We start from the raw sequence: 57,189 nt of genomic DNA, 5'->3' as shown, positions 1-57,189 counted from the left end.
ATGTGTTTTTTTCATCAAAAATAAAAATAAAAATATTTACTTAACGGTAAATGTAAAACATGTATTAAATATTAACATAAAATTTAATAATCTTGATCAATTAACAACATAATATAAGCTATTTATAATTATTATATAATTATAAAGCTATTAAAAACTCGTTGAGAAGCAGTATTCATGTGTGAGTGTTTGTTTATAAACAATCATCTTACGAAACGTTTTACTAAAAGAGATAATTTTGATTTGAAGTGGTAGTTATTTGTGAGAGAAATACAGTGAATTATTTATATTAGCTCCTGTAAAGTGTATAATAGATTTATAATAAAGTATATCCAATTTAAAAACTAACCGTATCATTTTGCCGATCTAACCTAATTACGAGGTAAATTTATTAAATAAATGTAGTTACTGTAGCTCTATGCATTTTTAATTTTAAACAATACTTCATGAGGGTTCAATTATGATCCACCTTTAAAAATAAAGTAAGATAAAAGGTTTTAAGAAGTAAAACATGATTTCGTCATAAACTGTAGATATTTATTTTTCGATTATTTTTGGCTTAGGCGTATATGAGAGAATAGATAAGAAGATAGAGAAGAGAATAGAGAAGATAGAGATAAATTGTTTAGTGTTAATACAAACATATCAACAACTAGCTGGCCTCAGGCCGGGTTAATAAACGCCATTTAAATCCAGCTTGTTGGTGGAATTTTGTAAAATCTGTTCTTACCTGATGTCTGCTCGGTGAAAGGAATAATAGTATCGAATTTTAAGTCTCTAAGCATCATGAAACTAGAGATATTGTGATGAGTCAGTGCATATGTTGAAATTTGAATATATATCAAACTATTAGGGGAACTGGAAAGTAATGTCGCTTTCTCAAGTTAAATTCACACAACTACATTTTTAACAAGTTTTTATATCTGATCAACAATATATTCACCTTTGTTATCAACAGCCTTTTGCCATCTAGTATGTAAATGTTCAATGCTGGAGTGGTAAAAAATCAATTGGGTTTTCTGTAAAATAAGTCAAAAGAAATGACATTACTTTCCAGTTCCCCTAGTACAATAAAATACTACAATTAATTTCAGATCTACCACTAGAGGGATTTAAAACCAGTATTAAAAAATATTATTGAAATATATTCTATACAAGAATACCATACTGATGTTAATGCATGGAATTAATGTCAGAGCTCACTCGGGAAGCAAATTATTGTTGCACACTCTTTGTAAAACTATTTTTGCGAAGAGCAATTTTTGAGTTTCTCGCTGGCTTTTCTCAGCTGTACTACCTTCCGAGCCAGTGGTAGCTTCCTGTAGGGCCAATAATGCCAAAATTTTATGTTGATTGATGATTCGAAAGTGCTTGTAATAGCCTATATGAATAAATAATAATTTGATTTGATTAGTTTTACTGATCCGTGGTGTTATCCAAAGAGATAGTGGCAGCCAAATTTATTAAATGTAGTTTCAAATTGGCTCTAAAACAGGACCTGAATGTTTGGGTAGACAATATATAAAATTACTGCAATTATAATTTTATATATATACCAACTTGTAACAAGTATTGGTGTTCAACTGTTAATTTTTTTGAGGTGATGAGAAATTAAAAAAAAAATCTTTTAAATAGGCTTTCCTTAAGTATCTAAAAACTAAAATATAAATTCAAGGTATTGATATAACAAAATTCTTATGCAAAATAAGCCCATCACCGCTTGTTTGCAAAAATCAGTTCAAAGCGACCAGACAATATATGCCAGTATCAGAATAATAATTCTATCAAGAAGAATCTCTCAAGAAACTTGATAATTATTCTTTAAATGACAATTTTATAATTTTTAATGTAATAAATTATGTATTTGTGAAATTTAATAACAGGAAAAAGACAGCTATATAGGTATTAGTAAATTTTGGATACAGGATCTTGTCTCGTCTTGCTTCTGCAGGCAGGTTTCCGTAACCAAGGTACCTCGGTGATCAAAGATGGGTAGCCCTATAGAAGTAATATGTGGACAGTAGCCTTGTCTTCTTCCATGCATGACCAGAACACTGCCCGCAACACCTAAAGTAAACATGTGTTTACTCTGTGTTTGGCACTAATCGGTGTAACATAACTCCTGAAGATGCCCCGTGGAGGAGTGAAACACGTGTTGAGTGATTTGACGGTGGCAGTTGTGTAATTCGCATTGTTTGCTGCATGCGCATTTATCAGCGGGCTGGCGGGCGGTGCAGTTTGTTGCACGACTACCACTGCATGTGCGGAAGTGGCTATATATTGGTCCTTTTCTTACTTATTATAAGTAACGCCTGATTCCATTAAATATTTAAAAACATGTGTTTGTTAAAAAGACCATGATCAGTTAAGTTTCCATCAGACACAGCTGGTGTAGTAATAGTCTGATTAGGATATTAGATAGCCGTCAACTACTCACAAATTACTATGTCAGCCAATAGACTCCCAATGCCGTAAGGATCCTCAAAAGATCTCCACAATGACAGGTCTTGCATTGCCCGAATCCAGAGACTTTCTGTGATCTTAACTGTCGTTGGTCCACCTGGTGGGCCTACCAACGACACGTCTTCTGATTTATGGTCACCTCTGGACAACCAACCAATCAGAAAAATAAGGTTGTATCGCAAGGCACTGGAATGTTACTAGTGATGGTTTATAAGTGTATGGGACCAACTGAAACATTAACATATTTATTTGGAGACTGAATCTACAACGAAAGAATGATTTCTAGAAACTGTTAGTGTTTAAGCAAAATGTTTTATGATTGTCACTTTTGTTTAACAATTATTTTACTTACAATAAATAAACTGTGATTACTCTCATTATTTCATATCATGACATTGCTACTGAAATGCATTAAAGTTCACTAATAAGCTATAGATACTTCCGTTTGTAATATTCAGATATGATTTTCTTCCTTTTTCCGATGTCCACTGTAAAGCAAAGTACTTCTCCAAAGATCGCCACTACGACAGGTCTTGCATTGCCCAAATCCAAAGACTACTTGTGACCATGAGTTTATTTTGGGTCAACCGGGAGGTGTTGGAGATGATCTCGTCTGCAGACTAGTGGTCACTATTAAAGAATCTTTCGGTTTCGGGCATACCCCTCTACCTTGCTCTCTTGGTGATTTTGAGCCTTTCACCAATTGCATTACCTGTTTCTACAAAAGCTAGGAGCATTTGTGTTTATATATATATATACCTTTCTCTGTCGCACACGTCTTCCTTCTCTCTTACACAGTAGACTCATGTGATTTGTTGTTTAAATAAAGTCAGTTCCAAGATTCGTTAACGTAATTTAACATATATATATAGGATTTTGGAAAATAAAATTTAGTCTGTTCTGTGCACTCGAATTTTACTTTTAACTCCTAGATGGAACTCCAAGTTTTTTCGCGCCTAAACATCCATTTTTAGTATATAATGAAAGACAGAAATGAATATACTGGATGTGTTTGTTAACAGTATATTTTATTTAATAATTCACTATATAAATTCATGATCAGGCAGTACAGTGATCTTTAGCCTGTAGCGAGGCCAATGTAAATTGACAGGTAGGCTGGGAGGTTGTTGGAGGGCGGAGTCCCCTTCGCAATCCGACTCGGAGTCGCTGTCAGCCAGCCGCGCCAGTGGCGCCACCTGTGATGACATTTCTTTCACCAGTGGTCCCGGAATCAACATCTGTGGAACAAAATTAACATTACATAGCAATAGGGGTAATTTGATTTGCCGTCAATAAATATTTAGTACATATATATAAACAATGGTGTTTTAAATAACATAATAGATTAGTACAAATAAAAGTAATTTTTATTTATTTTTGTTTCAAAACTCAGTTACTTTTTTAAAAAATAAAAGTTATATAGGAACATATATGTCTTATTCAGTTTAACTAGAGTCGTTCTGTGGTCCCTGTGAGTTTGAGCTTGTGCTCCAGTGAGGAGAGATTCCCACGGAGCCTAACCCAGAACTGCAGCGATGACCATCCAATATCACGTTGGAGTTTCTTGGAAGGGACATCGGATGGTTACATCATTTTGCAGGCAGCTTACTTGGTAAGTCTAGGAAATAGGTATAACTTTAATATCTAAAAGATTCTGGCGTTACATTGCGGAAGTCCATCCTAAGTAAGAAAAGGACTAATATATACCTACTTCCACTATATAGTGGTAGTGCATAGCGGAAGTAGCTATATATTAGTCCTTTTCATACTTAGGTATAACTTTTTACCTATTTTACACAATTTTCTCTAATAAGCCACCCGCTATATTTATCACTGTGATCATTTTACACAGGATGATTGTAAATAGGTATAAAAACTTTAAAGCGTTTTGCAGATAAATGAACTATACATTCATTTCTATGAAGATTTTAAATCTATAATCAATACATACAATATTTTGACAGCTATGGAACGGTCTTCAATTTATTCCAGAATTTATATGAGAAAGGAAAAATTTTGTTTTCACTTTTCAATAGTATCTTACAATTTTTTCTGCCTTATTTAACTTTCATTTACTCTGCTGTAAATGTAAAATTAAAAATTACCAATTCTCTTGAGCCATACTTAAGTGTTGCATTCAGTAACACATATTTAATTGTTTTTTTATGTTATATTAATGTTTGCAAGAACTTGCTTTCCGAGTAGAATTATTATACAATTCATATAACAAGTGTTTGTTGCCTATATTAAATGTACAATGTGGGGGTAGTTTGAAAAATGTGCACCTACCTGAAGCCAAGGTCCTCGCTGTGCGTAAGGCCTGGTGAGGCTTGGCAGAGCGGCGGTGACTCCGCCCCCGACGAACGTCACTGCACGGGGACCGCAGCGCCATGTGAAATGTCGTCCGTGAGCCACGCGCCCGCTGTCAAAAATAAATTACCACGAAATTCAAAGCCTGACATTTGGAAGATATCATGCTAGGAGTTTATTTAAGATATCAGATCATGAGAAGATCTTTAAACAAGGTCATCGATGTAACTCGAAGAATTTGTGGCGTGCATATCGCGCGCCACTCAAACACGCGTTGCCTAGCAACGAGCTCTTACCCACGTGACCGTCGATCGCATCGCGGCGGCGGCGGCAATGAAACGGATAGATGACAGATGGCGCCACAGTAGACGCAACAAAAGTTTTCATCGCGCTGTTGAGAGTCTCCGCGCTCATTATAAGTGCTAGCGGAGGTGCGATCAACATTAACAAGAAGCTACAGAAGAACAAGAAGCTACCGAAGGACAAGAAGCTACCGAAGAACGAGAAGCTACCGAAGAACAAGAAGCTACAGAAGAACAAGAAGCTACCGAAGGACAAGAAGCTACCGAAGAACGAGAAGCTACAGAAGAACAAGAAGCTACCGAAGGACAAGAAGCTACCGAAGAACGAGAAGCTACCGAAGAACAAGAAGCTACAGTACTACGTCCACACTCAACTACTACGACAAACTCATAGCCTGAAGTGGAAGTTGATGGGGTTCAAGTCTTGTGCAACTGACGGCTGTAAGAGCTAAATGTTTCTCAAGTGTCGACCACGAACCGGTAGACCTGGAAGGGGTCTAGTCCAGGTTACGGGAAGTTTCAGAAGAGTGGTCCCCTACTAGCCCTTTGGACTGCTTCAAATATCATTGGTCGCCATCTTGATGTATTGTTGTAAGTGTTGCCATATATTTTTTGGAAATACCTACATAATATGATACAAAACCAAGTAATAACTTAAGTTTACTCACTCTATGGCCAGAGGTAAGAGGCTTGCGCCCTCCGCGTTGAGGACCAGGTGCACGCCGTCCAGATACTCCACGCTGTCGTCGCATCGCCACGAGCCCTGGACAAAACTTTCAGAGTAAACTGCAGCTTCCCATACCAATACTCACAAAAAGTTCCTTCGGAATATACATTGCTATATCTAAACATAGTACTTGGCATTTGATTTGGCACGTCGATAATATAATCAGTACAATGAACAAGTTACGGATATAGTCCAGCGGATTGCTAAGTTGAAGAGAATTAGGGCAGAATAGATAGCCGTTGGGGTGTTAAAGTTCCGAAGTGAAGACCAGAAAGCTTAGGTCCAGCACCAACAGGACAGAGAACCTTGTTTAGAACGGAAAACGCTGGCTATGATTGGACATTTATGAAGGTGGCCAATATATAAATATATATATAAGGAAGACAATTTTTTTCCTAGGTTGGTTGTACTCTATTAAATTTGCCAAGCGTCTGTATGTCAAAATTTAAGTAAAAACTCAGCCCAAACTATTCTGAATGGTGTTTTTAAACGGTTTTATTTAGTTCGATCCGTACGGAATTTATTTGGAACAAAATGAGAAATTGAAATTTAAGCACCTTCCCGTTGTCAGATTAATCTGAAATTTGGTACACACATTTAATTTAGATGACAATACAATATAATAAAATCAATAACATTATAAATCTAAGATGGCCGCCGATACAAAATGGCGGATTACATATTTTTCCTTAACCCCCTCAATATGGGTATCAAATGAAAGGGCTACACTAGTAAAACACGATGATTATGTCAAAATTTAAAATTCAAGATGGATGCCGTTCCAATATGGCGGACTAGGTACATATTTTTCCACAACCACCACAATATGGGTATCAAAAACCGTTTGACTTAAAAGTTTTTTAAATGTATTTATGTGTTTCAAAGTCTCTACTCAATGTCATACTGCCGGTTCTTCGCGACTTTTTTTTTGCCAAAAACTCCACTGATATCGTTTCGCAAACACCATATTCACCTGTTTAGTCTCTGTGACTTCTGAGTATTAAACAAACTCAAAAGTCCACTGCTGGGACTCTGTTTGGACATGATTGATGAGATAAAAACCCAACTTCAAGAATATCTTGAAGGCTATACTCGAAAAAAAATTTCGTTTTACCATACGGTGATAACTTTTAAAATAAAATTTATTTGGAAGAATTAATAAGGAACTCACATTTTATTAAACTACCTTACTTTTTGATTATAGTATTATATATACAAAACTAATATAATGCTATAAGTGTCAACATGTAACTGTCTCCCAGTTTAACTACACTATTACATTGTACATATATAATTAACCTGCAGCTGTTATAAATAAAAAATTATAACTAAAAGCCGTCTACAATTCGCTGAAGTTACTAAAATTAAAGACTCCCACTACTAACCACCAAAATTTGGATAATACCTGCATCAACTCTGGCACCTGTGGCAGAGCTCGCTCCATGCTGGACATCTCGAAGCTGTCCGTTGACATGTTATGACCTGGAATCAAATTTTTTTGCTTTTGATGGACTTTCATTGCTGTCCAATTCCTTTCATGGCATCCCACTATCTTAATCCAGAAGTATGGCCTCTTATTGACAATCCAAAGAATTATCCCTTGCACAGGACCTCAGGAGTGTAAGGAGGTGGATAAAGGACCCAATAGTCTCAACTACGCGTCTGAACGTGGTGTCGAACCATCAAGAAAGCTCCACGAGTGTTTCATGAACAAAGCACGTGGGACTGTGGAAGATGGACCAGCTATACTTGGGATCACTCTACGAAGTCAGGTCAGATGATGGAATCCGTAAATAAAGTAGGACAGGTTGGTCGCTGAAGGAGGGGAGGAGATGTGACGACCACGACTGAAAGAAGCTGTGGTAAATACACCAATACCTCACTTTGCGTCGTGGTTGTTCCAAAAAAACACGACGCAAATTGAAACGCCTCAAAGTGAATTAAGATTTTCTATAGCAAACCATGTAAAGATCGAAGATAGGTTCCGGGGGGTAAGAAAATACAACTTTTTAAAAAGAAAATTGAACAAAGTAAACATTTAAAAAACAAAAATAACATAACTCTGCCAATAAATATTCTGGAATAATATATACCTTTTTTGGTAACCAGAAACAACACGTAAAAATTTATATAAATTTATAATTCTCTTTTAAAAAAAGCACAACACACTACGTAATTGAAACTCAACTCTAAAATTAGCAAAACAAAGTGAAAATAAAACTGTATTCAAATTGCGTTGATTTTTAGTTAGAAAGGGAATCCCCGAGTTTTGATGGCATGGCGCAATTAGAAACAAGTGTTGCCATCATTTAGAAAAAAAAAGAAAATTTAAAAAAAAATTAAAGACTCGAACCCAAAAAAAACGCAACCTCGAAAATCTAACGACGCACAGTGAAAATTAGTACTAATTAAGCAGCGACGCAACTTCGAAAAAAATGTAAAACGAAATGACACAAAGCGAGATATTGGTGTACATAAAAATGTTTCATCATATTCTTCTATTACTACCTACTAGATGGCGCTAGCGATTAAACCAAATATACATAGTACTGTTTTAACGACGATTTGTTCTTTTTTAAAACATCTTGTATTCGTGTAATACCTTCTTCAAAAGATATATAATTGTATATCACAAAAATAGTGTTTCTCTTTGAACTTTGAGCAGCCTACCATCGTCTGCCAGCTGAACACTTTCAATTGGACTTATTGAAGACCTATAGAGAACATATGTCCAGCTGTGAACCTCTTACAGCTTAGTCAAGTTTATCACTAAAAAACGATTCTATTATTTACACTAAGTTAGTTATTTTTGACTAAAACAGGACCTTTAATGGTCACATTTAAATAAACAGGGAGGGTACTTCAACTTTTTAAATCTGACACAAAGTCTTACCTTCAGGTGCGCTTCTCTCTCCAGAGCTCATGCAGCTAAGTCCCCGCTGCAAGGTTTCCTTGATCTGCCGTTCCACTGTCGGACTGAGTTCTGATGGTGACGCAGGCGGTTCCTGTGCATCCTGTGCAACATTACCCATGTCTGTATTCATATAACCATCATGTCGTGTTGAGTGTTAGAGAATGCCTGAGTAGTACACATGAGAGTACATTAAATGTTACCATATTAATAGTTTTATGTGTTCCTTCATAGGTGATATGGCTTTAGAAATTTACTATATACAACATTGTAGTAAGGTATGACCAGATTAAATAAAAATAATTAGAAAAGAAAAGTGTTCGTTCATAAGAGGAAACATCTAGTTTAAGATTTAAGCGAACAAAAAAAACTTTAATGTGAAAATGTTTCAATTCAATCTTCTTTAAGGCTACATGTGTGTGCTTAAAATTAACATGGGTCTCTAAATATAAGATTGTGAAAAGTTCAACCCAACTTTTGCCCAATAATGGGGCCCACGCAGGATGGTTTTCATGAGGCATCAAGGCTAATGGAACATGTAGCCTAATACACTCTAAAAGGTTCCCAACTAGAAATTTGTCTGTCCAATATCTTATTCATATACTAAGCGAGGCAAATGCTAGTTGTTATTTTAAGAAGTATTTTTTGTAAACATACGTGTACATTAATGTATATATTTGTATATATGTACACCCTAAATTACCATCTCCTTCATGTCTCTCATCTCCATCCAAAGGTTATCTGGTAAAGATAGCTTCAAGCGATAAGACTGTCTTGCACTCCTATATTACTTGTTACTTTCTTAGTTAATATATATGGTGTACAATAAAATAAAGTTTATTCGTATTTTATACTTTCATATTTTGTGTTATTTTTTGGTTTTATCAACATATATTTACAGGTAAAATAGGTTTAATTCTATCTTCAACACTAAATATATAAAATAAATTATACATACACGTCATGTCGGTGTGGAGTCTTCTATATTAATGTCGATTTTACCGCGTGGCGCCCCTTTTATACGTTCACTAACAACTAGCGCCATCTGTCGACGCTTGTGAAAACTATAAAGTTCCTACATATATATATATAAAGATCAAGTCAGGTTCGCTGTTAGACCAGGGAATGGTACAGGATATATAAGTCACACAGATTTACGATGGAAGGTTTAGGTTCCTTTAGGAACTAGGCCACCTGAACCAACTTTATATCAAACTAGCTGATCCCGCAAACGTTGTTTTGCAAAAAAAATTAAAGTTTTTAATTAACAAATGTAAGATAAGGGTTGATCGTAGAGGGGTGAAAATTTAAGTTTGTATGTATTTTTGTATGCTGTATCATAATAAAATAAAAACCCAAAAAATTGTCTAAAAAAATAAAAATAAAATTTAGGGGTAGACCACCCTTATCACTTAGGGGTATGGAAAATAGATAGTAGCCGATTCTCAGACATACTGAATACGCATGTAAAATTTGGTAAAAATCGGTCAAGCCGTTTCGGAGGAGTTCAAGTTCGAACACCGTGACACGAGAATTTTACATATTAGAAGAAGAAGATTGTTTTCCTCTCGACAAGTGGTAGAGTATACGAATATATCAACTGTATTGTGTTACCGTGACATATGGCAGCCACTTGATCCTGGCAGACACTCCAGCTAAGGGCGCAGGCGCTGAACTGCCACCTCCGTTACTCCGAACTCTCCTCGCAGACGCCCTCCTCCTAGCGCGAGTCACCAGCCACGACCCACCGCAACTGTAGATGATATATCATATCACTACGGGTCCTGGTGTCTCGGGGTAAGTTAGCACAAAGCTGATTTAAATTGATCACCCGTCTCCAATATACAGGATGTCCGGTGACAGATTTATGTTTTAAACATAAATTTGTAGTTTTAAATACTAAATGCATTTAATAATAGAGTAAAAATTTTAATTTCATAATTTGTTAGATATATCTTAAAAATTTCTTCCGTAGAGTTGTAAACACTTCAAAACATAACTTTGTATCATTGTAACTCTGTGTTTGGCACTAATCGGTGTACCATAACTCCTGAAGATGCCCCGTGGAGGGGTGAAACACGTGTTGAGTGTTTTAACGGTGATAGTTGTGTAATTCGCATTGTTTGCCGCATGCGCATTTATCAGGGGGCTGGCGGGCGGTGCACTTTGTTGTACGACTACCACTGCATGTGCGGAAGTGGCTAAATATTGGTCCTTTTCTTACTTAGGATGGACTTCCGCAAGGTAACGCCTGAATCCATTAGATAGCGTTATCTCTATCGCACGAAATACAACAACAGACAGAGATAGTGCTCTACGTGCTTCATTTATTTCGAGGGTAGAAAGAAAAACTACTTACCGAGGGTCTTCGCCTATGAGCTTCAGTACATCAAAACCGGAGCCCCTCTGTGCTGCCTTCAACTCCCTACCCGTGCACCCCACCATCTGGAACCGCATCAAGTTCATACTTCATACATTCCAGTCGATAGATGGTCACGGTAGTTTGTAGGGGAGGAAATAACCAGAAATGGACATAACGTTTAAAATGACGATTTAATTCCTGTCTTTTAGTTTTCATCGATTGGGGGGGGGGGGGGAGCAGCCGCTAGTTTAAAGGTTTTAGATACACCTATCCCCCGATTTACACGGTTTTCCAAAAAAGTTTTTTTTTTGTTTTAATAACCGATTTTATTCCCATCTCTCATAATGTAAATATTTCTGATTCAAACATCGAATCGGCACAAATAACTTCGAGCGGTGAAAGTGAATACGAACCTTCGATTCCGAAAAAAAGAATGAGAGCAATTTCTTTTTTTTTCTTCTGTTTAATGTATTGTAATTAAATTAAAAAAAAAAACAGTTTTTCCGTAATATATTAAATATTTTAACTTGTCAATGCATTTTATTTTTATTTCTGTGTACACTTAAAATTATTGAAAAAAAATCACAACAGTTAAATAGCAAAATCATGAATTTTCTGCGAGTTTTTCGATTAAACGGTTTTGACTTGAAAATTTTTAATTTTCGATTTATACCTTTCTCTCAGGAACGTATCTACCGTGTAAATCGGGGGATAGGTGTACATCAGAACATAAGTCAAAATGAATATAATAATGTATACAAAGTAGAAAGGAATTTGAATAAGAAAAATTGTAACTGCAAAACTGTGGAAATTATGTAGAAGAGAGTGGGGTGATGTATGGAAGAAGAAAATTGAACACAAGAAATGGTTGAAAAAAACATATATAGAAGAAAATATAGTCCCCATCGCTCCCAAGATATGGAATGAACGATTGGTCTACAATAAAATGTTTTGGATTTAAGACCTCAGACTGGCAAGTACAGCATAGAACCTTCTCTCACAAGATGGACAAACAACCTGGTTGATATCTTCGGAAGTTGCTTGATGCTGCCACTTCCAACGTCTCCTATTAGAAGCCTATAGGACTAGCCTATATCCAATGAACATCATATGGCTCAAATGACATTTCACTCTGTGTTTAGCACTAATCGGTGTAACGTGGCTCCTGAGGATGCCCCGTGGAGGGGTGAAACACGCGTTGAGGTTTGACGGTGGCGGTTGTGTGATTCGCATTGTTTGCCGCATACGTATTTATCAGCGGGCTGGCGGGCGGTGCACTTTGTTACACGACTGCCGCTGCATGTGCGGAAGTGGCTAAATATTGGTCCTTTTCTTACTAATGAGTCCAGTCTTCCAGTTTCCTTGACTTTGGGAGGAAGGGGAGGGGAGAGAATTTTCCTCTTTCCTTTTTCTCCTACGCTCTGAGAGATGAAAGAGTTACAGAGGATTACCATTAAAATCAGTTGTTGTTACCAATTAAGATCGCTCAAAGGTTGTCACCCCTTTGCCTGGTGTTTCCCACTGTTGGGATACTATTTTTAACATTCCATCTTAGTATGCTTTGCCTCTTAATTCTATTAAAGTACCTGTATGAACTTGACGCTCCCGTGTGGCGTCTGAATCTGCGGCAACTGAGGATCCTCGGCCACCAGCAGGTGCCGCAGCCGTGACTCCGAGTCCCCGTCGAGTGGCGCGTGCCACGATATGTGGTCGCCAGCGCAGAACTTGTTCCCTAGTGCATTTAGGTTTTATTAATATTGTCAAGTTCCCACAGCTGGGTACTAATATATGTTCCTCTAAGGAAATGAATAGTATTTTTTTTCTCCAAGATTATTGTTGGGGTTCTATCATATAAAAATAAATTTGTATTAAGAATTAACTCCCACCAGTGGGATCCAAAGGGTAACTAACCCCTTTTTAGACTCAATCGTCGCTTATTTAATCAGTATAGATAATAAAACATGTGTCAATGGAGAGATAAGATGAATTAAATAAGAGATAATGCCAGTGAGGGGGGGGGGGGAGTGAAAGAAGGGAGAGGAATGAGAGGGAAAGTGTAAGACTAACCTGTTGTGAAGACATATCTGGCCAGCGCCTGCAGCAGCGCGGCGGGCCATAGTGGTGCAGCGCCGTCCTCGGCCGCCAGCCTGAAGGTCAACTCCAGACCGTAGCCCGACTCCCGTGGCGATCCAGGCACGAGCTCCGGGTGCACCCGCCCGTCGCCGTGGAGATCAGACAACCCAAAGCTGAAAACATTGAACATAATTATGAACTTCCTAATTTTCTCTAAAATTATTCAAATTTAATCTGATTGTATTTATACAAATAAATAAAATCAGGGTGTCTGTTTGTAATATTAAAATAATCGCTTTTTATTACATGCACATGAAAAAACAGTACATATGCCAAAATATTTATTTTTTAATTTCTGTCTGTGTATTACCGAGTTTTACAAGACTTATACTGGCAGGTAGTTGATGTAATAAGGAGTAACATAGTCTATTTTTATTTTAGAAAATTCACCAAAAAAAAAAGCACTTAATAAACTAAAAAAAGAATATTTTTTATATTACACGCGGACAAAGTCGTTGCGGGCATAGCTAGTGTAATATAAAACTCTACAGACATTATAACATATGATACTATATAATGATATGAAGGAACCCAAGTGTCAGGTTGAGCCAGTCTTGCCAGCTGATCTGAGATGGCCACCAGTGACATCAACAAGAGTATTGAAGCATTATCAAATTAATGTCAAATAAGTTAGCTTGTGCCTGTGGAACGAGCAATACTACTACTACTACTAGTACTCCGCTAGCTTAGTGGCCCAAAGTGGGTCTTGGCCTCCGAAGCGAGAGACTTCCACTTTCCTCTATCTTGAGCCATCGTCTGCCATTGGTTGACATTCAACTCGCGCAAGTCTGCCTCAACGCGATCGATCCAGCGATACCTGGGTCTACCCACTGGTCTTCGACCCCTCGGTTTTTCCAGGTACGCTACAAAACAGGAATGAGCAATACTGAATCAGAATTTGTATATATTTATACATATATATGTATATTAATGACAATAATTTCATGTACAATGCTGTACTAATCTGTCTACCCTTAAAGAGTTCAGAATAAAGATCCGATTATATAGTCTGCTTTCGTAGAATATTCTTTTTCCTCAGCCACATTGCACACTGCAGCTCTGATAATCTGGAAAAGCTAATACTTGTCGGCATGGAGGGTAAAAAAGCCAGAGGACAGTCGCCTACTTGGAGTTATTTAATTTCAAAGCATGCAACACCACAATGTATAACATCTTAAAACTTTCACCGAATTTAACAGCCTAAACAAATAATGGTAACAGAAACTGACGTGAGGAAGTGATGGTGAAGAAGATGAAGCAATCACTTAGGAGTATGATTAAATAATTATTTTTGTATATCTAAACTGCAACAGATCTCTATCATTGTACAGTAGACATCTAACAATAGACTTGAATTATTTAAAAACAAATGCCCAATGTAGTAGACATTAAAACTCAAAATATTAATTTGAATAGGCTGTCACAGCCACTTTCGAATCGTCAATCAACATAATATGTTGGCACTGTTGTCCCTGCAGCAATCTGTCGCAGTTCTGCTGCAGCCGGTGAGAAACTCAACAGTTGCTCTTTACAAATATAGTTTTATAAAGAGCGCGCGACAATAATTAGCTTCCTGAATGAGCATCAACATTAAATTCCACCCATTAACATCAGTATAGTATTCTCGGATACAATATATTTTTAATATAGATTTTAAATCAGTCCAGTGGCAGATCTGAAAATGATTGCAGTGTAGTAGACAATATAAATAATTCTATTCTACTATCAAATGTCTACTACAATAGGCGGTATCAAATTGTTCAGTACTTATATATCAAGTTGGTAAATATTTGCTTCTTCTATTCATATTAATGAATGAAATATTGTATTTTAATAATATTACCTTACGTAGTGCCAGTGCGGAGGTATGTGATCATCTGGCTTCCCAGGATTCCAGTACATGCTGATGTAGTCCAAAGGATCTTGGCCTCCTAGCCTGCGCAGAACATACCAAGTATCATTATGAAGGCTTCGCAGGATTTCTATAGTAATATATTAATGACATCCTTGTGAGTGTGTAAATATGACCTATTTATAGAAACAAAGCTGGATGGACTCTTGGGGTCTTTTTGTTTGGCTATACCACATGTTCGACTAGTTTAAGAGACTGCTACGCTATTGTTTAATTAATATCATGCACTGTACCACCTTTCTACAGAACTCGATAGGGCTTGTGTATTGTCAGATGAGAGACCCTTCATTATTATTTATTTTATTCATGGTTTCCGCTATTGGAGGCCTCTCATACCCCTAATTACTTGAGATCAGGGTCTTTGTTTACAAAAAAGTTTTTCAGATTTTTCATCTTTATTCTTATTATATATTCTTCGCTCACTGTCATACTTCTCAATTTCTTTTATTCTCACCTTATTTCCATCACAATATCTTTCATTTTTTCTTGCTTTCATCACCTTCCATCCATCATCTTATTACTCTTAGGTGGCTAGGTACATTTTTTTTATTCTTTATTTTTTTTTTTTATCACAGTTTTCTTTGGGTACCCTTCATTATTACAGCATTAATCTACAATGAAATTCCATCTTACCAATATTTGAGACGTGTTGTAACTTGCAACGGATTTGGTTGATCTGGGTATAACCTCGTATATGCCTCACACAGAGCCTTCAGTCCTGCAGGCACAAGTCTTCCTGCAAGGTAAAGATACCAATTAAAATATCCTGTTTCCAATGTTTACCAATGTGGGCCCATGAATCAAAGAAGGGCAACTTGACGTGAGTTTTACTTTTGATGTAATATTATATGGCAGACAATCCTACTACGTCGGAAAGACCTGTCCGTGGCGGCAACATGCGCGTCCTAGCGCATCAACGATGTGACGTAAGCCAGTGGCCCGAATCCCCGGTCGCTCAGCGGGCGCGTCTCACTCACTCTCAACTCACTGTCTCTCAATGACATCAATGCACAAGCAAGCTCGCCGTAATGAACTCTCGCTCCGACGCTCCTACCTTTGTATAGCCGTTGTGTGAACAATAAATTAGAATTTTCTCAATTGCATCCATTTATTTCATTTCATCACCACAATGACATATGGGTGCATAAGAATTTTAGAAAGGCTAAGGTAGGGCATGGCACATAAAAAATAAAAAAAATACTGAAATGATTTCTATCTAACTGGTGACTAAGTGTGGAATTATGAACCAGATGTTTAAAAATAATAAATATTACTTCTCATTGGAAGACGGACATGGAAATGCTTAACAGGATGTTTTTATTGACAATAAATGACAGCAATTTAGTTCTGTACTACTGTATTAAGGATAAAGTGATCACAAATTAAAACATGTCCAAGTTCATGAGTTAGTTGATGGCTCTTTTCAGATTAGAGCTTAAGAAAATTTCATAGCTTTAAGTCAAAGGATGCTATTAAAGGAGAGTTAAATCTAGTTCTAGTTTTTATTAAACTAGACTCTTGGATTTTGTGCGTGTTTATAAAGCGCCCAAAACTGAGGCTTTCCAGGGAGCCCTTGAGCTTTGCTACCTTAAAATAGGTCCTAATTATAGTAGGCTATAATTATAATAGGCTAAGCGCCCTTCCCCCCCGCACCAGCGAAATGTGCGAATACAATTTGGGCAGCAGGGCAAGTCAGATAATAAAAAACAAACAATCACTGTAAATATCTCTTCATAAAGTGCATGGTCATTCACTTGAGAGATGGAATGTTCATAAAAATATACAAATGGTTTACATATGGTTGGCCTTTATTATTCATGAAAGAACAATTTACAATCTCAGAGCATGAGATTTTCTAAGGGACGTATTCAGTAAAATAGATATACTAGGAGTCACATAAAAAAATATTTTCAAGCTACCTGTGTTTATAATCTTATCTGCAGAATCCATATCTTGAGGAGGAGGTCCAGTCTGATTATTAGACGGAGTCTGCGCAGACGCAACGAACGACAACGCGCTATTTCTAATAACACCAGATGACGGAGCTGCACTGTTAGCACCCGACATTTTAACTAATAAAATTCTACTATAAGTTATACATTAAGTTAAGACATAACAGAATGGTAATTAAAATACACTTTTTTATTTGCGAAGAATGGTACAATACAATAAAAACTTAACGTCACCATCCGTTGTTTCTGTATTCTGTCATTTGTATCAAAAGTAAACGATGTCAGTTTATAGCAGGGCTGCCAATACCTATTCAACTAATTTCCCAAAAATCAAAGTGAAATTCCCAAAAAACAGGGTAAAAAAACCAATTCCCCACAGGAAAAAATCAAGCAGTTTTTCTTTGTTTTTATTAAGGCTATTGCCATACCTTACAATTTAGCATATTTTTAAAAAGCATAAATTTTACAATACCACCGTGTTTTTTAATTGTGTCTCTAGTAATAATTAAAGAAACTATCGTGCCCGTGTGCAGTCTGTTTCCGTTTGCTATTTTAATATTTTTTAACTCACTAAGCTTTCTTTCGACTAGCGAATGGAAGCTCGAGTAAAAACTGGATCGCTATTTTCAAATTTAGAAACAAATCATTACCTCCGGTGTTAAAGGAGAATAATTTTTCCCAGTAGCATTCAACATCATAGTCTACATCAAGCCCGTGCTCAGTCAAATCAAGCATAGCGTGAGCTCGCCATTCATCACCTAATTCTGGGCTGCTACGAATGTTTCCAGTATGGGAAATCGCTGAATTACAGGCGTTAAAGATTCAATAGCAGATAGGACTTCAATAATACTGAATAGGGAGTCTGAAATCGACCTCTTAGCAATGTCCGATGTTAACTCCATTTAAAAGTCTTGACACATTTTATAAAAATTATTGAGAACTGAACGGGGTACATTCTCGCCATCTAATAATTTTACCATGCTTTGTGAAGCTTTAATTTCAATGTAGATGACCTTTAAATCCAGAAAAAAATTGGTATTTCTGAAATAAGCGTTTAAAATATGATTCAAAGATTTAATGTAACTCATTGCCAGGTAGTTTGAAGACAGTGCCTTTAACAGTTTTTTGACTTCTTGCTTTAATCGGTTCAAAAGTAGCGATTCTGCTGAGAAAGCGCTTATTTTTCTAACAAATTTTATTAATTACTTACCTTAGGATCATCAGATTACTTTTTATATCGGCCTTTTAACAACCCTTTATCCATAATTGTACTTAAATGTCGTAAGTACTTTTTACAATATAATACGAAAATTAGTTTCTAAACAAGGTTTTCCCGACGTGGTGGTGCACCTAGTTACAATTCACAAACTAAGGGTATCCTATATTGAAAAAAGTATTGAGTAGCATGCTAATTAGTAAATGACTAACATTTCAATTTTCGTACTAGGTAACAAAAGAACGGCTAAAGAATAATTACCGGTCGTTTTGATATAATATAAGTATAAAATTCCTCTCATTTTCCCCGCATAGTGGCAATCCCCCCATCAATCCCGATCGACTAGCGATTTCGCGGAACTCCCTACACATTGGCATCGCTGGTTTATAGACATATTTATTAAATATCTAATTCAGCATTTTTAGAATTTTATTTTAAAACGATTGTGTATAATTCAAAATAAATTTTTGTAATGTTCAAAATCTATGTGAAGTTCGTGAAAATCCAATTTTACGAATTTTGATATTTACTAAAATGTAAATATTATAATAAAAACTATTTTAAGTACAATAAATCTTAGTTATATTAACCTTATACAAATTTAAAATTTAAAGACATAAATACGTATAAAATCTTTAATATTAGAATTAATTGTAAATTTTATCGCAAATCAATAAAATACGAGTAATATCTAATTCGTGACAAATAAAATATGTATCTTTTAAATTATTTGACATTGACATTGTTATATCTGACTTCTGAACGTACACATCCTTCGCCGGATCATTTATTTCTTATAAATATTATGCACGAAAAAATTTTCTATTTATAAACAAAAAACAAACACATAAATATCGAAGGCGGCGTCCATTAATACCATAAAAGGAGTTATTTGTGTTTAAAGACAATGCGTTATTTTTTTGTTGCGACGATATTCAGCGTTGTGTTCGCTTACGAAAAAGATATGACTTTTACCGTCCCAGCCGGGAACACTGAATGCTTCTACCAAAAAGTATTGCCGAACGAAATAATCGACGTCGAGTATCAGGTAACTCTTTTATTTTGCCGCCAAATCTGACAAAGGTTTTATAAGCAAAGATATTTATTTTATTAAAACGATCTCTTATTGATACCATTGTCGATTAAAACCGGATGACATTAATAAAACTACAAATTGAATAAGCTGTTAAATGCTTTTGAACTAAATGCCTTATCAGTCAGCCTATGCTCGATATTTCTCTTAGAGAACGAAACAAGTATGAGATCTGTAGACCATTGAAACCGGCATAGTCCTGCAAATTTTGAAGTTAAGCAGTAGCAGGCAAGCCACATAGCTTACAAAGTAACGTCTGCTGATGTCTTAAAGTTCTGGAGCGGAGACAATAAACTAGCAAGTATAATATCAGACATCCACCTATAAGGTGATTGAAAGATGTTGGATGCAAGCAACCAGTCTTATTGGAAATCTACAACACAGGCACTTCTTGCCTGAAAGCTAAGTCAATTGACCTGTGAGATGAATCAGCAGAAAGTTCCTTTTTTATCTAATAAATACCTTATTTTGGTTACTCTGTGGATTTTTAACAATAATTATAACTAGTTAACATTGCATACTTTTATCCTTCTCACAGAAAACATCTTAAGTGTCCTAGTAAATTCAGATATTGTCATCATTCAGTCACGAGATATCTTTTGCTAGACATAGGCTTCCCCTGTAGATTTCCAATAGAACTGGTTTGAAGCGGTCTGCATTCAAACTATTCTTATGTCTTTAACAAGTTGTTTGTCCACCATGTGGGCTGACATCTTAAACTATGGTCTAGCTGGTCTTCACTACAGAAACTTAAAGGCGATAGCAGCCATCTCTGAACTCATCACTGATTTTGTGAGTGTGCCGATGAAGCCCTGAGTAAGGGACTATATTTTAATGCCATAGACTTTTGCTTTTAACCGCTGTGGCAATTTAGATGAGATATTTCATATATATATATATATACATATATATATATATATATATATATATATATATATATATATATATATATATCCAAAATGTATATAGCAGGGGTGGCAAAACTGTGGCTCATAAGCTACATGTGGCTCCTTAAACAATTATTTTTGTCTCCTATTGATTTTCGAATTATTTCAATATTTGAATTTATATAACCTATGTCATCAGCTCCTGGGAAAAAGAAACAAATTACTGATGTGAATAATTATTATTAATGTTCCACCATAACATTCGCGAAATCCAAACACTGATTATTAACTAACCGGCATCTTAAGTATTATTAGAAGTGCTGTCATATACATGTGCATTATATCAAACTTCAATGTGCATATTTCGTACTTTTGTCATATAATTTCAGTAAAGATAATTTTTGTAAAAAATATTCATTTGCAAGTTTTAAATGTGTATTCAATTGTGGCTCGAAAAGTATTTCAAATTTCTACAAATGGCCCACACTATCAAAGAGCTTAGCCACCCCTGGTATATATTGAATATCAGTATTATCAGCATAATTGTATAACAAAATAATAATGCCGTAATAGTATTTTAGATAAGAGAGTATTATATTGATAATAAATGGTTTGATTGTAACTTTAATTATATATATTGCCTAAAATTATTTTTAGCTTAGATCATTAGGTCATCTGATGTTTAGACTCTATGGAGGATGTAAAAGAAACCATTACTTTTAAATCTTCGTCGAATACTGGTGGTCCGCCGACAGCAAAAATAATACTCTCGTATATTCGAAAAATATTGTTCTATTTTTAAATTCTATTCCAAAAAAAAACCCAAAAAATTTAATTACCTATACTTCCGGCCCGCCATCAGTTCATGATTTGCCCAAATGGCCCCTAGTCTTAATAAGTCTGTGCAACCATGCTTTTGTCCATAACTTATATACCATAAAATCAGTTTGAATATACTTCTGGTGACTGTCTCTTGGAATTATAAGTAAAACTTAATACATTCCTTGCCATGTGGTGAGTATATGACCCTCACTGTTCTTTCCGTTCAGGCCATTTGCAGTTCTCATTGAAAAACAAAGGATTCCTAAACAAATGAATTGTAGGCTTGAATATAGATAACATCACATATGCACATATGTAATGCATATTCAAATTTATAACTTTTTTCCACTAATTATAGAATTGCAGTATTGAAAAAGTGTAAAGCATATGTTTCAAATTACTTTCTTTAATTTTTAAAGTGTGGGTCGCATATGCCTGATGAGGCATCAAATGGAAAATCTTCTAAAATACATTGGCATGGAATGTGTTAAACATAGAGATTGATCTTTGGTAGTAACAAGTAATGTTTGAAGTTACGCTGCTGGCTGAAGGCTTTAATGCGGAAACGCTGTATTTTTACCAAACCATAAAACTATGTTAGCAGATCCTAGAATTAGCTTTATTTGTAGAACAAATCAGGAGATATGTCATTTGTCAAAGAAGGGACTGCCCTTCTTTGACAAATGACATATCTCCTGATAAGGAGTGTCTTAAACGAGATAAGGAAAAAAAACAAATCTACTTTTAGTCTGAGAAATATTGCAGATATATATTTTTCTGTGTTCCTTATTTCATCTGCGATCAGTCCCAGAACTATAAGCGGATTTGTTGAGTGGTTATAGCCTTGGAAGGGGTCTCCCCGGCGGGAGACACTCCTAGTTCACCATTGAGCATGGAGTCTCTGGATGTCATGGCGTTTAAGACGTTTCTTGTACTGGATGCAAGTCAATTTGGAAGCCAAGTCATTTGGGTGTTTGTCTAGCCGAGGTTTATAATTAGTAGATGACCGCTGGATCTCCTCCTTTACTGCTTTGATCTCCAGAGCTTCGTGAATTTCAGAGTTCATGAGGAACATTGCAGATATGTGTGGACAAAATATTTGCAGGCATTAACAGCTGGCTATAATAACATAAAAACTGGGTTAAAAGTCAGGTGGTAGTATGGGTTACGCTTTACTGCAGCTCATATTGGACTATGGGTTCCCATTAGTACTTTTATAATATCTGGCATTTATTTATTTAAGTGTTTTATATTAGAATATATTGTATACTAGCTAATCTACGTTGTTTTGCAAAAAAAAAATATGTTTTTTTAATTTAAAAAAAAAGTAAGGGTTGATCATAGAGGGGTGAAAATTTAGGGTTGTATGTATTTTTGTATGTTGTATCATAAAAAAGTAAAAACCAAAAATTTCATCAAAAAATTAAAAATTTTTTTTAAGGGTAAACAACCCTTATCACTTAGGGGTATGGAAAATAGATAGTAGCCGATTCTCAGACCTACTGAATACGCATATTAAATTTGGTAAAAATCGGTCAAGCTGTTTCGGAGGAGTATGGTAACTAATATGACATGGAAATTTTATATATTAGATGTAACCTATACATAATTTAGTGAGTTTCAAATAAGAACTTATGTTAACAGATCAATTGATATTAAGATCATATATCATTCTTCTTTTAAACCGAAGGGTTACACTGTGAGAAGCAACGTTTTCTCACAAAGATTTTGACAATGATCGATCCAACGCTGCCTATATTCAATGAGTTACCCCGACATGGACTATGTCAATTCACCTTGTGGAGTGCTTACCCATGACTACCAGTTCTGCTCATATCAATCTCTTAAAATTAACTCTATGTTTGATACTAATTGGTGTAACATAACTCCTGAAGATGCCCCATGGAGGGGTAAAACACGTGTTGAGTAATTTGGTGGTGGCAGTTGTGTGATTCGCATTGTTTGCCGCATACGCATTTATCAGCGGACTGGCGGGCGGTGAACTTTGTTGCACGACTATCACAGCATGTGCGGAAGTGGCTAAATATTGGTCATTTTCTTACTTAGGATGTACTTTCGCAAGGTGACGCCTGATTCCATTAAATATCTTAAAATTAGTATATGAAACGTTGGTTCCTGTTTTTATTTCATTTATTTTTGTCATTTTAATATTCTTCTCTTTTATTATATTTACTTATACCATTTACCTCTATAAATTTGCCTATGCGCTGCACAAACTTTTGACTGGTATAGAAAGACTGATATAAATTCACCATTATACTTTGTATTAACAGTGTTTAAATCAGAGTTCCCCAAACTTTTTTGTGTTGTAGACCCCTTGCCATGTTTTCCGTGTTTGGCAGACCCCCTACTTACCTAATATTGATTTCCTGTAAATTTCTAACTGTAGTGAAGTTTAGTGTTAAAAACTTAAAGAAAATCACATGTTAATTTATACATTTATTAATTGAATTTAAATTAAAACTACTTGAAACAAAATTTTGTACCTGTTATGTAAAATATACGTAACATTAAATAAACGTAAAATAAACTATATATAAAATAACATAGGCAATAAGTCAATATTTTTAGTGAGAAGGATGAACCTGATGCTTTAATAATAAATTATCAACATTTGGCGTCAATTTTGTAAGGGTTAATCTTAAATCTCCTGGGCTAATGATGTCCAGTCTGTGGACCCCCATTTTCATTTCATGGACCCCCAAATTGTTTTTCGCTAACGCAGATCCCTTGCAGGTTATCATAGACCCCTAGGGGTCGATGTAGACCACTTTGGAAATCAATGGTTTAAATAGATGAATTAATTTTACAGGTAATAGATTCAACTCACGGGGAACTGGATATCTCATTCCAGTTGGCAGATCCCGTGGGTAGGATCATTGTAGCTGATTACAAAAAACCGGAGAATGCTCATCGACACACCTCAACCCTGAACGGAGATTATAGGTTCTGCTTTGACAATAGTTTCAGCACTTTCAGTCAGAAAACTGTAAGTGAATGCTCTTTATACTTCTTACTTAGTACAATAAGATGAAATCATTTATTTATTTAATATTCTTTATTGTACACATTAAGATACATTTAATAAGTTTTACAATAATATACAAAAAAGTACAATGGCCGGTCTTATCACACAAGGCGATCTCTTACAGACAACCATAGTATTGAAAAGGTAAAAGTACTAATAATGGGTAGTTTATGTGTACAAAAAATACATATTTACAAACAAACGAACATAAACATACATACATACATATATAACATATATATTTATAGTAAATAAGGTTTAATACATAATATAAATATAATACAATAATAAATAAAAACATCTAACAGACTTTGATCAGTATTGGTTTGATCGCATTTACTGTATAAATTCATGTTATCAACCCCAATAAGTTTACGGTGACTTCAGATTCATAGACCTGATTCATAGTTCAGCTCGTAGACACTCACTGCAAGACATAGGCCTCCCCCAAAGATATCTATGTGGGTATATACCATAATTGCCAGGCTGGTATGTAATCGCAGTGTGGTATTATGTTATGCTAAGAATGCTGCTGCCAACCCACTAGAACAGTTCCCCAAACTTTTTTGGGTCGTAGACCCCTTGTCATGTTTTTCCGTGTTGGGTAGACCCCCTACTTACCTGATATTGATTTCCTGTAAATTTCTAACTATAGTGAAGTTTAGTGTTAAAAACTTAAAGTAAAAACATGTTAATTTATACATTTATTAATTGAATTGAATTTAAAACTACTCAAAATAAAAGTTTGTATCTGTTATGTAAAATATATGTAACAAGCTTTAAGCTTTAATAAGATATTATCAACATTTGGCGAAAATTCAATCTGTTTTGATATTATAAAATAGTATGATGTAAGTAAATAGGTACTATCAATGTATGTGTTGAGATCCACTATTGTGGACCCCCATTTTCATTTTCTGGACCACCAAATTTTTTTTCGCTGACGTAGACCGCTTGCAGGTTGTCATAGACCCCTAGGGGTCGATATAGACCACTTTGGGAATCACTGCTCTAGAAGCTTGTTTGTAAGCCAGAAATCTAACCTACAACCAATATTCGCAAGTCTCAGTCCTCGACCATTGGTCTACCATGTATATAGAAGTACCATCATACCGTCTCTACCTTTATTACTTCTAGATTTTTTGATGTATGAGATTGTATTAGAAATATTTTATCGATATCTGCTGTTATACGTCGTACCAATAAACCACAATGCTGTGAAAATAACTAAACTAACTCATCAAGTAATGTTAATATTCGACAATTGATGTATTTTTGAAAATATTTTTAGTCAGTTGGCCAAAAGCAATGACACCGATCTAACATAAAATAATGTCAATCACGAACAAGTCTTTATGAAGTCATGTAATGATTTGTCAAAGTACTTGTCAACAATATTTACTTGTGCCATAATGACAGTTATGACATGTCACTAGTGTTGTGATATGATGCCAAGGTTTTCGCCATATTTCGAGAATAGAATTTTTTATATAATAAATGTGCTTCTTCAGGTATTCTTCGATCTGATGGTCGAGACGGAAGACTCTTCGGACAAAGACTACGACGACGACAAGGAAATGGAAATGGGTAAGGTGATTTCATATATTCTCTATTTTCACCTTGGACTTCTATTACTATGGTATGTGTCAGATTTCTAGTCATTTAGTCTATCCTGGTATACATGCCGGTCTTTTGGGTTTGAGTAAATACATTGGTCATGCCCATCTTTAGGGATGAGGAATAATAAACAAGAGAACATTTCTATCTCTGAATATATTCGGTGTCCCATAAATCAACGTCAACTCGAAATGTAAAATCCAAAAAATCTTTCATCATTTTAACCATGGGACGTCCACAGCTGGATAGAAACATCTTCCATAGATTTTCAACAAGACCACTTGGAAGAGGCCTGCTTCCAGCGTCTTCCTTAAAAAGTCTTCTGTCCACCATGTTAATGGACATCTTACTTTGAGCTTGACAATCTGTGGCCTCCACTTTAGACCCTTAAGGTCCCTGCTACCATTTGTTCCTCGCCATGTGGCAGAACCACTGCCAACTCAACTTGGACCTCTGGACTATGTCGGTTGCTTTAGTAATAATTTCATAAAAGATAGTTTTATTTTTCTTAAATGACAACTTCCGGAAAGGATTGAGAATGGTGAGGTTGGAACAGCGTTTTGATTATTCAGTCAGGAGCTCAGGCAGTCGTTCGATAGCCATCGATGTGATAAGTTGTCTAGTGGAAACTATGCTAGTTGGCCGATGAGAGTATTAACCCTTAATAGCCTGATTTACGAAAGTGATTTTTTTTTAATATTACTGTGTTCGCTTGAGGGTCGAGATGAGGGGAAAAATAGATTTTTTTTTTTAATTCGTTGGAAATAATATTATACAACAGTAAAATACGTACAGCCAACCTATAAAAAAACTAATAGTAATGTGAACATTCGGTTTAAAAGATTGGTATCAAAATTGAAACTCTAGGCTATTAAGGGTTAAAAGTTAAATAAAGTTATTTACTGTACTGTGAATTGGAGTTTTTCTGTTACTTTTAATTAATTTTTAAAAAATGACATAAGTTTTTTATTATTTGTTGCTATTCATAAAAGTGAATGAATTGTGAGCAGAAAAAATTCTAAATTCAAAATATATATATATAGTATATAAGTTGGTAATATACAGGCACTTTTGAATCGCCAATTAATTTTAACATCATCAAAGGTCTGTCATGTCAGTCTGTGGGTGAGCTATCACCGGGTCGGTGTGCTGAACTATGAAGTATATAAACATAGGCGCCGACTGCAAGGCTTCAATAAAAGATATAGTAATTAAGAAAAGGACTTATATATAGCTACTTCCGCTATGTAGCAGTAGTTGTGCAATGAAGTGCACCGCCCGCCAGCCCCCTGATAAATGCGACGAACAATGCGAAACACAACTACCAACGTTAAATCACTCAACACGTGTTTCACCCCTCCACATGGCATCCCCAGGAGTAATGTTTAGCTTCCTCCTCCCACTAATAAAAAAGGATGTAACATGTCTGCCTGAATCTATAAGATATAGTAATGCCTGGCAGGCGGGTTACCGGTCGCAGTGGTGTTATGTTAAGTAGAGGGCGCTGCTGTTCATCCTTTGAAAACTTATTTGTGAGCAGTGGCAACCCTATATAATTAATTCACATAGTGTGAATTATAATACACCTATCCCCCGATTTACAGGGTAGATACGTTTCTGAGAAAAACGTGTAAATCGAAAATTAAAAATTTCCAAGTCAAAACCGTGTAAATCGAAAAGTTCGCAGAAAATGCATAATTTTGCTATTTAATAGTTGTGATTTTTTTCAATATTTTTAAGTGTACACAGAAATAAAAATAAAATACATTGACAAGTCAAAATATTTAATATATTACAGAAACAGTTTTCTTTTATTTATAAAAATCTAAATTATGTACTCACTTGTAATTAACGAATATGGATAATTAAATCTTTCTGAAACTGTGAAACTTTCACTCAAATACAATTTTCTGTAGATAACACAGTGCGCGTGTGCAGCAAGTCAGCACATAAGCTCGGGATTCCCCGTGAAATGTTTACACAGCACACGTGTTCAATCACTGTAGCATTTAATAGAGTGCGATAAAAACAAAAAAAAAACTTATTTGGAAAACCGTGTAAAAGCGAAAACGTGTAAATCAAGTTCCGTGTAAATCGGGAGATAGGTGTACTGTATCATGGGAATTGAACCCGCTATCTACGGTCACAAGTCTCGGTCCTTACCGATGTGCTATCGTTGTTCTTATTAGATATAGTAATATTAGATGGTATATTAAAAGATATATTAACTATTTAATGTTATTTCTATTTATATTTTACTTTCTACCTTCCTTTTTGTCTATATAACTCAGGGAACGCAGCGGAAACATACATGATGAAGGTCAAGGATATTTCAGAGTCGGTGGCGAAGGTGAAAGACAACGTAGCGGCCGCCCGGAGACTGCAGGAGTTGCTTTCAGCTCACGAAGCGAGGGATAGGAACTTGGCTGAAGATATGTGTTCCAGGTAAGAGTCGAATAGTCTTTGATATTATTTTTGTTCTGTTTTACTTTACAGGCGAAGTATTTGACCTCTGTCTCGCCTGAATATATATATATATATATATACATATACATACGTACATATATATATATATATATATATATATATAGCGAAAAATAGAGCAGGAGCGAAGGAAGCTAACCTGAACAGCCAGTTTATCAGAGAAAGCTGCGGCTAAATCCCCCCCGCGAAGTAATGCCTAGCGGCCATGCCGCGGGGACCAGGGATATCGAAGGGAGAGGATTGTTTTTAGTCGGTATTGATGTCTAGATCGAGTCCGACATACGGGGCACCACCATCAGGCCCTATAATACGTAAACGTATTTTTAAACCTCTTCGGAAAAATATATATATATATATATATTTATATATATATATGTATGTATATATGAATTTTTGTATGTATGTCTTTTATAGAACCGTAAACTATTCGTTTAATCATCTCATAGTATTAAGCAAAGTTGTTATGCATAAGCTCACGAAGGTTTCCAAGTTGTTTTTTTTTAATAAAAAAATGAGTCAAAATGAATTGAATATTCGTGTAGTCTTTCCTTCAAATTTCTTTTAATTGGTAGCGTAGGGTACAGCTGGTATGTATATGTATATTGCTTCTTTATTTGATCAACACAGTAATTAAATATAACAATAGATACATGTATCAGTAACATATATATATATATATAACTATAAAAACTAATAGATGTGGACTTGTACAATTACCAACACTGTGTCGACGAATATAACTTTTTTTTAAATATTTTGTCATACCATCGCTTTTTGACAACTAATTCTCTATATATCTACACCATAAATGTCAATTGACAGTGACATTTAGCGCCATTATGTAGAAATTAAGGAGCGTTCATATTATGCAATTACTTTTGCGCCACCTGTTAGTAAAATTTTAAGTTAATGTATTTAATATATAGTTATAAAGTTTTCTTTTATTCTCAATTTAATAGTAAGTCATCATTGCAAGACATCACCCAAAGATAGGATGTGATCTTACTAACAGGTGACGCAAAAGTAATGCCACAATGTGAACGCTCCTTAATTTCTACAAAATGGCCCCAAATGTCACTCATTTTACCTTATGTCAGTCCACTTGGTGTAAGGCCTACCCATGCCGCGTCTCCTGGCTCGCTGATTAGATTCTCTTGTTCTTCACCAGTAGCCAATTTAGGTCAAGTAGACTTGACTGTTATATCTAGATACACTGACGCCATCTACATTTCAGGGTTATGAAATGGTCTCTGTGGCAGATTGCTGTAATGTTGCTGGTCGGCATCACCCAGGTATGTGTTACACTGTTTCACATCATCAAAATGTAGTGATGATCAATTTTGATATATGGCTTAAGCATTGATAGACTAGTGGTAGAGGAATGAGAATTGCGATCGTAGGTCGCTGGTTCCGGTTCCCGGGATACTTTTATATAATTCATACATTGTGCATTATTTACAAAGGTTTGGGACATTCACAAATCAGTTTTCAGAGGACGAACAGCAGCGACCTCTGCGTAACATAATACCACGCTCCAATCTTCAACCCGTCAGCCATGCGTGTCGATTATGGTATATCTCCTCATATATATCTTTGGAGGATGTATATATCCTGCAGTAGGAGGTTACCTCGCAATATATTTAATAAAGAAATATATTCATACGAATGAAAAATTGATATATTTGTGGCGTGCATATCGCGCGCCACTTAAACACCAAGCTCTTACCCACGTGACCGTCAATCGCATGGCGGCGGCGGCAGTGAAACAGATACATGACAGATGGCGCCACAGTAGACGCAACGAAAATCTGCATCGCGCTGTTGAGAGTCTCCGCGCTCATTATAAGGGCTAGCGGAGGTGCGGTCAACACAGGAAGAAGCAACTGAAGATCAAGAAGCAACCGACGAACAAGAAGCAATCGACAAACAAGATACAACCGAAGACTAAGAAGCTACAGTACTACGACCACTCCTACATATTCAACCAACTAATCAGATGTGAAGGATATAAATTAGTTGAAAAATCTAATCACTTGCACATAGTTCAGAAATCCTTTGGCAGGTCGGTTACAAACTTTAAAACGATGAGAATAAAACAAAAGATGTATAAAGGCGATTATATTGCAAATGGTGATTTCTTTCAAACAAATCAATTGCTGGAATCCTGTGATCCATGATATCAGATGTAGATATAATACGTAATAGTCATGTATTTCGAATGAGTTTATTGATTATGATAATACAATCGAGAGATTGTTTTAGGTGTTATTATCACAATATACTACTAGCGCCATCAACACACTCGTTTTTAGAGAGCGGCCGCCCGCTTCCTAACCGCGAATAGCGTTGGTGAACCGAGGTTGGATCCGGATCCATCCTCGGCTCGCCTGCGGTCCACGCTGCCGCACCAAGCCGCATGCACAACATCAACACTACACAGCTCTACTCGGGTAGAGCGGTTCACTTGCGAACGTCATCGTACAACTGGAACGCGTCTGTCCGGCTTCTGTTTTATTTTCAAGTTCACGGACCCTTCCGCTCCGTGAACTCAGTTTCGATGAAGCTGTAAAAGCCTTCGGGCTAACAGCATCAACTTCAACCGAAACCCAGCTTCTTCATGTACTTATATATACTCTATAGCATGGCAAGATTAAAACAATAGGCGACTAATTACTAGTTTATTTATTAAAAAGCCTTTTAAAAACAAAATGAATATTCGCCATGTTGACATCTGTCATAATTGAGCGTCTAAAAATTACAAAAAGGGCCAAGCGGAAGCTATAAAAGCCTTCGGGGAAACAGCACCTTCATAAACAAAAAATAAGTAAATAACTAACGCCATCTACTATTGTTGTCCGTGGTAAAGATGTTGCTATATATAAATATTAAAAACTATGTATTTTGTTATTTGTTCGTCGTGTTCGTGTATTTGTTACGTTTAGAAGTTTATATAGACTGGGATTGGGATTCCATGTCCATCTGTGAACAACCCACAGCTGAATTGATGATTTTTCATTTCAGGTTTTTTTCGTCAAAAGTCTGTTTCAAGATCCCAGCAGTAGAATGAGGAAATATGTCCCCAACTTCCTATCTCAATGATACCAAAAATTAAATCGTCAAGTTTAGTTACACCTATTTTTAATTACCCTGTCAATACCTCTTAAATCTGTCAATGAAAATGATATTTTAATAGCTTATATTCGAACACAATATATTTTAATATTACTAAAAATCGAGAGAATTAAATCGAATTTTTCAATTTTAAATCGATATAAGATCGATTAAATATATTTTATCTGTAATTCGATTCGTTTATTTCTTTCGAATCTAAGCTATATGAAATATGAATTGTAAACAATGCCTTTTTATTGTAGGTACTATATCAGTGATTTGAATATGTTGGTAGATTTATTAAAAATTATGTCAAACGTAGATGATAACGTGGATATGCCTGGATATGTAAAGGTAATATATAAATGACGGCAGCTGACTGTTTAAATGGATAAGAAAGGTCATCAGACAAGTCTTACTATGAATCTGTTTTCAAGTTTTATTCACCCCTATTCAAACAATATGGATTTAACTTTTAATTTTACTACTTTATATATGTATAAATATATATGTATGTGTGTATATATATTTATATATATATATATATATATATGTCATTTTCCACTTAACAAGCCAGATGTGTGTCAAATTTCATCTCCTATAATGTCCCTTACTGCGGACCTCATTGAAAAACTTAGTCACTCAATGAACCATGGACCTGGCTGTGCTTGGGATTTTGACAGATCAGGAATGAAGAGATCCACAGAGGAATGAAATAAACTTAAGAATTGGTAATTTGAAGTGGAAAAGGAGAAGCCAGGTTGCTTGGCTTTCACGATTCAGCAATGGAAAAAACCGACTGGGAAGCACAGTGTGAGACTTCCATCCAGGGACAAAATGGACAGATGACTTTCTTACGGTTGTGGAAAGACTGAATCCAGGCTACAACCAACCATTACTTTTAAAAATCAATGGCAGAGGCTTTTATTCAAGAATGGACATTCTACGGCTATTACATTGTCTTTTTTATTGGCATAATTTTCTCAGATATTATTTACAAGTAAAAAGTAATCCTTCATACTGTAATAGGATTTTTTTATTTAATAAATTTATTTCTTCATGATTCTGTACATTAGAAAATAGTTTATTGTAAATCATACAAAGTCGCTTTCAATACAAGGTATATCTACATTATGATTTCGAGGTGTAAATACTAAAAATCGTTCTGAATATTTGAATCACTGAATATGTTATAAAAAGATGTCCACTGATTTTTTTATTACGATTCTTGTGTTTTTATATTTTGCGTTAATTTAGAATGTGAATTTAGCATTTACAGTAATCCACCAAAGTTAGTTTTACTTCCCGCCTTTTTGTGCCGCCATTTTTGCTGTTACGTCAAAACATATGTTGAAATAAAATGGCGCATATATGTTAACTCTTAATTAAAAAGTGAAAAAAGTACCTATAACATAATTAACTATTTAATATTTAATTAACTATCATTGAACAAAAATTAGCATTGAAAAAATTAAGCCTGATATAAAATATGTGCCATTTTATTTTTATCACATTAAATATGTAATAACTTATTTATCTGTCCACTTTTGATCGTTAAACGAAGTACTATGTAAATCATATCGCAAAAAAATAGATTTTTTTCTTAAAATCGTGCAGTGAAATTTTTTTGAAAAAAAAAGTTTTTTGAAATTTTGTTAAATTAAAACATACTGAAAGGTCACAAATAATCTTTATTACGCACAGATAATGTAAATTGACAAAACGAGCAATAAATATTTGTAATTGTAAATATAATACTAGTCACAAATGGATTTTTATTAAATATAACCAGCAATAAACAGCGTGCAGCAAAGACAGCGTCTGGGGCCTTACGGTTCTGGAATGGAGTCTTTGGACCAGCAAGCCCAGCGTTGGACATCCAAACACATAGTGGACAGTCAACGTTTCTGCCTGACCTGGATGCAAGTCGCTTCCCACTTGTGCTATAGGAAATCTGTGAGCATATGTTCAGCTGTGGGCGTCCTATGGCTAAAAAGATGATGATGATACTTCAATTAAATATGTATTTAGTTTTGGTGTTATCATTTTACACCTCATTTGATTCCAATAATTGTGAATTTAACAAAAAAAAATACATGCTGTACTTTGAACTTTATACAATAAAAGCTGTTTATTCGTGGGGTATATGTTCCATAAATATGCCGCAAGTACAGACACCGTGAAAACAGAATGGTTATTTACACGAGATTATAGGGGATACGTTCCGAGGTGACTAAATAAAAAAAAATAATATAATTGAAGTTTTTGAACATTTGATTAATCTTAAGGCTCAAACCCGTGTTTTGAAGAATTTCGTAATAGTCTCTTCCTTGGTGATTTTTAAAAGCTCTTTTAATTTAGACTAACACAGCTTAAACATAAGACTTCGTTCCATTGACAAAAGCTCCTTTGCCATTCTTATACCCTCACTGAGATTTTTCAACATGAATGTCACGTTTCCAGAGCTTTTTAAGCCTTTTTACCATAGAACGGTATAGCGATATTTTAAAATATACTTTATTCTTTGAATTATGAAGTTGATTTCACCCCTTCTTATATCAAAGTCCTCGGCAAAATAATTTTACAATATACTTTAGGCAAAGTGGTCATAAGATCTTTATTACTTTTTTATTAGTCCAATTGACAGCAATTTTAATGAATATTGGGTTGGATATCTATTACAATCCTTTTATAATTATGTATGTACTTATTAGATCCGCGAATAAAGAAATGTTTAACTGCGAAAATAGAAATTGGGCCGAATTTTTTTAATCCGCAAATAGTGAAAACGCAAATGAACAGGTTTATCAAACTTTAATTTTTTAAGAAAGCTCCGAAAAGCCCAAAACAGTTATTTGATAAAAATACAAGCAACTACGAAAGGGCCATGATTTAATGGCCATATTTCTTTCACATTTCATTAGGACTGTCGAAACCGCAAGCAACTAAATATGCAAAAGTTGGTATATTTAAAAGAATGGTATCATTTATTCACCAAAAGAAGTTTTTACATTCCTCACTGCTTAAAATCTGTAATTTAAACAAGTATAACTCAGATGGCAGAAGTCTCTGTATGCAAACCGTAGAAAAAAAGAAGCAGCTGTCAATGTCAATATATTTGTTTTTGTTTATATCGCGGTTGCTTATGTTGAAAATGATGAATAAATACGTTATTATTATTGAATAATAACATAAATCGTATCATTTTTGTAGACATTTTCACGTCTATATAAATATGCTAGCGATTTTACTGTTAAATCGCATGAATGCTCGACGGCGGGCGGCTGCCCGGATCCGGAGGCCCGAGAAAGAGTCGGAAGGTTCTCTCTGCAGGACGTGCTTGAGCACGGAGCAGTTGATGCCGATTTTTGGTAGCAAAGACACTGAGGAGAAGCGGTCATCGGAGTTGCGACTTGTAACGGGTTTAGAGGTAATTTATTAATACACGTCTTTTAAACACATCTATGTTAAGTAAGAAAAGGACCAATATTTAGTCACTTCCGTACATGCAGTTGTAGTCGTGCAACAAAGTGCACTGCCCGCCAGCCCGCTGATAAATGCGTATACGGCAAACAATGCGAATCAAGCGCATGCCACCGCCAAATCACTCAACACTATTTCTACCCTCCACGGAGCATCTTCGGGAGTTATGTAGTGCCAAACACAGAGTGTATATATTACATAGTCACATCTAAATGGCAGGAGAGAGTTATAAAGGTCATGCGATTTTCCTGACTACATCAGCTGCCAATGCTTAATGGCATAAAAGTAGAAGTTTGGTGATTAAGGTCTGGTTTTTAGAATCACGATCGTACCTTCGTAATATTGGTTTTTATTATTACGATCGTAATTAATTTAATTTTCTTTGTGCAGTTTAATTTTTTCATGCTGTAAAGTCCTAATAATGAGAGTGACTTGTCTTGTCTCAACAGGCTTGTTTTTAATAAGCAAAATTGTGTAATTTTGCATTGGGTATGACTTTAGTTTGACTAATTAAGCTTTTCGATAAATTATTGCTATCTCAACGTGTAGGTTGCCACCTCTGTTCACTAGAGTAGTATATAAGCAGATCTGTGTGGCCAAAATGGAAACCATCCTTTAGATACTGGTGTACAAGCTAAGGATGGCAATATGGAGAAGAGATGGGGAAGTTGTTGACAACCATACTTTTTACATGGTTAGAAACCATACTTATAAAACTTGAAATGGTTGAACCAAAGTTTTTTTTTTAATAATGATTGGTTGACTTTAATTTAATTTTAAATGGTTTACAAATTAAGTTAGGCTTAAAGAAACTTAATAAACACTATCATGCAAAAACGTGAGCAAAAAGAAATATAAAAAATTATGATGTATAAACAAATGTATGGATGCTAATGTCTGCCACTAATATATATGTTAAAAAAAGTATGTAAGTACAAGTTATCTCTTCCAGGCATACCCTGCACTGCAGGACTGTATGTAAAACCCAAAGTAAACAGATTTCTGTTAGGAAGATCATAACCAGTTTAAATTCCTCAACAAATGACAGGGGACTTTATTCCTCAATAGTTATTTAACTAGGAAACTGTTTGCTATCCATTGTTTCTACATATAGTACACTTAACTGTATTAACTTATTGCCTAAGAACAAAAGTAATGTGTTCATTACTTCTGTTTTGGAGTTAAGACCATGGGGCACAGCAAAGTAAAGGTCATGGTATCCAGAAGTAAGACTGGATTCTGGCTCCTTCCTACGAGTCCTATTGGCAACTATGTTCTAATGTTTCGCAGACCATTTTTTTGTAAGATGTATTTAAAAATTTTTAAAACACTTTTTTGAATATTTCCAGATAAAATCAAACGATGGTTTGTCACAGAAAATTTGCAAAGCTTGCATTGATGTCATGCAGGCCGCCCTGCTGTTCAGGAAGACAAGTAAAAAAGCGGAGAAAACACTTCTCAGTATCTCATGCGGTATTAAAGTAAAGAAGAAGTACTTGAAGAAGAATGTAAAAAAGAATTCCAGGCTAGAAATAGAGACGGAGGTGGCGAATGATTACTCATATGATTATTTGGACAATGATTTCCCTGCAGACGATGTTTCCGATACACTGAAAATTAAGCCAAGAGATATTGTGAAGACGAGGAAATATAAACAGGTGAGTTTAGACAATTCATACTTACCTGGTAAAGATTGGAAGGTGCAAAGTCTAGACTGTGGTGGATGAAATAACATCTTCAAACCAAAATTTTAATTTTGAGCAGCTAAATATATGTGTAGTGTGTTATCATGATGAAAGAACTTAATCTTATCATTTGCTGGCAGTAGAGATCCCGTTCTATGGTTCGGCCTGATGAATTTTTTTCTTTACTTAACCTTAATTAACTTTATTTATTTACATATATATAGTAGAACACAACATTACATTATAAAATTGAAGTTACACTTATAATAATGTAACTGTGCCAATGTGAGTACTGTTGTTCCTCACACAAGGCTGGTACGCTGGGATGATAAAAGCTCACAATAAAGGTTTTCCAATCTCACCAAATACACTGTATCACCTTATCGCAGGGGGTTTTGCTGGAGCCTGTGAAGTTTGTGATCACTTTTCTATTTTGTGTGTGTCCTAGTATCATGCTCTTTTGTATACACTTTCCAAAGGGGTCAAGAGTGTTATGTGATCAATTTTTAATTCTTCAAGCTACTGCTAAGACAGTACTGATATGCTAATCATGTTCAAGTTCTTAAAAATGGTGTTAATTTTATCTGTATCCGGGCCAGAGTAAAGTGTATTTTTGACATCAAAACTCTATTAGGGGGAGTGGAAAGTAATGTCGCTTTCTCATTTTTAACAAGTTTTTATTTCTAGTTGACAATATATTTACCTTTGTTATCAACCTTTTGCCGTCTAGTATACAAATTAATGCTGTAGTGGTAACAAATCAATCAGTTTTTCTGTAAAATATGTCGACAGAAACGACATTTCTTTCCGGTCTCCCTAATAGAATTGAATAAGCATAAAATCATTTCGTGCTTCTTTTATTGACAATGCTTTTGAAGTATTATTTTAAAATGTATCTAGTTTCTTCTTTAGATTAACTTATTTTGGTAAAAATGAAAAATGGGCCGTTCATAATTCTACTCTTGTTTCTTTTTTCAAAATGTAACCTTTTTAATGTTATCAAATACAGCCAGATACAAATAGTACAGTCAGCAAATAAACTTTTTTCCTGACTCAATTGCATATATTGTTCTATATAAATAGCTTTTGCGTATCTTGTTCCTGTTCGCTAACATCCTAACCTTTTCAGCCTAAGGTAGCTCTGAGCAAGCAGAGGATGACCACTGCCACTGCCACTTCATACCAATGCAACTTTTGCTCCAAGGAGTTCCGGATGAAGGCAACATATAAGGCTCATCTCCGGTTTCATACGCACTATTGCATCTGTGAGGTATGTCATAGATATATTTCTCACCAGTTCATACTCGATAGTTTGAAATGAATTTTGTGAATTAAGACATTATATTAAGATCTGAAAGAGTAAAAAATAGAGATGTTACTTTGCCGTCCATCGCAATGCAAGGAGAGGACTTAGGTAAGACGATCGGGGCCGACGACCTGTGCTGGTTTCCTAAAGTAATAAATATTACCGAATTGGGAGGACTCTGAGCTTCTAGATCGTTAAGGCACTCCATGGAGTGACATGAGGGATTTCCCAAAGAGGGACCTGGACTTAGGGCTATCACTTAAGCTTGTTCCGAGCTTGAGAGATCCAAACCTTGACTTTGTAAAATCCGCCCTTGTAAGGGCGCACGCGACAAATTATAAACATTCGACTGCTAGCGCCATCTATTGACAATAAAATGAAAAGCGTCACGAACGTCATCTAGTGTAGAGTATTAAAAACTATTTTCATACTTTACGACATAGTGCTGTCCGTCAAAAAGTAAGGTAAAAGTAAATTCTTTATTTATTCTTACAAATCATTTTCATCCCCTTCAAAGTATTCCCTAAAACTAAGTATACAGATATGTATATGTAAGTATTCTTGTATGTTGTATGTGTGTGTGTGTAGTAATATATATATTTGTATTGGTATATTTGTAAATGTAAATATTTTTGTATATACTCTCTTTCATGTCTCTCATCTCCATCCAAACGTTGTTTGGTAGAGATCGAGACGCGTCAAGCATTTGACACAAAACATTCTTCAAAATGCTTTGTGTTGAGGCAAATGATATTCCAAAACTATCAGTGAGTATTTTATGGAATCAGGCGTTATTTTGCGGAAGTCCATCCTAAGTAAGAAAAGTACCAATATTTCACCACTTCCGCACATGCAGTGCTGGCGGGCGGTGCACTTTGTTGCACGACTACCATTGCATGTGCGGAAGTGGCTAAATATTAGTCCTTTTCTTACTATCAGTGAGGTCTCTCTTTGATGCTAAATCTCATATTTTTTGGACTTGGCTTCGTCAGTTTTAAATGGCGATTTCAGCTTACTTTTGGATCACACTATTATAATTAAAAAACACTATATAATATATCTAAATTAAATTATTATTATACCTAATTGAGGAGGGTGGTTCCTTTACAAAGCCTTAAAATCAATTACAACATTGTCGTCATGCGCTTAGTATTTTAGCGTTGGCAGCTGTTTTGGTCACCGATTTAGCGTTGCGTGTTTAAAGTAAGACGTTACGATTGGGAGTGATTTTATTTCGAAAAATAACTTCTATTTATGTGTGCGAATGAAGGCGCTCTATTTGGCGTCCCTCTCGCACACTTTAAGAATGGAATTCCGCATAAAACGCGCGTTCGCGGAAAGCCGGTCCTCAGTTGCTGTCGAACGGCATAAGCGCGCGGAGCTGCCACAGTATTACAGTATAGGCTTTATTGACATATATATATACTATACTATACGAAATCGATACGAGGAATTCATTATCATAAAATTAAAAAAGGTAGGCATTTACATGAACTTTTGAATTGTCGATTATTTTAGCACTATAAGAGATAAATACCACCAGCTCGGAATACAGATCTGCCGAGCCGACTAGAAACTCAACAGTTGCTCTTTCTATATAGTCTTCAAAAACCATTATTGTCTGATGATCGTCCTATTATATCAGTGATTCCCAAAGTGGTCTATGTCGACCCCTAGGGGTCTATGACAATCTGCAAGGGGTCTACGTCAGCGAAAAAAATTTGGGGGTCCATGAAATGAAAATGGGAGTCCACGATAGTGGATCTCAACACATACACTGATAGTACCTATTTACTTACATCATACTATCTTAAAATATCAAAACATTTACATTATTTATAAAAGTACCGATGAACGAAAAAAAAATATTATACATGTTTATAAAATTGTCTAAGTTGTAGGATGTTGGTATTCGCTTTTTGGTCGCAATACATTTTGAACTTGTAAAAACCTGAGAGTCGCAGTCTCAGAGCTTCGCTATCTTGCACTGACTAGTTTAATTCGTCACTCTATAAATATGAATTTGGGACAAACAAAATTTACAGGAAATCAATATCAGGTAAGTAGGGGGCTACCCAACACGGAAAAACATGGCAAGGGGTCTACGTCACAAAAAAGTTTGCGGAACTCTGTTTTATACAAAGTCCTATAGGGATACATGATGCTTTGCATTACTTGCGATACATGCGATTGCTGCATAAAAGGTCTATAACCTTTTATGCAGCATCATCAGGACAGCATCTCTTGGCTGGCAGGCATGTGGGAAGCGCTGCAGGAACCACAACCAGCTACAGGAGCACAAACGCGCACGCCACGGCCTGGGCCGTATTCACAAGTGCGCCTACTGCGAATACAGCTCCGCCACCAAGGAGGCTCTGACGGTAAGTAAATCCTCATCATGTCAACCGATAGACGCTTGCAAGGCTTTGTATGTCCAACAGTGGATCTCCTATCCTTGGGCTGAGATGACTTCTCTGGAATGGGGGTAACGTAAAATGTCCACTAACAAGGTTGACAGACGAACTTTAAGGTCGGAAGACGCTGGATGTAGGCCTCTCTCAACTGAACCTATTGGTAACCTATGAGGAATAAGTCCAACTGTGGACGGTATACTACTCAAATGATAAAAATACGTAACGTTGTCATGGAGGGGGGGGGGGAGGGGGGAAGTAGGACATTCACCCATAAGTTTGATTATAAACTTTGTCAAGGACTTTGGGAGATGCCGAATGCACTGGACCTATTGGTAATCAATGGAGGTGGCATATGTGTAACTGTGGATGCCAACAAAAGTAATGTTTTCATAGGGGAGAAAAGTGGGCCGTTAACCCACAAGGTGGACTATCGACTTTGTTCTGGACTTCTGGAGGCGCCGAATGCACCAGATTTATTGAAAATGTATAGGGGAGGCAAATGTTCAGCATTGGAGGTTCTACCGCTGAATGATTTGGATGATCATCAGATCCACGAGCGACGGCATACGGGTGAGCGGCCGTATGTCTGCGACCACTGTGGCGCGACCTTCCACAGGCGCTCCAACCTGGTACAGCACATCGCCATACATCTACCCGAGAAAAACTTCCAGGTGAGATTGCCTCCTTTTTTCCATATCTTGATACTCGAAAGTCGATAGATTTAGCCCGGGTACGCCCCCACTATGTGGATCAACGACCCAGTCAAGATCGTGGGTAGTTTCTGGGTACATCGCAAGATCAGTCATTGTGAGATGTCTATATCTTGCAGTGATCTATCAGCTGTCATGATATCTTCATTTGTTCTTCTCAATTTACTACAGTTCTTTATTCCAATATTTGAATGGCTCATACAGCCAGGTATCCATCACACATGTTGCCATCATTTCTTCATCATTTTAGCCGATAGACACCTGCAAGATATACTCCACCCCCAAAGATCGCCACGATCACCGGTCTTTTGCTGTCACCACGTCCAGCTCATGGTCGCCACTCGACACCCTTGTCACGTCAACAGCCTCCTCCTCCATCTCCATTTCTTGTTACTGTTCGTTCTTCGCAGCTTTACTGGTTTCTATTTTCCAATCAACATCTATACCAAATAAATCATTGTCGATAATTCAGTACTATTCCTTTTTTTGCCCATCTTTATCAGGTAACCCATAGTGTCTGATATCTCCATTCCTTGCTGACATTCTTTCTCCTCAACTTCTTTCTTTTTCTTCTTTGCTCTTATCTATTTTACTGATTTACTCGTAGAGCCATCCTCAAGAGATATTCCTTGCCACCATTCTTTTCGTGTCTTTGTCTAGTTTCAGTTGACTTTTTTTTTCCTAGCGCTATTTGTTCTCAGATTTTTAACTACGTTTCTTCTATACCAAATTCTATTACGAATTTTCCATATATAAAAGTGTCTCTAGAAGAATTCAAATAGAGAAGAATTAGTAATGTAGCATGTTTTAGAGTGATTATACAGGTTGAAGTTTTTAAATACAGCCATTCAGTCGAATATCAAGTAAAGTGTGTAAAACTGTATTTCAGTGTGACATGTGCCCGAAAAGACTGAAGTCACGCAAGTTCCTGCAAATACACAAGCATAACGCGCATACGGGAAGACGATATGGTTACCTATGTCCTGTCTGCGAGCATCGATTCGAAAAGCCAAACAAGGTTCGTGCTCACACGCGCCGCGTGCATGGTCTACCTGATGACGCACATGCTGCGATCGTACGCGTGCAGCTCTGAGCTCCAGATCTTCAAGTCCACCTGTTCGGAAATTTCCCAGACAGTGGAAACAGACGCAAGGAACTTACCTGGATTATTAAATAGACCATAGATGCAAGGCATAAGCTTTCCCCAAAGATATCTATGGGGGGATATATCATCACCACGCTTGGCAAGCGGGTTGGAGATCGCGGTAAGGTATTGTGGTATGTAGAGGGCGCTGCTATACATCTGTAAACTTGTTTGTGAGCAGTGGCAATATAATTAATGGATTAAGTGTTAATACACTAATACCTCGCTTTGCGTCGTTTCGTTTTGCGTTTTTTTCGAAGTTACGTCGCTGCCAAATTAGTACTAATTTTCACTGTGCGTCGTCGGATTTTCGAGGTTGCGTTGTTTTGGGTTGGAGTCTTTAATTTTTTTGGAAATTTTCTTTTTTTTTTCTAAAAGATGGCATCACTTTTGTTTCTAATTGCGCTATGTCATCAATACTCGGGGATTATCTTTCTAATTAAAAATCAACGTAATTTGAATACAGTTTTATTTTCACTTTGTTTTGCCAATTTTAGAGTTCAGTTTCAATTACGTAGTGTGTTGTGTTTTTAAAAGAGAATAATAAATTTATATAAATTTTGACGTGTTGTTTCTGGTAACGAAAAAGGTAAATATTAATCCAATTTATTTATTGGCAGAGTTATATTATTTTTGTTTTTTAAATGTACAAATTTGTTCAATTTTCTTTTTAAGAAGTAGTATTTTCGTAACCCTGGAACCGATCTTCGATCTTTACATGGTTTGCTATAGAAAATCTTAATTCACTTTGCGGCGTTTCAATTTGCATCGTGTTTTTTTGGAACGTAACCACGACGCAAAGTGAGGTATTGGTGTACATAAAATTGTTCTCCGGAAATCGAACCCGCGACCTGCGATCCCAAGTCTTAGTTCTCTACCTCATGGCTGCCACTCCCCATCCTTCCACTATTTATTTAAGTAATATAAAATTACATGTTATACATTGAAATTGCTTAAAGATTACATTATATCAAAGGTGTGTTTCTATATCCTTTTTAAGCCGACGATCAGGCCCGGTAGGTGATAAGCGCGGGCTATTTATGCGTTCCGCCTGCATGGAGATGAGTACGGCCGGTGAAAGCGAGGGCGGATCGGACGCTTCTCGCGCATCGGCTGGACCTGGCGAGCCCTCAAGGGCCGGTAAGAGGAAGTCCAATCCCCCGAGCCCTGGCACTATGGCCGCAAAATATGTGGCTGCTTCTGCTCAGGAAACCGAAGGCACGGAAACGGTCGACGGAACCGACAGTGAGGAGGAGGGACTCTTCGACCCCTCTGTGCAGCCATCGCGCACTAGGTCGAAGAAAGGGCTTCCGCGTCAGGAGCAGTTGTCTCGCGAAATGCGAGTGTGTGCTGATCCCCGGCAACACGCAGAGGCCAACCTCCTGGCTATCGAGAAGGTGACAGACCGGTCCAGAAACCTCAAGGGCAACCACGTGTGTGGCCTGAGGCTCGTTGCTCGGAACGTCAAGAGGGCATTGGATGAAGTGTCACACAGGACAGCTGGCGACGCCACCGTCGAGAAGCTGGAGCAAGAGAACGCAGAATTGCGTTCACAGCTTTCCAGCCTTTCCGCGAAAGTGGAAAGCCTCACGGTGAAACTCCGTCGCCTCCGTGGAGCAGGCCAAGGCAGCTGCCCCCCCCCTCGCCTCCGCGGGCCCGGCCGGCACCAGTGCCAGTGACGCCCGCGTCAACCGAAGAGGGGCTCATGCGTCGCATTGGAGCCCTCATCGAGTTGAAACTGGCTGCCTTCGAGGCCAAACTGTTCCCCGACTGGGCAATAAAGACACCGTTGGATGCCAGTAGGACTGGACCACATCCGACACAGTCGGCCGTCCCTCCCGAGGCGCTCGAATCGCCGCAGCCTCCGCAAGCACCGCCGGCATCGCAGCCGCCGCGACGGCGGCGGTCTAGGCGCCCCGGGGGGAAGACTGCGCCTCCACCTGTTGCGGAGCTGCTTCCAGTGACGTCTTCGCCGCCGCCAGCGTCCGGCGACCACGACCCAGAGCACCTAGGCTGAGGTCGCCGGAAAAACCAGAACGGCGCCACGGCCCGTGCCTCATCCAAGTGCTAAACCGCCTGCCGCACCCAAGAGCCGCGGGACCAAGAAGGCGAAACGAGCTCCCACTACGGCAGCCGTGACGGTGACGCTGCCGGAAGGCTCCACCTCCTCCTACGCGGAGATAGTAAGGGCGGCGAAGGCAAAAATACGGCTGGTGGACCTCAGCATCGAGACTCTTCGCCAAAAACGTGCCGTGACTGGAGCGCTCCTCTTGGAGATCAGTGGAGAGGATTTTGGCCGAAAAGTAGACGACCTAACGGCGAGGATGCGTGAGGTCCTTCGCGATGTGGCGGTCAAGATCGGCCGCCCTGTCAAGATGAGCGAGATCTGCTTAAGGGACCTCGACGACGCCGTCAGTCCGGGCGAGGTCGCGGAAGCAGTGGCAGAGGCGGGCGGCTGTTCGGTGGACGACGTCAAGGTCGGGGACGTCCACCGAACAAACATGAGCATGGGCATCTGCTGGTTGCGGTGCCCGGTCGAAGTAGCCCATGCTCTGGTAACTGCGGGGCGCGTGCGTGTGGGCTGGGGTTCGGTGAGGGTGGCACCCTTGGAACCCAGACCCGTGCACTGCTTCCGGTGCCTAGAGACAAACAAGCCAAACACCGAGTCAGTTGGCACTAACCGATGTAACATTACTTCTGAGGAAGCCCCGTGGAGTGGTGAAACACGTGTTGAGTGAATTAACAGTGGTTGTTGTGTAATTCGCATTGTTTGCCGCACGCGCATTTATCAGCGAGCTGGCGGGCGGTGCACTTCATTGCACGACTACTGCTGCATGACGGAAGTAGCTATATATTAGTCCTTTTTTTACTGATATACTATTGGTTGATTTGGCGATCCCCATATATTTTTGACAATTTCCTTTAATTATACGGTTTTTAATAACATCTGGGTTTCTATAGTAAAAGCGAGTACTACGGATGAAAAACTCCTTGGTCTAGCACATAGATGGCCCTAGTAGTATCCCCTTCACCTTTTCAGTTACGTTCAATTATTTCACAAGTTATTGTCCAAAGAGTGAAGATTTTATTTTAAAAATCATGTATCAAAAACAATTTGGTGTTTTAATTTTACAGTGTCTTTATTGGAAAAATACTCTTCAAGGAAAGGAATCGCTTTAAAATTGTTATCATTGTTCTACATAAGCGATATACGAATAAATTACCTTCACGAATTAAAGTAATTTTGACCAAAAAATAAATCTATTTTTCTTTTTTAGGCCCGGGATTTCTCTGCCCATATGTTTTTATGGCTTCCGCTTTTGAGGGCCTCTTTCTTTTCGTTTCCTGTGGAATTTATTGGACATAGACATCCTTCTTGATTCCTTTTATTTTTTATCTTTCTTTCTTTTTATTATTTTTCAATCTCACTTCGTGAATTTACATTTTACATTCAAATTTTAATTTTCTTTATATACAAGCCTTTGCGCAGTTAACCAGACATTGTACATAGAATGATAATGTTACGTACTGTGGGTTCTAACTCGGAATGAAACACCACTGGTTCACAAGGAGTCCTTTATTTACAAAAATGGTCACCCTACTTTAAACATAAAGCATACTTTCACTTAGTCCAAACTACGCTTCCAAATCGCTCAAGAAATAACTTGCCAAATAGTCACTTTGTATCACTGATCGTAGATCTTAATCTTATAACTCGTAAAACAATACTGAACTGTCGACATGGGGAGTACACCTATTTATACTACGGAGAAGGTTTTAGTAAGTTCGAGATAGTACTCGATTAGAATTTCCGAGAATCTTACACAAAAAATATATAAATAACTTCAAGGTCACTCATTTTTACGACACTTCTTGATCCTAGGGTTCAGTGTTTATTGTTTAGCGGGTTCTGTAACTCGTGCTTTGTAGCAATAAGCTTTTTAAAATTGTGGGATACCTTACCGTAGCACTGTTCCATTGGCTGCTAATATTTAAACTACCTTCTAAATCTCAATTTTAAGTTGACTTTTTCTTTGAAAGTTATTTTACTTTAGATGTTAAAAGCAGTACCTGATGCAATGTAATGTACACTAAACCTTTAGTAGCCTGATTTACAAAAGTATTTTTTTAATATTACTGTGTTTGCTTGAGGGTCTAGATCAGTGATTCCCAAAGTGGTCTATATCGACCCCTAGGGGTCTATGACAATCTGCAAGGGGTCTACGGCAGCGAAAAAAAATTGGGGGTCCATGAAATGAAAATGGGGGTCCACGATAGTTGATCTCAACACATACACTGATAGTACCTATTTACTTACATCATACTATCTTATATTATCAAAACATTTACATTATTTATAAACACTATACATTACCTATGAAGTAAAAAAATTTAATATATATGTTTATAAAATGGTGTAAGTTGTTGGATGTTGGTATTCGCTTTGTGGTCGCAATACATTTTGAACATACACTAAACTTCACCACAGTTAGAAATTTACAGGAAATCGATATCAGGTAAGTAGGGGGTCTACCCAACACAGAAAAACATGGCAAGGGGTCTACGACACAAAAAAGTTTGGGGAACTCTGGTCTAGATGAAGGGAAAAATAGATTTTTTTTTTAATTTCGTTGTTAAGAATATTATACAACAGTAAAATACGTACAGCCAATCTATAAAAAAAAAAAACTAATAGTAATGTGAACATTCGGTTTAAAAGATTGGTATCAAAATTGAAACTAGGCTATTAAGGGTTAAAAATAAGTCAGTATATATAGTATTTAAATGTATGTATGTGCACGTCGACCAACCGCTACTTGTTTTTCTTTTCACACTATGGTTGTCTGTAAGAAATTGTCACCAAATATTACCGCCAATTGTAAGCTTTTTTAATTATTATGCAAATATGTATTTATTTTTAATATTTTTTTATGAACACGAACGATCCGGCTTTCGGTCACAATTTTATCTGTGGTCGTTATTATAAAATAATCTATAATGTATTCAATATAGCTAAATAATAATTATTTATAGATAAACAATATGAAGTTTTATTTAACAATGAGATTTATATATGTTGGAACTTGCTTCGGACGGCGTCGACAGATGGCGCTGAATGTTTTTACAACATCTACGACACTACGCATCAAGCCTCCGTCGCAGTAGTATGTGCACACTGACTCGTACTTGGGACATCGTTGCCCGCGTTCAAGCGAGGGTCATGGTGGGCCTGCGTCTCCTGACACTTGAGCTGTCCTCGATTCGCAAACCTACATTAAGCAGTCACAACACTATACACCTAGGTCTTCGACAACGAGGATATTTCTCCCGAACGTCACGCAGGCTTATCGCGTACTGCGCCGGGTGCAGCTGGGCACGGTACTACTCCAGATGTTCACGGGGTACGGAAGATTCTCAGAGTAAGAAAAGGACCAATATTTAGCCACTTCCGCACATGCAGTGGTAGTCGTGCAATGAAATGCACCGCCCGCCAGCCCGCTGATAAATGCGTATGCGGCAAACAATGCGAATCACACAACCGCCACCACCAAATTACTCAACGCGTGTTTCACCCCTCCACAGGGCATCTTCAGGAGTTATGGTACACCGATTAGTGCCAAACACAGAGTCATGTGCATGTGCGGAAGTGGCTAAATATTGGTCCTTTTCTTCCTTAGGATGGACTTCCGCATGGTAACGCCTGATTCCATTAAATATGATTCTCTGAGTACCTTCACCGGTTTAAGCTCAAGAAGAGTCGTGCTTCTGTGGCCCAGTGTTGACCGTGCTGCACCTGGTCACCGGCTGTTCCAGATATTCGAGGAAACGAAATAATATGGAAGTTGAGGTAGGTAAGAGAATTGAAGCGGGGAACATCGCCTCCTAGCTGGGCGATGAAAAGAGTCACCCCCCGTTTTTAAAATTCGCCAGTAGGGTGACGAAAGTGGTGATAAACAAAAATAAATGAACATAGGGTCGGGTAATATCGGAAATGTAAATAAATTAAAATAAATGTAAATAATGTTTAGGAACCTAGAACCAGAGGAAAATTATAAATATGTGAAAGTAACGAAAATAATGTAGGAGGTAAACTATTCGAAAACATAAATTATAAAATAAAAAGATAAGAACCTAATGTAAAATTTTGGGAGCGGAAGCAAAAGAAGAGAAAGAATGAGACAGGTAAGAACGGGAATGATATCGTGAAGAATGTTAGGAGAGAAAATAAATATGTCGAAAAAATTTAATTTCGTTAATATATTTAATGGTGGTATCAAGTAAACATTATTATACTTTTTATGCCCGAATAAAACGCACTGACACACGAAACGCACCCGGGAGTCACCAAACGGTGCACGGCCCTTACAGGACGGGCACGCCCGCTGCCGACTACGCTCCAGCTAATGATGTCTACCAATTCACATCACTACAGAGTAACACCGATAGCGAAACACGGTCTCACAAATTCTCAGGGTGACAAAAGAGGTTTAATACATTTAATTACACTAACCAAGCATCCGAAAAATCGCGTATTTCGCGACACGGGCGAAAGAGAACGCACTACAATACTTCTTGCCTTGTTTTTTGTGGCTGACGGTTTTTAATTGTTAAATAGTATTTTCCTAGTTATAAGAATATATATAACGTTACTAACATTTTGGAAGGCGTTAGCGCTTTGAGAAAAAGTGGGAAGAAACTCCAGAAAGTTCTAGAATGTTCGTCGCAATGACTTCGCTCAAAACGTAACATTAGTCATGGCAAGCGGGTACACGCTTGTACGCATCGTTTATAAGTTCTTTATTTGGTTAAAACAAAATTTGGTTGATTGCGGCTGTTCCAACCACTATTTAATAGTTTAACAAGCATAGACATCAAAGATCAGAATGTGAACAATGAAAGATTTTGTGAAGTATGTAAAAAAATAATTGTGAGGGAAGAAAAGAAAAATACCACAAACAAAACAAGGGGAACGAGTAAAAAAGCACACACACCATAAGCCGTATTACGTCCCTTTGGACATCTGAACAAGTGATGAAATTTTCGAAATGAAATATACAAGTTTGTATGTAACAGACGCTTGAGTTTCTTAAAATATTATCTGTATATGTTGTTTCATAAAGTTAAGCCACTATTTCAGTTCTTCTTTGACAAAAGTAGATAAATTTTTAAGGAACCTGTTTACGAAGTGTTAAATTAAAAATTACCAAGAATAAATTGTCTAAAATTACACACAGAAGACTGCGGGATAGCTATTATTTAATCATTAAATATTTATTTATTCTTGGATATACTGTTTTATAAGTTTTTATAAAAAAAATCTTTTTAAGTTTCAAATAGTTTAACTAAAAGCAAACTTAATTAAAATTTGTTATAATAACTAATTTATTATCACTTTATATATATATAAAATATCCTAATATTTGAATTCTTTTATACTTTTCATTTATATTTATATAAAAATTAAGTATTATTCATGTTAGAGTATAATCTGTCAATTTTTTTATCTGTGCATCATAAGCGAGTAATGTCTATCTCCAAACAATAACATTCTGTTTTATTTTGTATATATTTGTATTTAATATTGTATTTGAATTAATGAACACATTTAAGTGTATAAAATGTCTGATTCGTTCCCCTGGACCTGCTGCAGAACTTGCCTCAGCACTAGTTCCCTACATCCGATATTCGCTCGCGCCGAACACAGCGAAAAATATTCCAATCTGATTATATTAACAACTGGAATTAAGGTAAATTTAAATAATAGCCACCGTTTGAATGAAACACCAACTAATAAATATTATAAAAAATGCCCTTTATGTTAAGATAAATTATATTTACATGTATATTTGTTTAAAAATATAAGTCGACAATTTTTTTTATTAAATCATACGTAAATATTTAGACAATCGTGTCCTTGTACATTCGGCCTTGTTACAGCAGGTGATGCGGAGAACATATCGTCTATAGAGACTAAAAATTCTAAAGTAAAGAATTCCAACCACAAAATTTATAGATCACCTTGTGTAGAAAGTCTCTGAATTCAGACCAAATCCTCCCGGCCTCATTGAAAATATATAGAGTGTTCAGTTCAGAAATGGACACACTAGGGCTAAAATAATAAAGCTTGCTTACTTATGTCAAATCACCATATGTAAAGTGATTACTCTGAAATATGTTAATGTAACATACTTTATTTTTCTTTCTTATTGTAATGCCATGGGTCAGTAACTTCTGGTAGTAGAAAGTCTGCAGTGATATATAGTGAACACAAACTAATTTCAATATGTAGTTTTTTGAATGTTTAAAGATGTTTTTTCCTACAATACTATTACATTATTCATTACTTGATTTTTTGATATGGTATATCATAAACCTGAGCAATACACTCATAATAACCCTGTCCTGAGTTTCCGGCACAGAACCCGTCATCACACTACCAATTGGTAAGGCCAGATTTCTAATAGTGGAGCGCACTAGAAGTCAATTCAAAAGCAATGGATGAGCCATGAGGAGTGACAACAAGAGGCAATGCCTACCATAAGCTGCCAGCTCTCTAACCCCCTGCTCCAGCTGTTGAGACCCTGAATGCATCATGGTTTTTTAACAAATATTTATTCACATTAGGCATTATGGACAGTCCTTTGTGCAGAGCATGTCTGGAGGAGGACGAGACTGCTGCTCACGTACTGCTTTGGTGTATGGGACTAGCACCCTCAGGACTATCCGTCTTAGATCACTGAAGTGCCTCCCAGAGTTCTCCAGCAACATCAAGGGTCTGCTGGGAATTCTCGAGGAGCTGGGTTGGTTCGATTAAGACCAACTGCTACGCAAAATAAGCACATTGTCGGTTAGTTGTGGAAACCAGCCAGCTGAGACAAGACGAGACAGACCATGTAGAGATATACCCAGTGGGGAATCTCTTACCACAGTATCATCAACATATCTGTTCACGGAACTGATTGTAATATGATAAAAAAATTGTAAGTTGATACATTAAAGTAATTTTTATCTATTTCAGGTAGAAATAAACGACAGTCTACCAAAGGAAATGTGTTCAATATGCATTGGATTTATAAATGAGTGCATAAAGTTCCGGAAACGTTGCAAAGACGCACAAAAAGTATTTGCAGATGTTAAACTAAATGATGTGAAGCCGGAACATGAGTATCATCTTAAAATAGAATATGATAGCACCGAAATAGATATATCAGAATTATTACCTCCCGAAGAAGACTTGAAGGATTATGACAATATCATAGATACATTGAAGTGTGAAACAGAACCTTCGTCAGATGATAAAGTAGATGATATTGTAAATATAACAGAGACTAAAGAATCAAAGATAAGTAGGAAAATAAAGAAAACTCCAAAGAGGAGATCAGTGAAGAGCAAAGATAAGAAAGAGTGCGAAAAAGAGAGTAAGATTGACAGTAAACAGGAGGTAGAGTGTGAGTTTTGCCACAAGATTCTCACATCGAAGCTATCACTGCGGAATCATTATAAAATACATACCGGATTTGATTTTGTTTGTGAGGTATGTATACAGGATGATTGTTTAAAGTTGTAAAAACTTTAAAGGGGTACATATACCTCATTTGCCAATTACGGTACAACCTGTCAAAAATTCAACGGCTTCAAAATTAATAATGTATCAATAATATATTAAGAAAAAGTGTTTTAAAAATTCTGATTACTGCATATGGGATATTGTTTTCTTCTTATATAATGAAACTGGGATACTAGACTTGTATTATGTTGTCTTGTCTTGTCTCATGGAGTGAATTAACCAAGTGGCACTGTGCTCATTTTGCATTGATGTTGGCCAAAATTCTTCGAGAAATGCCAGCAGACCCTTGGTGTTATCAGCGATCATTTGGAGGCACCTTGGTGGTCCAAGATGAGTAGCCCTGTAAGGTGCTACCCCTGCATGCAGGGCAGTAGTCTCGACCTCCTCTGCACAAAGGACTGTCGGTAACGCCTAATGTAAATAGATGTTTGTTAAAAAGACCATGATGGTCAAGACAGACAGAGTAGGGTGTTAGAAAGTTGGCAACTTACAGAAAGCATTGCCTATTTTGCTTGTCGGCATTCCTCACTTTGTTGACTCCTAGTATGCTCTGATACTAGAGATCTGGCCTTTCCTATTGGTAATGGGATGAGAGGCTCTGGTCTGTAAACGACCATGATGGAGCCTCTCTGAGCCAATTCATCTGCAGCATCATTGCCTCTGGAGTCGCTTTGACTTTTTATCAACTGTAGTGTTATATCATGTTTATATTTCCAATATGGGTCATGTATCTTCAAAGACAGTAATGTCGTTTCTGTCGACATATTTTATAGAAAAACTGACTGATTTGTTACCACTCCAGCATTGATTTGTATACTAGACGGCAAAAGGTTGATGACGAAAGTGATTATATTGTTGATTAGAAATAATAACTTGCTAAAAATATAGTTGTGTGAATTTAACTTAAGAAAGCAACATTACTTTCCAGTCCTTCTAATATATATACATATATCTTTTTGTAGATAGAGAATGAAAAATGTTTTTTCAAACATACAAATGCAAGAATGGAACATCATTTTGATACAAAGTAGTATCAGATTGAAATCTTCTGTGGTAACATTCTCTAACTTTAAGCAATAAGGTTTCTAAACACATTCAGATCTCACATGAGCCCATAATAAACAGGTTGTTACAAAGCTAATATGACAAATATGGGACATCTGTATGCTAAACCAACAATATACGTTCCAGCACTGCGGAAAGAAGTTCATAACACGACGTCTTCTGCTAATGCATTGTCGTGCCAAGCATGGATACGAGAAGACAGACAAGTGCTCCTTCTGCGACTACAAAGCGTCCAATGCGGAACAGGTGAAGGTGAGTTGAATGTTTATTCTTCAATATAAGGCATTACTTTAACCCTTAAATGCATTTTTTAATTTTTACACATAAGCCATGCATTTAAGGGTTAATTTTTATTTTAATAATTATTAGTTATTTTTATAGCGTTTTCTTTTAAGGTATTTTATTATGGTAGTGGTTTTTGGGCTATATTTAACGAAGAAACTAGAAATTCTCTTAGAGATGTCTTTAAAGAAATTGGCATTCTCTTGTTATATTACACATATTATTTATGTGCAATCATATAAAATCTTATATGTAAAATATTGACAGTTATATGATAAATGTAATAAATAAAAATAAAGTAAAAAGTTAGCCAATCCTACATGCGTTTGAGTGTATGTATATACACCAATACCTCGCTTTTCGTCGTTTCGTTTTGCGTGTTTTTTTGGAAGTTGCGTCGCTGCTTAGTTAGAACTAATTTTCACTGTGCGTCGTTAGATTTTCGAGGTTGCATTGTTTTGGATTCGAGTCTTTAGTTTTTTTTGGAGTTTTCTTTTTTTCCTAAAAGATGGCAACACTTGTTTCTAATTGCGCCATGCCATCAAAACTCGGGGATTCCCTTTCTGACTAAAAATCAACGCAATCTTAATACAGTTTTATTTTCACTTTGTTTTGCTAATTTTAGAGTTCAGTTTCAATTATTGTGTTGTGGTTTTTTAAAAGAGAATTATAAATTTATATAAATTTTTACTTGTTGTTTCTGGTTACAAAAAAGGTATATATTATTCCAATTTATTTATTGGCAGAGTTATATCATTTTTGTTTACTTTGTTCAATTATCTGTTTAAAAAGTAGTATTTTCGTGACCCTGGATCCTATCTTCGATCTGTACATGGTTTGCTATAGAAAATCTTAATTCATTTTGCGGCGTTTCAATTTGCTTCGTGTTTTTTTTTGGAACGTAACCACGACGCAAAGTGAGATATTGGTGTATAATAAAGTTCTATGAGTAAATTATTAAATAAATCTTATAGCGTTCTAAAGGAACTTGGTTTGTAGGATCATTTACATGATTGATGTTATAATGTACACATGTGAAAAAGAAACTTAAATTTCATTTAAATAAGAGAATTTTTTTTTTATAGCCCGATTTGCTGATGCTAGCTTACTACTTAGTGTTAAAATTATCTAATATTCAAAAGGTCTACTCAAATAGAAACATTTTGAATTTAAATATCTGTACAAAATATGTCAGATCCAGGTTTCTGAACCAGTTATTAACTATATTTCACAAGTATTATTAATACAAAAATTTATATTAAGATGTCCAAATATTTCAAGATAACAGTGGTAGCGCAGTGGTGAAAACTGTGACATAAAGGTCGCTGGATCAATTCCCTGGAATTAATTATATGGGATTACCACTGCTTACAATCAAGCTTCAAGAAGATGGACAGCAGCATCCTCTGCGTACCATAATACCACATACTATCACCATACGAAGAGTGGTTATTATGGTATATCCCATAGATATCTCTGGGGGAGCCCTATGCCTTGCAGTGGGTGTCTGCGTCCTGAAACGACTTCAAGATATTAAGAAGTTCAGGATTTCTCTCTGATGTAACTGGTTATGGAGTTGACATTATACTCTATAGCACACCATAAGACATCCACTCGCAAGGTGGAAAACAATGTTATGGTCATTGGGAAATGTTTGATGCAAGTCACTTCTGACCTGGGGGATGCTAGAGGGGGATAAGTAGATGTTTAAAGTGATAATAGAGAAAAAGAATTTCTCCATCAGATCCACGAGAGACTTCATACCGGTGAGAAGCCGTTTGCGTGCCAGGAGTGTGGTGCAGGCTTCCACCGGAAGAGCAGCTACCTCCAACACATTGCGATACACCTACCAGAAAAAACTGTCCAGGTAAACTAATGGAATATGTGCTTTTTGCTGAAGTTTCTTCTGCCACCTCTTCGCTCAACGCTCTTTCCATAGTGACAGTAGTGTTATTTGCCTGCAGCAACTGTCCAAGTCAAGGTTAGGCCTTCTGGAGCGCCATTGAGTAGAATTGCTAAGCGGGTATGTAGCGGACCAAGTCAAGGCTTCCTTGAGAGCCTTCCAGCTTCACTACTTATAAGGCCTTAGGGTAGGCCCACTCTGCTCCCTGCCACTTTAAATCCGCGAAATTTGAAAATGCCATTTGGGCACCAGTGATAGTTCGGTCCAAAAAAACATATGTCCACCTGATAGTAAAGATATACCAACTTAAAGGAATTTGTATATGTATATGTACAAGCATAAACGACTTCTAGAATTTTAAACTTAAAAAAAATAGTTAGACATATGATTTCATGGATTTTGTATTATAATAGATTTAGGTCGATTTAAAGCAGTCCAAAATATAATACAACCTTGATTTTTATGTATAGCATGGGTAGAAAGATTTTGTATTTCTAAAGCCTTGTTCAATAGTGTAGTATCTTGTAGATTATATTGTTACATGACATTCTAGTTTGATTTTCAAAAGTATAAATCATATATCTTCAGTGTTGCCATTGACGTGTGTTTGTGTGTCCAGTGCGCGCAGTGTCCTGCATTATTCAAGTCCGTCACGCTGATGCGTATCCATGCAGCCCGGCATAGGGCTCCGCGATATGCCTTTCGCTGCGCCCTCTGCGACGGGCGATTCGCCCGCCGACGCAACGTGGCGCGCCACCTGCAGCGGGTACACGCGCTGCACCCTGACCAGCTTCACATACAGCGGCTCAAGCTGCCCTAGCCATCTGCTTCTTTTTGGTCTCGGATAAATCTTCTGGATGTTCAAGTCATCATGCCTCTGAGGGAAGAGGAGGGTAATGCCTCGTGGTCATCCTCTGCGAGGGACCCAGGTATTTTCAAAAGCCTTGTGAAAGGTTTAACTGTACTGACGTAACAAGAGATCACAGCTGCACTGACGTTAAGTGTCACGTTTATGTCAAATGTCAAGTTTTCCCGCCAAATGTTCAGTTTGACAGCGGCCAAAAACTATTAATTTTTTATCTGTAATCAGTGTTGCTAGTTATATTTGCATTTAAATAATTGTGTAATTAGTGAAAAATAAATGTGATATTAGATTTAATTAAACAACGATTGTGGAATAATTTTATTGTATCCGACCCCGCCTAAATATTATTCAATAGATTAATTTATACTTTTAGAAATGTAGTTTTATTTATCTCTCATAGTTTTACTAGTGATGATACAGGATGATTAGAAATTGGTGGAATTACTTTGAATGGGTGATTGTATCCAGCATGCCCGGATTTAAAAAAAATAAGAAACTTAAGACAAAAGACAACACTTTTTTTTTCTTATTATGATCATCCTTGATGTAGAATTGTAAAGAAATGGATGCAGTGTAAAACATTTGAAAATATTTTTATTTATACATTTAATATAGTTTTATAACGCGTGCACATTACAAAGTGTCGTATTAAAACATTCTAAATAAAATAAGGGTCAACCAGCACACTCTTTACAAAATGTCACCACTTTTTTGGTAGTTTTTTTTTCAGTTATTTTTTAATAACAAATTTTGCAAAATATTCTCACATTTGGAGAATTTCCCGGCATTGCTTTTCATTCGTGTCTTAATATTTTCAGCAACCTTTCATGTTGAAAAATAGAACCTTCGGCTTCATAATCGCGAAATATAGTTATTGTATTTTTACACCTATAAGGAATCAACCCTTACAATACTACCTTAACATAATTTAATATGACAAAATTTGTTTGGCCAATATGATCATTGTAATTTAGAAACCCTTGTTCACAATGACCAGTTCTAGTCTTTCTATTTAATTTTCTAATTCACTATGATTAAGCTTCAACAGTATTGACGAGGATCATGTTAGATTATAATAGAAAAGAAAGCAGTGTTCACATCGACAAGATCAGGTCTTTCAGGAAATACTGGTTTTCTTATTTACAATGATCAAACTTGATCATTATTTACGGGAATATTTCAGATTATTATAAATTAGAAATGTGTGTCCACACTGACCTCGTGTATCTCTCGTATTTTGATTTAAAACTATAACTATGTCACCACTATGATAGTTTTTTTGCAATTATTTTTAATAACAATTTTTGCAAAATCTTCACATACCTTTTGAGCATTTCCCGGCATTGCTTTTCATTCGTGTCTTAATATTTTCAGCAACCTTTCATGTGAAGAAATAGAACCTTCGGCTTCATG

General features: G+C 36.5%; 4 protein-coding genes across 5 annotated transcripts; 3 read left to right on the top strand and 1 right to left on the bottom strand.

Annotated features, from left to right (window-relative positions):
- Positions 1-3,477: 3,477 nt before the first annotated feature.
- Su(fu) (suppressor of fused) lies at positions 3,478-17,306 on the bottom strand. Its single transcript, XM_068769856.1, has 12 exons — positions 17,040-17,306; positions 15,754-15,856; positions 15,052-15,144; positions 13,143-13,321; positions 12,662-12,807; positions 11,073-11,158; positions 10,328-10,466; positions 8,696-8,816; positions 7,208-7,284; positions 5,744-5,838; positions 4,753-4,885; positions 3,478-3,701 (listed from the first exon to the last, which is right to left on the bottom strand). The coding sequence occupies exons 1-12, from the start codon at positions 17,185-17,187 to the stop codon at positions 3,507-3,509; spliced, it is 1,515 nt and encodes a 504-aa protein (XP_068625957.1). The 5' UTR covers positions 17,188-17,306; the 3' UTR covers positions 3,478-3,506.
- Positions 17,307-19,054: 1,748 nt separating this feature from the next.
- Positions 19,055-33,106, top strand: LOC137926267 (transmembrane emp24 domain-containing protein 5-like). 2 transcript variants are annotated; one of them, XM_068769860.1, is made up of 6 exons: positions 19,055-19,336; positions 23,924-24,100; positions 25,651-25,726; positions 28,093-28,201; positions 29,475-29,532; positions 31,262-33,106. In XM_068769860.1, exons 1-6 carry the CDS (start codon positions 19,196-19,198, stop codon positions 31,337-31,339), a joined length of 639 nt encoding a protein of 212 aa, XP_068625961.1. In that variant the 5' UTR covers positions 19,055-19,195; the 3' UTR covers positions 31,340-33,106. The 2 variants fall into 2 exon arrangements, with proteins under 2 accessions (XP_068625961.1, XP_068625959.1); XM_068769858.1 differs by having other exon boundaries at positions 28,048-28,201.
- A 1,480-nt stretch (positions 33,107-34,586) lies between these two features.
- LOC137926348 (zinc finger protein Paris-like) lies at positions 34,587-42,139 on the top strand. Its single transcript, XM_068769952.1, has 6 exons — positions 34,587-34,781; positions 36,184-36,492; positions 37,649-37,789; positions 40,081-40,206; positions 40,788-40,910; positions 41,839-42,139. The coding sequence occupies exons 1-6, from the start codon at positions 34,587-34,589 to the stop codon at positions 42,040-42,042; spliced, it is 1,098 nt and encodes a 365-aa protein (XP_068626053.1). The 3' UTR covers positions 42,043-42,139.
- Positions 42,140-49,631: 7,492 nt separating this feature from the next.
- LOC137926323 (zinc finger protein Paris-like) lies at positions 49,632-56,104 on the top strand. Its single transcript, XM_068769925.1, has 5 exons — positions 49,632-49,841; positions 51,113-51,628; positions 52,853-52,978; positions 54,753-54,875; positions 55,531-56,104. Exons 1-5 carry the CDS (start codon positions 49,713-49,715, stop codon positions 55,729-55,731), a joined length of 1,095 nt encoding a protein of 364 aa, XP_068626026.1. The 5' UTR covers positions 49,632-49,712; the 3' UTR covers positions 55,732-56,104.
- Positions 56,105-57,189: the final 1,085 nt, after the last annotated feature.

Source organism: Battus philenor, unplaced genomic scaffold, assembly GCF_028537555.1.
Source record: "Battus philenor isolate CCGP_79_NKW_IND1 unplaced genomic scaffold, ilBatPhil1.0.hap1 SCAF_29, whole genome shotgun sequence".
Classification (NCBI taxonomy): Eukaryota; Metazoa; Arthropoda; class Insecta; order Lepidoptera; family Papilionidae; genus Battus; species Battus philenor.
The sequence above is the reverse complement of the archived record's forward strand: the minus strand, read 5'-3'. Positions and strand labels throughout refer to the sequence as shown.

Excerpts from the sequence above, each read along its gene's own strand:
- LOC137926323 (XM_068769925.1), top strand. The coding sequence starts at position 49,713 with ATGTCTGATTCGTTCCCCTGGACCTGCTGCAGAACTTGCCTCAGCACT. Across the intron at positions 49,842-51,112 it reads TATTAACAACTGGAATTAAG|GTAGAAATAAACGACAGTCT; the intron begins GTAAATTTAAAT and ends TATCTATTTCAG. Across the intron at positions 51,629-52,852 it reads GATTTGATTTTGTTTGTGAG|CACTGCGGAAAGAAGTTCAT; the intron begins GTATGTATACAG and ends TATACGTTCCAG.
- LOC137926267 (XM_068769858.1), top strand. The coding sequence starts at position 19,196 with ATGCGTTATTTTTTTGTTGCGACGATATTCAGCGTTGTGTTCGCTTAC. Across the intron at positions 19,337-23,923 it reads TAATCGACGTCGAGTATCAG|GTAATAGATTCAACTCACGG; the intron begins GTAACTCTTTTA and ends TTAATTTTACAG. Across the intron at positions 28,202-29,474 it reads GCTGAAGATATGTGTTCCAG|GGTTATGAAATGGTCTCTGT; the intron begins GTAAGAGTCGAA and ends TCTACATTTCAG.
- LOC137926348 (XM_068769952.1), top strand. The coding sequence starts at position 34,587 with ATGCTAGCGATTTTACTGTTAAATCGCATGAATGCTCGACGGCGGGCG. Across the intron at positions 34,782-36,183 it reads GACTTGTAACGGGTTTAGAG|ATAAAATCAAACGATGGTTT; the intron begins GTAATTTATTAA and ends GAATATTTCCAG. Across the intron at positions 37,790-40,080 it reads CGCACTATTGCATCTGTGAG|GCATGTGGGAAGCGCTGCAG; the intron begins GTATGTCATAGA and ends CTTGGCTGGCAG.